The sequence below is a fragment of the Primulina tabacum genome, unplaced genomic scaffold, assembly GCF_025594145.1.
Source record: "Primulina tabacum isolate GXHZ01 unplaced genomic scaffold, ASM2559414v2 Contig369, whole genome shotgun sequence".
In the NCBI taxonomy this organism is placed as follows: Eukaryota; Viridiplantae; Streptophyta; class Magnoliopsida; order Lamiales; family Gesneriaceae; genus Primulina; species Primulina tabacum.
Window position 1 is genome coordinate 2,298 of NW_027459733.1, and position 72,089 is coordinate 74,386.

Below are 72,089 nucleotides of genomic sequence, written 5' to 3' on the forward strand. Positions count from 1 at the left end.
TCGTTTCCCTTCTTTTGTTGCTGAGGAAGGAAGGATTTATATATATATATATATATATATATATACAGACACGTTGCATTGATGAACCAAGTGTCGATTTTTCATTCTGCATGACTCGCGCATATGCGCGCCCAAGCCCCGCGCATATGCGCCGAGAGTTCTGTCCGAATATTTATCAGCTCGCGCATATGCGCGTTCTCTACTCGCGCATATGCGCGAGACCTACTGTCTCGGCATGTAACTTCCTCGGCTGCTCGCAGCATATGCACAACATCCTTCCGGCATATGCGCGAGGCTCTCGGGTCATGACACCTCGTTTCTCCGCACCACTCGCGCATATGCGCGCCCACTCCCCGCGCATATGCGCGGGTCTTCTGCCCATCTCGCGCATATGCGCACATCCGTGTCGCGCATATGCGCGAGGTGTACTGTCCTCGCACATATTTCGTGTTTTCTCCCGTCTTTCCCGGTCTAATACTTTTCGTCTATAATCACATCAATTAATCCATAAATCATTTCAGATTAATCTCCGATTACGATAAATAAAATCTCGGGCATTACATTTCTCCCCGCCCTAAGATCTGATTTCGTCCCTGAAATCATAGGCAATTAATTCAGATTTATCAGAAGAAATGTATAACAGAGTTTTATCAGAAAATTCATCTCAATGAATCCATTCTGAAATCAATCTCATATCAGATTCTGTCTTTCAGGTAGTCTCTTTGATATTCTGAAAATCTTACTGTGTTTTTAACAACAGAATAATCTTCATTCTGAAATATCTCTCTTTTACGGATCTCTGATTCCAAACTGGAATATTAATTCAAGAAGTACAATATCATAATACCACTCAAAAAAACTCTGACAGAATCAATCTCGCAATACTGGCTATACAACATCCGTATATATCAATCAACAGCTCATAACAAATCAACACCCTCAGCTGTTATCGAATCTGTTTATCCCAGTCAAGGATATATTCAATCTTCAGCCTCAAATACCAACTGTCATCGTCTGACGTTGGCATACTCAGTCTGTTTATTCTGAGCTGTTTTCATTCTCTTCTGAATCAGCTACATTTTTCTTGCCATATCTCTGACCGTATCAGATCCTATCTTAGGTATCTCCGAGATATTATTCTTATACAAAGGAAATCTGCAGTTCTCACTGTACAATGCCTCGTTTGCAGCTATCCCAATACTCATTTGATAGCTATTATCATACGATCATTCACAAAGTGACAATACATTGTGTCAGCTAGTACTAAAATCCAGCACTACAGTTCCATAAATATCCTCCCATATCTGGATAGTCCGCTCTGGCTATTTGTCAGTCTGGGGATAATATGTGAAAGAGCTCATGGTATATTCTGCAACAAGTACAAAATCAATCAAAAATCACAATCTGATATAATCTATTTTGGCATTCTGTTCAATCTGACCATTTTTCTGACATCGATCTTTGTCATCTGGTCATGTTTGTACGTCATCTTGTACAAACTAATATATGCAGATTGAACAATCTGTCAATCACAATCATATCACATCACAATCTTAGAAAGATCTCGGTAGTTTCATCACAAGATCCATAGAAATGTGATCCTCTTCCATTCAGGAATAAATAAGCTCTATAATAATTCCCCGGTTTTCTATCTTTCTGTCTTACCTGCTGGCATTTCAGACATTCGATGCAAATTTGTAATATCTGATTTCATCTGTTTTTCTCAAAAACTAATTTTTCCAAATCACTGTACATTTCTGACAATATCTGTCGTTTCAAATCTGAAATATTCAGTACAATAAGACGGTTACTCGCATATAACACACTGTCACAAATCTGATATTCTGATCGACACCCTGTTCTGATTATCAAAACCGGGTTTTGAACATTCTGATCAAATTTCTGAATTGCTATAATTTTCAAAATCAGCTCTGGTTCTGTTTGAACTGTATAAAAGTTCAACGATGCATAACAATCTGTATCAACCACGGATTCAGAACAACAGTAATATCGGATTAGATTCGAAACTTCAATCACTGCTCTATTAAACTCATAAAACGCAATGTCTGACAATACTGTCGATTCGGACTAACCGATCACATCTTCATCTTCGAATGTAATGTTCCCCAAACAGTATAAACTATCTTAAATACTGTTTTAGAACAATAACTATTCTCCAGCAATTTCAAAACAACAATCATATATAATAGCCTGTTAAACTCAGACATCTATAAATTTCTGACATTTCTGGCATTTCTGAATATAAACTGTCTCAGTCAAGATTCACATTTCAACAGTTTCTGTATACCATAATCTCAGTTCTCAGAATATTCGATACAAAATATTCGATTCAGTCGGTCATATGCTGCGAGTAATCAAAATATCATGAATATATCGGGCATAAAATCATCAGAATACCTCTGAATACAGGATTCATCCAACCATAACTGAACTGATAAATAGAACTGATGTCGAATCAAGGCTGAAATCAATCTCCCTGATATACGACAAATTCGGAATCTCATCTGAAAAGACTTCAGCATCTCATATATCATTGGAAAATCTGTCAATGCTAGGCTCGATTTCAGTACATCTACTGGATACATAAGGATTCCATCTGCTCCTTTATGTAACCATCGAGTCACAGACAATACGGACATTAAAGGAATTCTGGATCTAGAACCCTCACCGTAGAATTTCTACTCATCAGCCATATCTAGTCTGAATCTTACCATCTCCTGAAAGGAGTCTACAATAGTTCTGTACTTGGTCCGCATATTAATATCAATAATGCGGTCAAAATCAGACAACACAAGTACAACACATTCTATCTCGATTTCATTCTCATCTTACTGCAGTATACGATATTTACAGAATTCACTGATATCAATCTTTCCCCCAAAAGATAAAGAAATCAATACTACAGTATATACAGACCCAACCGATAAAACATATATCAATGCAATTCATACAGAATCATGTATAGGATGTATGAGTATCTCTTACGTACACAAAATAATCATAAAAGAACAGTTACATGTCACTATATCATCAAGTGCCTCCTGGGTCTGTTCCTCGGTCACTCCCACCAGATGATTCTGCTATCTGAAATCTTCAGGAACCTCTCTGTGGACAAACTCTAGCAAAGTGTCCCTGCTGTCTGCAGATACAGCAACTACCAAATACTCCTTGGCATTGCTCTGTGGGATGTCTCCCTCCACAGGTTCTGCAATAAACTCCAGTATAACTCAGGCTAGAACCACTGGAGCTAGATGAACCGCTCGGTCCACTCCCCAATTTCTTAAACTGTTTCTTTCGAGCTTTCAGCAAATCTTGCTTCCCACTCGTACTGCCACTATCAAATCTGAGAGGGGATTGCTGTATCTGGGATCGAATTACATCGAACCTTCCTCGTTGTCAAATCAAACTTGCCTCAGCTCTCTTTGCTTTATTCAAAGCATCAACAAAATGATGGGGTCGCTCTACCTTCACCAAGGCAAATATCTCAGGATTCAATCCGTTGATGAATTGATCCGCTACAGCTTCATCATTCCCAGCTACGTGAGGAACAAAACGCAGTAAAGTAGAGAATTTAACAATATATTCTTCAATATTCAGTTGGCCATGTTTCAAATTCTCAAACTCTGCTCTTTTGTCCTCTCGGTACAATCCTGGGAAAAATCTTTGATAAAATTCAGCTCTGAACATCTTCCACGTGATCACCGTACCACGCTGTTCTAATACTTCTTTGGTTACCAACCACCAGCTCCTTGCGATGTCCCGTAACTGGTTGAGCACTAGTTTAACTCTCCGATCAAGTGAATCAAACAGTATCTCTATATCATCTAACCAATTCTCACAATCATCAGACGTCTCAGTACCCTTCAGAATCGGCGGTTGAAATGACTGAAACTGTTTCAACTGTATTTCCATTGGAATTTCCAACTCATCTATCTGATCCACCGCAGTACTACCTCTTTCTGGAATTCTTCGAGGAGGTATATCTGATTACCAAAAGCATTAGTAACCAAATACAACAAACCTGTTTCAGTCCTCCTCTGATCATTTTACTGCTGATCAAGAATCAGGTCTGATTCATACTCCATAATACACGTTATCAAATCAAATCAGTTAAATCAAGTAACATGTATTATAAGGCAGTAAAACATAGTATCATGCTAGCATATACAATGTAATTCAACATTACAACAAATCAACATTACAACAAGTCACATGCTAGTATCGCAAAAGCAGGAAAGAAAACTCAATCTACCCCGCTCATTCTCCTTTATCTCAGTCTAAGAAACCTACTGTTCTAGGACCTAATGCTCTGATACCACCTGTTGTGGGGACCCGGACGTTAATTCCAATTTTAATCATTCTTAGGAATTATTCAATCGATTATAATACACAGGGTCTAAATTTTTTTTTTTTTTTAAATACAATGCGGAAACGTAATGTAAATCAATCTGAATTACATATTAAGCATAAACATACAAATCTTGTATTGTCTACGATAATTCAACTAGGTTCAACTACATCTCAGTGCTGAAACCTAATTTAATTCTGAGCCCGGATCTCCACGCTAACTAGTCCTGCCTTGTTCTCTTCTTGACCCTGATCCTGTCCCACCTGTTGTCATGCACACATATAAACAAGACAACAGCCGGATAACTCCGATGAGAATTACATTCCCAGTATAAATCAAGTATACATGCAATCATATAAATATAAACAATATAAAAGCATGAATCAGATATACATAACATGTATCTAAATCAGAAACATGAATCGATATCAACTATCAATTATACTTTAAATATGTACCGCAATCTGGAACATAATTCAATATCCAATAAGGAATCACACTCTGTGACTCTCAGACTCAGACTCGACTCATTTCTAATCTAGGGATCCCAATCTAAATAAGAACGCAACGTTCTCCCATCTACTATACCCCAGCTAGATGGTGGTACGTTCTTAGTCCCAGACTTTGGCTGTCTATATTGAAGATCTGCAATAAGAGTCGGTCTTCTCCTCAGTCTATCAATATATATCCAAAAGTCCAGTGACTTGGCGGTTCTGCCATGGCGATTCTGCCAAAGACTAGGCGGGTCTGCCAACTCTGACAATGTGCAATGGGCCATTAACAACTCTGTCCTAATCTGGCCCTTCTGTCAGTGACTCTCACTCAATAGCTATCTGCTATACTATGTTGTTCTATAAATCAATAACCAAAGCATATTCATTCAAATAATACAAAGGTATGAAAAGTAATAACATACAAGTATGTGATTTAGGGAAACTTAAGTCCAATCTGACTTAAGTCGATCTCCCGATTCACATTGATTTATACCTTTGTCTTCTCGGTCTGACGAAGACGAAGTCTCGCATTCCAATCGGCCCATACCCAATCTGGCAATGACAATATCAAATATGCACAATATCAATGTACAACTCAATTTAAGACCTGTTCTGATCAATACTCAAATCCAGACATAATATGATCAATGTCAACAAAGTACGATACAATCTCAATCGATATTGAATCTGATCAATATCAATCTACTGATGTTTCGACGGCATAGTAACACAGTCTCGATAATTCCGTCAATTTCAATATCACAGATATAATATCACGAGACATAATCGATATCGATACAACTCATAATCCCAGCAATAACAGATCATAATCTCAAATCTGTACGATTTCAATCATATCGTTTCAGAAAATCATAACAATTATATAAACAGTCCGTTCTTCGATCTGACTTCAATTATATACTGAGCAGTATACCCAGAACACATAATATTAGTCACATCACAATTCCCCCAATATCATAATCTCAAACGATATCAGAATTCAATAAAACTTACGTCCCGTTGTAGCTGTCGTCGCTAGGAACACGGTACTAAAGTCAGATTGAAAATCAGACGGTTGGATTTCACGTAACTCACACTTCTACGTACGGAACTTGAAGCTTCTTCTTCTTTCCTCGTTTCCCTTCTTTTTGTTGCTGAGGAAGGAAGGATTTATATATATATATGTATATATACATACACGTTGCATTGATGAACCAAGTGTCGATTTTTCATTCTACATGACTCGCGCATATGAGCGCCCAAGCCCCGCGCATATGCGCCGAGAGTTCTGTCCGAATATTTATCAGCTCGCGCATATGCGCGTTCTCTACTCGCGCATATGCGCGAGACCTACTGTCTCGGCATGTAACTTCCTCGGCTGCTCGCGCATATGTGCGACATCCTTCTGCACATATGCGCGAGGCTCTCGGGTCATGACACTCATTTCTCCGCACCACTCGCGCATATGCGCGCCCACTCCCCGCGCATATGCGCGAGGTCTTCTGCCCATCTCGCGCATATGCGCACATCCGTGTCGCGCATATGCGCGAGATGTACTATCCTCGCACATATTTCGTGTTTTCTCCCGTCTTTCTCAGTCTAATACTTTCCGTCTATAATCACATCAATTAATCCATAAATCATTTCAGATTAATCTCCGATTACGATAAATAAAATCTTGGGCATTAGAGCACACTACTCAGTTGTAAATATGGACATGGGTACAAGAATAACATGTTGTGTTTAATTGTGGACTTGATAGCATTTCCCCACATTTGATATCATCACGTGATAAGAACGTCTTCTCACTTGCTTCATAAAATTATGGACTGATTTTCGAAATGTGTTGTACTTCTTAGAATTACATAGTCCATGCCACACTACGACTGAAGCATGACAAAAATTTGTTCTCTTTTATTCTAGTCTATACAAATTCTTCATGTCCACAAGATTTATATTAACATACCTTTACCAAAATGATCTACAGACTTCATCAAAAGTGAATAATTATTCTAAGATGAAGGATGCTTTATAACATATTATTAAAGGAACAAAAAAGATTGTCACAATTATTTTAAGAAACCAATAATAAATTGGTTATACTGGCATCGAATCAACATTTCCTACTCATAAAGGAGCTGGAGCCACGTTTAGTGTTGTTTCTTTGACCTTCTGTGAGGGGAAAAAAAAAAGAAAAAAAAAGGCCTTTAATTAGTTTCTGCTCCACAGAGAAGAGAAATCACTCGTTGCATTTCATTTTCTTACATTAGATGCATGAATCCACCGGTCAAGTGTCTGTAGAGCTTTCCCAGATGAATGTACTTTTCGGGCTGCATCGACTCCCTTGGATAGATTGTTTACATGTCCGCTTACCAACAGAGCAGCGGCTGCATTTAGAACCTGTTCAATGTTTACCAGGATAGGAGTTTTTAGAGTGTACCATTTCTCCTTGTTAAATTTGAAAGAAAAATGTCAGCAATTTAAAATTTTTGGTTGAATAACAGAGTGTACAATTGGATAACTTTTTTCTTTTTTGGGGTAAAAAATCATTTCACATTGCAAGCTCAGACTAAGCTTGTGACCTCACGCTCCTGCTCCTTTATTTTGAAGTCGACTAGCTCAAGATCAATATTTTGTAGACGAGTTCGAGTAGACTCATTTACACCCTTATGCTGGACTCCATCACAGGACGAGGACGGCTTTTTGGAAGAGTGGCTGCTCACACAGAATTTAAATAATTTTAAGAGGAAGTTTGGATAGTTCACAAATTTTGGCACAGAAGCTATATTATACAAGAAAGTCATTAATTCAGGCAACATTTGATGATTTATGAGAAGATTTTCACAATTACAGGATGACTCCAAAATGGCAGAATGCTCCGTACCTCAGATAAAACTCAAGTCTACAAGGTTATAAACTAAAATCTTTTTTTATGAATCCAATTTATTTAACGACAACATGCAGGAATCAAATAACAGGAGAGAAAATTTACCAGGGCATCAGCAATACTACCCTTTTCTCCTGATAGTACACGACGAAGTAAATCTGCGTTGTATTCTGGGCCTCCACCTCGCAAACTTTCCAGAGTGCATCGAGGCATGCCAAAGTTCACTGAAAAATCGCTGTCTAGGTTAGTCTAGGCCTGCTGCATATTCAGTCTCAAGAAAATGAAATAAGAAGAATGCAAAAGATTTGTTAAAGTCGAAAAGGAAGATTCTTACATGGATCGAATGAGAACTTTTCTACTTTATCCGGGGTGACATCAAGGACTAATCCAGGCCCTATTTCAGTTCATAAAATATATCCATGCAGAATTGCAAATATAAGAGGATAAGCTTCATAAAATAAGGTATAAAATCGTTTCAAAATGAATATAATACCTCATAGAACAGGTATCAAAAGCGGATATCTTACCAAGAGGACTCATCTCGTCCAGCCCTTCAGAGTGAACTATCAATGCTCGTTTCATACCAAATCTCTGGAGTGCTTTGGCCATTTTATGGACCTAGCCAACAATAGGAAAATTGTTTTTCATATTTGAAGCTTCTAAAGTTCAAATATCAATTGGAAGTAGAGTCCAAATTTAATTAACAAAACATAAATATAATAGCAAATTACTCACAAGTTCTTCTTTGTATACCCCAACTACGGCAAAACGAACTCGGGCTGGATTCAACATGGGCCCCAAAATATTGAATACAGTCTTTACTTTAAGCTTTTTCCTCACAGGTCTCACAACCTGCATAGCTGGATGGTAAATCGGGGCCATCATAAAGCCGATTCCTGCTTCGTTCACGCACCTTCTTACCCCCTGAATACGATGAAATCAGACACGATGAATAATTGCATGATGGCGACGACCATGTTTTCTTTAAATATTATATATCATATCGCCACTAACATGGTCGAGTCAATTCTGCATTCATAGAAACAACTAAAGTATAAAAAGCTTACTAGCCTGAGTTAATTATTTCAATCTGGCATCTATTTTATCGCCAATCATTATACAGATATTGATTCTCTATCCCGAATCTTGTATTTGTATGTGGTAACACTAAAATATATGAGGGGGACAACAAAATTAATGCTATATCATAGTAAGAAACTTCTCTCACCGAATCTCAATGAGTGAGCCTTGAAAAAAAACTCAAATCATTATGTAATATGTAACTCTTTTCATTACACTACATTTTGACACTGAAACGAGAAGAAATAAACTAAGTGATTGTAATCCCTAACACATCTTTAAACTAAGTGATTGCAATCCCTAACACGTTGTTAAATCTACTTTTACTCTTCATTTAAGTAAATAGAGGATCATCAGCTCCTGGTCAAATCGCTGATGAAAGAAAATGCATAAAGAAAATTACTAGTGATTTAACGGTCAAATGACTTAATTCAAGGCCCATCATTGAATTCACATCTCTGCTTCCATTAACTTGGGCTCTTGGATGCTAGGAAAATTAAAAACTTTTTAAGTTCATCAAACGCCCATGCTGTGGAACTTTCGTAAATATTTTTCAATTACATGTCAGTAATGAATTATTTTTACTAATACTAATTGCACATTCGTATCCCCAGCTCACACTCGACATGATCTTCATTATATTAAGTTCGATACCCTTGCTCCAAATATTTTTTTGATTTCATCGTTTACTATAAAAAGCAGCATTTAAGCCCACATGTAATTGTTAAACAAACTACAGTACTACAACTGAACTGACCTCTGGTTCCAAGTTAATTGCAACCCCTAATGCTTCAAGAACATCGGCACTGCCACAGGCAGATGAACTAGAACGATTACCTTGCTGTGATTCAACCATAAATATCAGGATCAATTTACCACAAATATCAAATCTAATCACAAGCATAAAATCAACTATGGGAGATTTGAGTGATCTACGGCCAGAACATCCACCTTTGCGACTTTTGCACCACAAGCTGCAGCAAGAATTGAAGCTCCCGTGGAGATGTTGACTGTATTTGCACCATCACCACCTGTACCGACGATATCAACAGCATCGTTTAGTCCTTCCACTTTCTTACAGTGTTTAACCATCGCCCTTGCCAATCCAACTACCTATTAATATTTAGTTCGTAGTTACGTTAATATGACAAACGGGAAGATCAGTTCCACTGCTATAACTATAAAATAATTGGCTTCTTATCACTGCAAAATTGTGCATATGTATTTTGATATATAGTAAAAAGGAAGAAAAAGAATGAGATTCAGCTCTTTTTCAAACCACATTCTCAACTCATCAAGAATGACGCATAGAGGCTGCTAGCAATTTTAAAAATACCAGCTCTCCTAATCGTCACGGACCCGGGAAATCAAGGGAACCTATAAATTTGAATTTTCAGAAAAAATGGAGAAAATTTTTCAAAAGATTTTCCTGGCGCCGCTCTTCTCACTTTTCTGAAAACATCAACAATCAGAAACAAAGATAAAGATAGCAGACGCTACATCAGCCCCTGCTCGCAAACATTATCAGAAAGAAACGAATATTTTTCAAACAATATAAGCGCTTACTTCTTCATAAGTTTCTCCTTTAGCTCTCAACAGGACGAGAAACGCACTAATCAAAGCCTCATCAGCACCATCCAACAAGAAATCAAGTGACGCCTCAGCTTCACCTTCCGACAAATCCACCCCACTTATCAGACGTTCGATCAGCTAACAAATAATTAATTAAAGATTCAGAACATGGAAAGAAAAAAAAAAAAAAAAACAACCCAAAAAAAAAAACACACACACACAAATTCAATCCGTAAAACCCAGAAAAAAAAAAAAAGATTTACACTTTATAATTTTATATCACACCTGACTGAAAGAGGTTACAAATGACCCATGGCTGTTCGAATTCTGCAAAACAGATGGCACAAAACTCGAGCGCTTGTTATTAAATGAGGCACGAGAAATATGATTCTTGACCTCACATTGAGGGAAAAAACGGCGAGGAATAAAAGATGAACACTGAAATTGAGGTGCATAGAGATACAGACGGTGGTGAAGTGAAATGGCCATTTTGCCGTGCGCTCCAAAAAACACGTAATTTTTTTTGCTTAAACGGCAGCCATAAATGTTCGTCGAATAGCAAATTTGTACAGCTCTCATTAAATGGACAAAGCGTGGGAACTGGTCCAGTAAAGCATTAATTAGGGTTTCAGGCTTTCCGAATTTTCAACATTAAATGGGGAAGTTGACCTGTAATCGACGTAGTACAAGATCACACGTGCGAATATGTACCTTTTTTTTAATAAAATAATGATTATTATGTTTATTAATCATGATTATTAATAAATTTAATTCATTGATAAAAACAAATTATATAATTATAATGAAATTATATTAAATATGTAATTTACAGAGATTATGAGTAAATTTCTAAATTGGATTAGAAATTGTAATTATAAGTAAATTATATGAAAAATATTACTTATCTAAATGAATATGATACTTTCTTAAGAATTATTTGGTGTCATAAAGTCGGACCACTTAATACATCAACTATTATATATAATATTAATTTAGTTATGCTATTCTACGTATTAGATCGTATTTTTATCATTGGTGATATGCAACCGTAGATTGTGCGCAAGAGATGTCGTGATTTTTATTTTAAAATTGAATTTATCCTAAAATTGAAATGAGAACTATTTAGGAGAAACATGTAAGTCGCTAAATGGGAACAAAAACATGGATGACATGGAAAATCGGAACTTGGAATGTTAAGGTCAACCAAATTATTATTTTTAATTAGGCTATATAACTAGTGCATCAGCACTTATTTTTTTTTTTTGTAATTAATTTAAATTATATTCAGAGATAATTTTATAATTATAAAAAATAACGAGACGTCAATTTTGTAATTTAAAATGATAGAATAAAAAACAAAAAAACAAAATAAACCCACCAAGACACCGAATTTGTCTCTATTTTATGCATTCTTAATTAAAAGTAATGATAGATAATATTTAAATAAAAAACTTGGAAATCAAATTATTGAAAATTCAAAAATGAAATTGATTTTTTTTTTCAAAATTAATATTTGATCTCGTTAAAAGCGTAAAATTTGTAGCTTTGTTTGTAAAAAAATAGAAATAAAAAATAAGAGAAGGAGTTTTGATATAAACTAGATCCTAATCACAGCCAAATTAGGTCATTTTTCTGGTACCATTGGACTTGGAAAAAATTAGACATTGACAATTTGAATTTTATTGACAATTTATCGTGAGCATTGCTTGATCATAAGTAAGGACATAAACGATCCAAATCAAACCAAACAGTATCAGGATTGAACTTGACTTGTTTAAAATTGATAGAAGCTCAAACTCGATTCGAGCTTTTATCATCATGCTCGAGCTTGAATTATCTTGTGTTATGAAAAACAATCTTCCACAATCTCAAGATTTCTCAAAAACAATCAAGAATCGTAGAAACAAGATTTCCAGCAATTAGCAGCCAAGTATATATATCAATTGCTAAAGGCAAAGAACACACGGATTTATAGTGGTTCAGCTTTAATGCCTACATCCACTTCGAACTCGGAGCAAAGCTTTTATTGATGATAAAAGAGAGCAGAACAAGTTTACAAGTATGAAGTAAAAACGAAGAAGACGATGTCTAGATAACAGATCTATTGGGTGATTATATACAAGACTACATAATCTAATAACCAGCCCACTAATTCCTTTGGCCCAGCCCATTAACATGTATCTAAACAGGCCCCCATGACTCCTTCTCCTTGACTCACATGTTGGGCTAACTCTTTCTCATTGTCTTGACATTGGAATATACCGATCAATGCTCAACAATTCTCCACCTGATCATTATTCCAATATCTCCTCTGCTCCACGAGTTCAACCGACCCCCTTCTTAAAGGAGGTTTACCAACTTTAAGTAGTGCTAGGCAACGTTGAAACTTTTCTCCAGCAACTACTTTAGTTAGCATATCGGAGAGATTGTCTTCAGATGCAATCTTCTTAATACTGACTTCTCCCCTTGCTATTATGTCTCGAATGAAATGAAGTCTCACATCTATATGCTTTGTCTTTTCATGGTGTATAGGATTCTTGGCCAACTGAACTGCCCCTTGGCTATAACACCAGATGACAGCTTCTGGTTTTTTCCCTTCTAATTCTTCCATTATGCCTTTGATCCATGATATCTTCTTAAAAGCTTCAGTGGTAGCAACATATTCTGCTTCAGTAGTTGACAGGGCTACAATGGGTTGTAGATTTTCTTTTTAGCTAATTTTATTACCATTTAGTGTGAAGACATAGCCTGTTTGAGACTTTCTTCTGTCTTGATCACCAGCGAAGTCCGAGTCCAGATACCCTTCAATCTTCTCCATGTCACTCCACCTGTTTGTGTAAATTAATCCTATATCTTGAGAGCCCTTCAGGTACCTGAGTGTCCATTTAACAGCTCGCCAATGCTATGGACCAGGGTTGGACATAAACCTGCTTACTAAGCTTGATGCATATGCGAGATCCAGACGTGTACTCACCATCCCATACATTATCCTCCCTACTACATTTGCATATGGTATTGCCTTCATTTCTTGTGTGCTCTCAACTGTTGTGGAACTTTGCATGGCCAATAGTTTTATGTGGGCTCCTATCGGGGTTATAACTTGTTTAGCTTAAGCCATGTTAAACTAGTTCAGGACCTTATTGATGTAGTTGCTCTGTGTGATATGTAAAGTCCCCTCTAATATGTTTCTCTAAATTTCCATTCCCAATTGTAGAGGCTTGGCCCATGTCTTTCATTTCAAACTCAGCAGCTAGAAGTCCTTTTAGATTGCTTATGGTACTCTGTTTGTTGCTTACTATGAGCATTACATCAACATATAGGATTAGATAAATTGCTCCATCACCTTGAGTGTGTTTATAATAGAAATATGCATCATAACAGCTCCTTTTAAACCCATTTTCTGTCATGAATTTATCAAACCTCAAGTACCATTGTCTAGGTGCTTGTTTGAGGCCATATAACGGTTTTTTCAGTAGACATACTTTATCTCGATCCTTATTCAGCACATATCCTTTGGGTTGAGTCATGAAGATTGTCTCCTTCAAGTTACCATGTAGGAAGGCAGTCTTGACATCCATTTGATCCAAGTTCAGATCATAATATACTACCATTGACAGCAGGATTCTTATCGACATGTGTTTCACCACAGAAGAGAAGATTTCTCTAAATTCTATGCCTTCTTGTTGTGCATACCTTTTAGAAACTAGTCTAGCTTTGTGTTTGGGATCCATAATGTAACACCTCTGACCGATTTTATTAAATAACACAGCGGAAAATTAAAAATTTTCTTAGAGGGAAGAAGGATTTAAAATTCTCTTACCATAAAACATTTACAATCAAAAGTATACATGATCAATCAAGTGTTACACCAAAATACAAAATATCATTTTTGATCATGTCAAAATGCTAGCAAAATAGCCTTCTTCCTTCCATCTCTATGCATATGACCTCGGCTCCAATCAACGTCCTGACCCGTCGCTCTTATCTGCATCACATGAATAACTGAAATGATTATAAAACTCAACAAATGGAACTCTTACATAGCAATGGATACATATCATACTCTGTAAAACATGGCTTTGAAATCATTAAATACCATCAACTCTGAAACATAAATATCATAGCATGAATAACAATAACGATGGTATTTCTCTTTTCTCTGATGGATTGAAATCTAAATAGTATCTCTGTCTCTGTACCTATATCCCATCGATATAAATCGATACTCTGTTGGGATATAAGCCTATGATCGTTGATCAACTAATTGCATGCAATCTCTTACTATCTCTTTATCAATCCAATAAATCAATTTGAACTCTCTCTTTGGCATTAAATCAAACACTTTGAATACTCTTTTCTTTTGCATTCTCTTATACATAATTGAGACATAAAAATTCCTCTAATATACAACAAAGTGTATCAATACATAACATGAATCAAATGGAAAGGAATAGCATAGTAAAACCATTGAAACACCATACATATATTATCATGTGAGCACAAGGAAATGAATTCCACTTACTACACTTGGAAACCTTGATTCTAAACTCTTGGTTGAATCCTACAACAATAAACCATATAATGAACCATCAACATCTCAATAATCACAAACCCATACCATAAAAGCCATAAAATCAACACCATCAACAAACCCATGATTTCCCAACATCAAAATCCAAGAATAAACAAAACCACAAGCTTACCTTAGCTTCTTGAAACCAAAAGAACCCTGTTCTCACTCCAATAATCCCACAAGATGCTAGAATCAAAGGAAGGAAATGAAAGAAAATGGAACCCTAGCCTCCCCTTGAGAGAAGAACCGAGAGAATGGGAAAGAAATGAGGGAAAAAGAATCCAACTCTTGCATTTAATCACTTAAAACCGTAAAACACTCTTACACTGTTCATACACCGCGGGTGCGCTGCTGATCTTACCGCGGGTGCGCTGAGCATACTGGACAACCACCGAAAATCTGAAAACGTCGACCGCAGGTGCGCTACAAAACTGACCGCGGGTGCGGTCTAGCCTCTGCCCAAACACCGCGGGTGCGGTGGTTAACTGACCGCGGGTGCGGTCACCTCTGTAGCCACAACAAACTTTGCATCTAAAAATCGAATCGCAACGCCGCTTCTCCTCATAATCCGGCAACACTCTCAACAAGAAATTTGAACCTCTATGTCATATCTAACCACTCCCATTGACCTCATACCAATTGGCTCAATATACAAATTACCATGAATTATATCGCAACGACGCTACAATAAAACCACATAACACGTATAACCAACGATACTATAAACCATAATTCACAACTCTTAACATCACAACTATACTTAAACTTAACCAAATAGTCCATAAACATAAGAAATCTTAAACCGTACCGTTCACCAAGCTTGGCTATTACAATCTCCCCTCCTTAAAGGAATTTCATTCTCGAAATTGACGTCACTGCGCAAACAACTCAGGATACTTCTCTTTCATCTCATCCTCTGGTTCCCACGTGGCTTCTTCAATCAATTGATTCCTCCAAAGGACTTTAACAATGCCGATCTATTTATTTCTCAACAATTTAACTTTGCGATCCAGAATCTGGACTTGAATCTCTTGGTACGTTAAATTCGGCATCAAATCCAATGGCTCGTGGCGAAGAACATGGGAAGGATTCGCAATATACTTCTTGAGTATGGAGACATGAAAAACATTATGAACTCTGTCAAGATCTGGCGGTAGGGCTAACCTGTAGGCTCGATCACCAACCCTATCCAAGATTTCAAATGGGCCAATAAATCTTGGACTCAACTTTCCCTTCTTGCCAAACCGCATTACACCCTTAAGAGGTGCAATCTTCAAGAACACGTGATCACCAACCTCAAACTGCAACGGCCTTCATCTCACATCAGCATAACTCTTCTGTCTTGACTGTGCTGTCTTCATTCTCTCTCGAATAACAGCAACAACATCAGCTGTCTGTTGGACCAATTCTGGACCCAACATCTTTCTCTCATCAATCTCATCCCAATACAAGGGAGATCTACACTTTCTGCCATAAAGTGCTTCATACGGTGCCATGCCAACCGTCGCTTGGTAGCTATTATTGTACGTGAACTCAACAAGAGGCAATTTGGAATCCCAGCTACCAGGATAATCAATAGTACAAGCTCTGAGCATATCCTCTAAAATCTGAATAACTCTCTCTGATTGACCGTCGCTCTGAGGGTGATATGCTGTACTGAATGCTAATCGTGTACCTATAGCTCTGTGCAAACTCTTCCAAAACTCTGAAGTAAATCTAGGGTCACGATCAGACACGATCGACACAGGAACACCATGAAGTCTAACAATCTCAGCTATGTACTCTTCGGCATACTGGTTAATGGAATACGTTGTTTTGACAGGAAGAAAATGCGCTGACTTGGTCAACCGATCAACAATAACCCAAATAGAGTTAAAACCTTTCTGCGTTCTGGGAAGACCAGTCACGAAGTCCATCGTAATATGCTTCCATTTTCATTGAGGAATCGGCAATGACTGCAATGTCCCAGCAGGTTTCTAATGTTCAATTTTCACCTGCTGACAAGTTAGGTACTGAGAAATAAACATAGCAATATCCTTCTTCATACCTGGCCACCAATAGAGTCTACGAAGATCCTGATACATCTTGGTACTACCTGGATGTATCGAATATGGCGCGGTATGTGCCTCTGTCAAGACGTCTCGCCGAATATCATCACCAGCAGGAATACATATACGGCCTCTAAGTTTCATCAAACCATCTATATTCATCCCAAACTCTGAATTACCTCTCTCCTCTGCTCTGGCTCTCATCTCTATCAACTGTAAATCATTGACCTGCTCTCTACGGATTCTGTCCGTCAACGTAGCCCGAATGACCAACGCTGAAAAGCGAGCAATGATTCCCGGAACCACCAAAGCTATCTCCTCTCGTTGCAAGTCTAACAACAACGGTCTCTGGATCATAGAATTCAAAGAGGAACTCGACTTACGGCTCAATGCATCCGCTACAACATTCGCCTTCCCAGAGTGGTAACTAATCGTCACATCATAATCTTTGACAAGCTCTAACCACCGTCTCTGTCGCATATTGAGTTCTTTCTGGGAAAACAAATACTTCAAACTCTTGTGGTCCGTGAAAATTTCACACTTTTCGCCATATAAATAGTGTCTCCAGATTTTCAGGGCGAATACCATAGCTGCCAGTTCCAGATCATGCGTAGGATAATTCTTCTCATAGTCTTTCAATTAACGAGAAGCATAGGCTATAACCTTTCCACGTTGCATCAGCACTGCACCGAGACCCTTCTTCGACGCATCGGTATAAACAACAAAATCCTCTGTACCACTGGGCAATGGAAGTACCGGAGCTGTCGTCAATCTATCTTTCAACTCTTGGAATCCATGCTGACATTCATTGAACCACTCAAACTTCACAGTCTTTCTCGTCAAATTGGTTAACGGCAGGGCAATCTTGGAAATGTCTGCAATAAAACGACGATAATAACCCGCCAAACCAAGAAAACTGCGTACCTCTGATACAGTGGTAGGAATAGACCACTTCTGAATCGCCTCGATTTTCACTGGATCAACAACTATACCATCCTTCGAGACATGGCCTAAGAAAGAAATCTGCTCCAACCAGAACTCACATTTCTTCAACTTAGCATACCGCCTCTTTTCTCTCAACAATTGAAGAACAACTCTGAGGTGCTCTGTATGACGCTCTCTGGTCTGGTCCGAAACGCCGTCTTAGGGATATCAGACTCCCTAACTCTCAAGTGATAATAGCCAGATCGCAAATCAATCTTCGAAAACACTGTAGCCCCCTGCAGTTGATCAAAAAGATCATCTATTCGCGGCAATGGATATTTATTCTTAATCGTCACTTTGTTGATCTCTCTTTAATCAATGCAAAGCCGCAAAGACCCATCTTTCTTCTTGACGAAAAGAACCGGAGCTCCCCAAGGCGAAGAACTCGGCCAAATAAAACCTTTATCCAATAGATCCTGCAACTGAGTCTTCAACTCTTTCATCTCTGTCGGGGCCATTCTGTACGGAGCCTTAGAAAGAGGAACCGTACCCGGAACTAGATCAATCACAAACTCTACATCTCTGTCCGACGGTAAACCCGGCACATCATCCTCAAATACATCAGGGAACTCTCTCACAACATCAATATCATCAATATTCAACTTAACCATTCTATCCATATCAACAATCGAAGCCAAAAACCCATCACAACCTCTATACAAAAACTTCTTAGCCTCAAGACATGAAATAAAAGGAAGGACCAGCGAAGTACCTGCACTGGCGAGCATACCTTCCTTATTGCCATCATCTGCAAATTTCATAGTCTTGGCAACGCAATCAATCATTGCACGATAAGTCGATAGCCAATCCATGCCAAGTATAATATCAAATTCAACCATCGGAATAACAATCAAATCGGCATAGACCACTCGTTCATCAATTTGAATAGAACACGCATACACAATAGACGTCGGGCACAACACATCTCCCGAAGGCAATACAACATTAAACTGGAGGGGAAGAACAGAAGGAACTAAACCCAAAGATCTCAAAAATAGTTTAGACATAAAAGAAAGAGTAGCACCTGTATCAATCAATGTCGTAGCTACTCTACCTGAAATTAAAATAGTGCTAGAGATCACAGAAGAATCATGGTTTATACATTCATTCGTCATGGTAAAGATGCGACCCTGCACCTTCTCTTTACTCGAGCCTCTCGGACAGTCCTTGGCGATATGGCCTGCAGTACCACATCGGTAGCAAGTGTGAGTACCAAATCTGCACTCTCCCCTATGATGCCTACTGCACTTGGGACACAACGGCTTCTCAGGATCAAATGGAACTGTCGGTGCTTTAGAACTCGGCTCTATCTTGCCTTTCCCCTTGAAACTGCTTTTTCCTCTTTGGCTCGAACCTTGACCTCTTTGAGCAATAGCATGTTGCCTCGTCTGTCTCTCTCTAGCGATATCTTTTTCATCTTGCTCGGCTAACAAGGCTTTAGCCACAATCTCTTTAAATGTCACTGCCTTAGACATATTGATGTCCCTTCTGATCTCTGCTCGAAGTCCTCTAATGAAATGAGCACCCTTGTCTTTGTCATTGGAGGCAATATATGGGGCAAACAGACAACCCTCCTCGAACTTCAAAATGTACTCATCGACATTCAAACCTCCTTGAAGAAGCTCTAAAAATTCAGTCACCTTCCGAGCTCTAAGTGCATCCGGGAAGTACTTGTCATAGAAAAGATCCATAAAATCTTGCCACTTCATTGCCGGAACATCAACACTTACCTTGGTAGCATTCCACCAAATGCGTGTAGCTTTGACTAACATAAACACTGGACAACCAATTCTGTCCTTGGTCTTCATAGTTAAGATGATCAAATATCGCCTCAAGTGCTTTGATCCACTCTACAGCCACCAATGGATCAGTGCATCCTGCAAACTCAGGCGGATCCATCCTCTTGAAAGCAGTAAATATCCCATCGGTTCCAACTGCTTGAGCCACTTGGCCTCTCCCTTGGCCTCTACCTTGACCTGTACCTTGCAAAACGGAGCAACTGCTGAATCTGTTCACTGTGGACTTGGCTTGCTCTTTCAATAACTTGCCGAACTCGCCGACAACTCTCGATGAGGAGCTATTCCCACCCTCTGTAGATTTTCTCTTAGGAGGCATTAAATCATACAATGTGCTCACATAATACATATCAACTGATAACAATAAATAGATGTAGAAGAAGACATACCCGGACTGTTGAAAGTAGACGAAGTCATATGCATTGGTCCGAAGAACGTTGCTCTGATACCACTGAATGTAATACCTCTGACCGATTTTAATAAAATAACAGTGGAATACTAAAAATTTTCTTAGAGGGAAGAAGGATTTAAAATTCTCTTACCATGGCTCGGCCTAGGTAGAGGAGTTTGAAGTGAGGAGGGTGAGTGTTAATAATTTTACTACTAAGGCTGAAGCCTAATTGTGAGGCCCGTGGTCGAAGAGGGCCGGTGGTGATCGCAGGTGTCATGGGGTCGCACAGACAATGTGAAGATCCTGGCAGACTTCTAGGCAAAAAAAAACATGAATGAACCGATCTTAAACCGGAAGGAGAGGGATTCAAAAATTGTTCAGGAATGAGAATGTGCAGTTGAGAAATGTTTAAAAGATTTGATAGGTACTACTCATATCAATAAGGTGCATCTTATTTTCGGTAGCTCATCACATAAGAACTCCAAGGTTAAGAGTACTTGACTTGGGCCAATTTTGGGATGGGTGACTAGGGTGCATGAGAGTGATGACATAAGCACGCTGGAAAGACTCGTCTTGGTACAGTGGGGACATTCATCGAATACAGGGCGTTACACTAGTAGAGGAGCATGAAGTGGTGAGAGTGAAGAACTTGATGTATGGAGTATGATGATTTATAACTTTTCTACTAAGGCTGAAGCCTAATAGAGGAGCTTGAGGTGGTGATGGTGAAGGTTGGTGTAACGTCCGAAAAATTAACCTACGTAAACCACATGCATGTAAATTATTTGAATTGCTTAATTGTTTTATTGACTTTAAATGTCTACTTGATGCATATTATATGATTAAAAGTATGATTGCATGATCAAATGATTATATGATATGATTTCATAAAATTGATGGATTTTTATCCGAAAAATTAGATAATAGGCAGGGGAAAGGAGACCGAGGACGACCAAGATTGTTCACTAAATATTTTCAAGGCTTCTAAATATGATAAAAAATGATTTAATTTTTCTAAAAATGTTAGAGTTCGAATTATTTTACAAGTCGAGCTCGATTTTACCCGGAAAGCCTGTTTTGAGCAAACAAGGAGTTTTTAAAAGATCAAAAATATTATTTTTGGAAAATAAATGTATAAACATTATGTTTTAATTAAATAAACTTATTAAGCCCAATTTAACCAAATTAAGTAGGCCCAATTGCTCCTATACTTGAGGCCCAAAAACCAAAGCTCATTATCATGCAATTAAATCTATAAATAGGTTATCTTGGTGCTTCAAAACACCATAAACCAGACGAAAACACACAATTGCACACACTTAATTTTTGAGAATATCAAGAGGAATAAAAGCTATGGTTCTTCGTCGTCCGGTCATCGAATTTCGCACCATCGCCAACAATTGAATATTCGAGCATTTTAAATACAAAGACACGTTTTCTAAACTCTTTTACGCATCATTCAAATCATAATATGCATGTTTTAATTGTTTATGAATGAAAAATATAGGTGTTTGATTATTTTTACGGTAGAACGATTATTTTCAAAAATATGATGATTTTACGCTAATATGAAAACGTTATAAATCCAATGGACACGCTGCCAATAATTTGTGTTTAGGGACGAGAAAGAGTCGTAAAAGTGAATAAACGAGGGATGGACAATAAGCAAGAAAGTTGTACGTTAGTTTCTAGAAGAACCTAGGGTTTTCTACATGTGGCTTGGTTCGGTGATGGCTCACGGGAAAGGGAGAGAGCACCTTGAGCGCACACTAGGGTCTTGTGCTAGGCTCGGTTAGGTCTGGGCGTGGTCTAGGGTCGGTGAGGGTCAGGTGAGCTCGGTAGTGGCTCGAGTAGGAGAGTCCTAGTTGGCTAAGTGTCCTAGTGAAGGTGGGAAGCTCACGCGCAGATTTTGGGTCCTGGTTGCAGGGCTTGTGCGTGAGCTAGGGTCAGGTCTACGGTTCAAGGTTGGTCAAGAGGGTACCTGATGGGTTACATAGGGTCTGGCTCGAGGTGGCTCGGTCTTGGCTCGGTTGAATCGAGAGATGGCTCGGTGGTCTTGATAATGGGTCAAAAACAAGAATTAAAGAACAAAGTCCTGAACCATGAGTCCAAGAGCGTGGTTCATGGCTCACAAGGGCAGTTTAGGTAATAAAAAGTCGATGTTTAAAATTTGGGATCAAATATTAAAGTTTGAATTTATTCGTGAATTAAACGACTCGTGAATTGTTAATTAAAGAACTAAATGAAAAGCCTCGAATTAAGCTGAATAAAATTATGAAAAATTATATTTAAGCTTAAATAATTATTTGAGATAAGCATATATCATTAAAGTAAGAAAAAGTTAAAATCGAGAAATTTTACGTCTAGAGGTAAAACAGTCATTTTACACTGGGAATTACGTAAAATCTTGGCAGCATCCCGAAGGTCATAACGCATGTTAAATGATATTTTATGATTTAAAATGATGATTTTTATGATAATATGATACTTTATGATTATGGTAAAGTTGTGCAATTTTTACTGTAAAATGCTATTTTTGAAAAGTCATGTTATTTTACGATTTTTACTGTTAAAAATGCTATTTTTTTAAAATATGGAAATGATACGATATTTTATGCTTTTAAAAGAAAATTGAAAAATATGAGGTGAATTGACTGTGACAAAGATGATATGTGGGGGATCCGTTTTAAGAAGGAACGGTGAACTTACAATTTTATTTGTGGGATGTCGCGAGCGAAAAGGCCCCAGAGAAAGCCCGTTTACGGGAAAAGGTCCAAGAGAGAGCTCGGACGATCGTATTCTATGGCGAAGCTAGTGCCCGCCCCCATGGGCCATGTGGAGCTGAAGACTGTCAGCCGACCAGAGGAAATGATAGTCATTTTCAAGGATCAAATTTCACCCAAAATGATAAAAGATTGAAAGTTTTATGATTTTAAGATTTTATGTTATAAGATTCCTTTATGCTGAAAATTTTTTCAAATGTTTATTATGTACAAAAATTATTTTAAATAAAAGTATGATTTCATTTCATGTGCTTGTATATGTCATGTTAGAACGTACTGAGTCATTAGACTCACTAGGTTTGAATGATGATATGAGGAGGCACTGACGCTTGAGTAGATCGAGTGCGGTTAGTACACTCCCGAGGGACATTATTTTCCGCACTAGTTTGTTAGATAAAAGATTTAAAGGATTATTGTTAATGAGTTTATTAGGGATTTTATGCTTTATTTATTGTTATTTGATCTTTTTAAAGGTCGACCTATGGATTTTGGTTAGTTGATGATTTATGGATTTTTATGCACTTGAAGTTTAAAATGTAAGTTATTTTGATCAATGAAAATGTTAATTTAGTTTGTATGGTGATTTTCGAATTTTATGTTTTTTTTTTAAAAAAATGTAATAGAATTTTAAAGAAAAAAGTAGTGAACGTTTCAGTTGGAGTCTAATAGATGATCTTGAGGAGGTGAGGGTGAAAAGCTTGAAGTATGGAGGGTGAGGGTTCATAGGGTTCATAATTTTCCTACTAGGGTTGAGCCTAGTAAAAGAGTTTGAGGTGCTGAGGGTGAAGATTGGAGCCTAGTAGATGAACTTGAGGTGGTGATGGTGAAGGTTGGACATTAGGTAGAGAGCTTGAAGGGAGAAGAGTGAGGTGCTTGAAGTATGGAGGGTGAGTGAAGTACTCGTTTCTCCTACCTAAGCCTAGCAGGGGACCTTGAAGGGGAGGCGAGGACGAGGGGCTGGCAGAGGCTAGGCAAGGGCGAGGGAGGGAGAAGGAGAGGCTGTTGGTGAGGGGCGGGGAGGTGAGGCTATGGGGTACTGGGGCGATGGCCGAGGCTACGAAGGAGAAGGCGAGGCGCTAAGAGAGGGGCGAGGAGGCGAGGCTCAGGGTGCTGGAGCGAGGGGTTAGGAGGTGAGGCTGTGGAGTAGGCGAGGCGACGCGAGGAGGAGGCAGGGATGTGGGAGGGGGAAGAATGCATGGCTCACATATGGTAAGCCAAGGGCAGCGCAATTAATCGAACTTCGAACCTGCGATTCAGTTCGAATTGGGAGGGGGAGACTGCTGATACCCCGTGAATGGGCCAATCAAGATCAGTCCAAACCAGATTTTGAACCCCGGCCCATCCCTAGCCAAGGTAGAAGGCCCATGATGGATCTAAAGTATTCTCCTATAAATACCAGGTTTGAAGTCTAATTAGGCATTCAATTTCCTAGAAGCGTCCTTAGCTGCTCTATCGTTTTATTCTCAATACTTGACTGGAGCGTCAGAGGGCTACGCCGGTACGCCGAGAACTCTTTCCGGCCCTCTTCTAATGTTCTCCTTTGTGATTTCAGGTCTAGAGTAAATTCAAGTTTGCATTCGGGCTAGTATCACCTAAGGGAATCGAACCATATATTTCTAGTGATTATCAGATGTCTTGATTTTGCTTCCACATTGTCCGCTCATCGTGAAAAGTTTCTTCCAAGAGCTCACCTATTTGTTTTTTTGGGATATCCTTCGTGTGTAAAAGGCTATAAAACTAATAGATATTAAGACCAAGAAAATTTTTGTATCTCGTGATGTGTTGTTCCATTAGTCCATTTTCCATGCCTTTCCATATCTCCGTAAGAATGTTAGTCTTACAACAATTCTTCCCAAACTGCACATATGGATGCTCTTGATATTCTAGACACAATGTTACACCATCCGTTCAAACAAATTCAACAGTCACAGGTGAAAATGATGTATCGACCATTGTACCATCACCACTTTCTCCGTTAGATTCCATTCGCACTTCCTCGAGAGTTCTAGACGACCTTTCTTACCTCGGGATTATCATTGCGAGATATTGAAGTGCAATGCAACATCTTCATCCACGGCTCTTTATTCATTACATAAATACATATCTTATGATTCCCTATCTCATGCACATAAAAATTTTGTGCTCAATGTTTCTTATCAATTTGAGCCTCAGTTTTTTCATCAAGCTATTAAGTTTCTTCATGGAGGGCAACACTGAAGCATGGACTTGGTGTAATGAAGCTAATCATACCTAGTTTGTGGTTCCACTCGCTTCAAAGTAAACAACCTATTGGTTTTCCGATTGGTATAAAAAATACAATATAAATCTTATGGCTTTATGGGTATATACAAAGCTTAGTTAGTCACCAAAGGATACACTCAATGCAAGAAGTTGATTTTTTGAAACATTCTCTCCTTTTGCTAAGCTAGCCACTGTCAAAGTTCTACCTGCACTAGCTATCAGCCATCATTTTCAACTTGCTCAGTTGGATGTAAACAACAGTTTCTTAAATGGTTATTTACTCGAAGAAGTCTGTCTATATGGATTTAACTCATGGTTATCATACAAATGCACACCATTGGAAGTCATCACCAAACTTGTCTGGTTCCAACACAAATCCATATATGTTCTTCGTCAAACTTCTCGACAATGGTACACAAGTTTTTCTAATGCATTACTTGTCTTCAAATTTATTCAATCTAAATCAGATTACATCCTATTAACAAAAAGCTCGGAATTTCTTTTTTGCTTTGTTGGTGTATGTCAATGACATTATCATTGTAAGACCTTCTTTCGCTTTAATTCATGAGTTAAAGTTTGATCTTCAAACTAAGTCCAAACTCAAGTATTGGATGATCTCAAATACTTATTTGGTCTTGAGATAACCAAGGTCATCACAAAACATTTCCGTATCTCACGCAGTTGCACTTTTAATTTGCTCAAAGACACTGGTTTTCTTGCCAGCAAGACAACTAATGTGCCAATGGAATCAAGGGTGAAAGGAAAATTGGTCTTGGGTTCCAAGAGATAATTTCCTTGAAATAATCTTTTCCTTAAATTTTAATTTCCTTATTGATAAGATTGTGTGAAATATTGAATTAAGGGTTTTGTCATTCTAAATATGATATTTTTGATATCGTATTATTCATTTAAAAAGAGTTTACTTCTAATAAAACTCTTACTGTCCATATCTTATAGATTTCCTTTTGAAGATAAAACCAAGAAAAGAAGGAAGCTATAAATAAGAGAACCAAGCTAAGGGAAGATGCTATCGGGTTTCGACTTTTGTTGGCTGCGTATTGTGTGCACTTTAGCATGCCTTGGTTTTCAGAGAAAAACAATTCACAAAGAAGTTGCTGATTCGAAGAGTGTTGTTTCATGTGTGGCCATGATTGTTGGAAACATCTGCAGACAACACGCGTGAAAGTCTTGGCTGAAGATCGTGTTTTACTATTCCAATTTTTGGTACCATGTTTTTGATTTCTTGAATACATTTTAGTGTTGGTAGTTATTTTAGAAAGCAGTTTATTTTTTAAAGGGTTGAGAAAATTGATTTTCATTAAAGTCACTAGTGATTGGTTTTTTTAAACTGAAAAGTGTTTTCTAGTGATTATTTTGCTACGAGACACCGCACAAGTATTATACTTGTGCACAATTAATCCTGAGCTGTGAGAACCGAATTTTCTTCAACATATTTAATTATTCATGTGTAAGGAAATTTAAGAGCCTAGGATCCTGGATTATGGTATTAAATGGGAAATATATTGAAATCCTTGTATTGGAAATTTAATTATTGAAAATCTTAATTATCAAGTCAACAATATTCGAAAATTTGGGAAGGGGATTTACAAGATTGAGATATCCTACAAAATCTAAAGGATTAAGGCATGATATTGTAATCAAATTTTCGAAATTCTATAATATTCTATGCCTAAATATTGTGAGGCATGGATACAAGGAAGCATACAAGGTAAATTGGAAATAATTCATCAAACTTTGGGCACAAATGATGGACCTATCAACCTATATTTTCGAACCAAATGAGGGCAATGGATTAAGGAATGAATATCACACTTTGGTAGCTAAATAACTCAAATATGGGATGATGTTTTGGAATAAAATATTGTGAGTTTTGAGTCAATTTTGGGCATGATTGGACTACCATACTTAGCCCCATCCTCCTTCCCTATAAATAGTCTATCAATCCTTAGCATTCTCTACATCTCAAAATCGAAATTCCCTTGCTGCAATTTCAAAATTCTAGCAGCTCCCCTAGCAAAACTCTGCCCAAAAATTGTCCCAAAGTTGGCCTACCAATCGAGCTGAAGCGCTGCCCAAGTGAAGATCAAGAAGTGATCCAAATCTAGCATCGTGCACTCCACGTTTTTAGCATCAATATATACTGTCAGTGGGCTTGTTTTAAATTTGAAATTTTCGGATTTACGCATGTGTTTGGTTTTCGAAAATAGTCGAGTACAATTCTTTTCTACTCCTTTCTTGTGTTTGTCATACGATTTTGAGCACTGTGAGGAGTCGACTGTATATGGGTAGGAATCTCAACCATGACGTGACCCTTACGCGGTGGGGGATATAACCGCTATATGGCCTCGCCCCCTTAGAGGAGTAAAAATTAGGGACTGATATCAGTAAACCATAGAAAATAGATGAATCTCAGTGTTTGGTCAATGTTATGCATGTGTTTTGAATTATGTATGCAAGTCATGTGTTACGAAATTTATGCATATTGCGATATTGTGCTCGATACGCCCCCACTTACTGAGTATTCCCAAAATACTCACCCCCTTACAATCATTTCTCAGATAAGCCAGAGGAAGAACTCGAGGAGGAAGAGTCTGAAAAATTCTTGGGATGGTGAATGTTCAAGAATTTAGATTAAGTTTAAAGTTTATTATGATTATTCAGTTTTACGTTTCCACATTAAACTCTGTCGTTTTGATTTCGGGATTGTAAAGACAATTGTTATTTCCTTTGAATTATGATATATAAACTGGTTTTGGTTTATACTGTGCTACGAGGCTGGTTGTTTTCGATTGTGTGATTGTTAACTAAAACACCGCTGTCAACCCTGAGCTTCGGGGCGTGACATTTAAGTGGTATCAGAGCCGCCAGGTTCATAATCCGATTGGGGAAAAATGAGAAAATTTTACAAAAAAAAAATTTCGATGGAATTTTCGAGAAAGGCCGATGTTATCCCCTCCGAAACGGCCCAAATCGCGAAATTCCTTCGTTTAGGCCTCCAAAACCTCGTTTTTGCAGTTTTAGGAAATATTCGTAGACCCTATAACTTCCCATAGGAAATTCTGAATCCAATTCCGTCAATTGTTCTGGAATCCTCTCGACATATGCTTCGAACCCATGTGTCTAATTCCAAACTTTCCATTTTTGGAAAAAAAATAATTGTATATATTTCTCGAAAATTTCATATACATAGCATATTTTCTTTTGTTCTATATTATCTCTTTCCGATTCTGAGCATTTTCATTTTTGATTTCAGGAAATGGCTCCATCGACTCCCCTGCGATTCCGCACTCGTGCCCAAGATGCTATTCATATGAAGCAGCTTGCCCTTGATTATCAGTCGCGCCAGATTAAGCGACTTAGAGCCAGACTAGGTGAGAAGAGACGAGAGATTGAGACCCTAGCCACAGAAAAGGAGGAGATTCGGGTCCAGCTCAACAAGGCGATCTATCAGGGAGAGCTGGTGAGAGGAGACAACATGAACTTTAGGGAAGTCATAGAGCAGAGCCTGTATCGAGAGGGAAGGCTGCGAGAAGATATGGAGTGGTACCGAAAGGAGCTGGAGGAAGAGAGACAGCAAAATGCCAGAGATAAGAAGAGACTGGAGAATTCATGTGAGGCTGTGAGCAGCCTTGAGACTCTGAAGAGCCAGGTCAAGCAGAAGAAGAAGGAGTATGAGCAACACCAACAGCATGCCAGTGATCTGTTGGACGAGGCGGATGCAGAGATACATGAGTTGAAGGCGCAAGTGGCACAGCTTACTGGAGAGAATGCCCAACTCACACAGATGATAGAGTTACTTCTTGAAGACGAGCTAGAGGAGGAGTCGAAAGAGGAAGAGCCTATAGAGATAGATGAGCCTATAGCAGCCGTTGGAGATGAAGAGATAGAGGACTAGAGTATTTTAGTGACCTTTCCTTTATTACAAGGAGTTTATTTTCTCATTGTTGCTATATTATTTCATTCAGTTCGATTGTTTCCATTCAGTTGTTTCTCTATATTCGAAATAAATAAAGTTATGTTTATTTATTAATTTCAGTTGTTCCAGCATAACTTATTCATCCAATCATATCGTTATGCACAACAAATTCTTAGTAACGTTTAAATTGTAGGAGATGGCCAGTAGACCTCCGAGACAAAACCGCAACCCCCGCTATGCTAACAACAACCATGCCAACGAGGAGGACAATGGACCTCTTCCTGGGTTCAGTCTTAACCAAGCATACTTGATGGCTATAGCCACTATCGTGGCAACGACACCGCAAGGGTTAGTAAACCTGAATGTCAATCAGCCACCACCACCTCCACCACAGCACAGAATCAAGTTCCACTATGAATCCCTCCACAAGAACAGGTGTCCAACCTTCAGTGGACTGCTGACCTTGAAGTTAGCCAGAGCTGGCTGAAAAGGTGGAGACTCGGCTGCGACTATTGGAAGTTCCCGAGGCACTGAAAGTTGACGTGATTGTGCCTTTCCTGGAGGATAAAGCAGGCAATGGTGGGAAGCAATCTCGCCAGCCATGATAGCTGCGGGACCAATCACATGGCAGCATTTTCGAGAAGCTTTTCTGAACAATATTATCCAGCCGATGTCAGACTGCAAAAATTGAGTGAGTTTGAAAATTTCATTCAAGCTCTGGATATGTCAGTTGTGGAATACACCTCTCAGTTCAATGCCCTTGGATCTTATGTTCCAGAAATCATGGCAGATGAAGTCCTAAAATTGCATCGTTTTAAGAAGGGGTTGAACAGCAGGATCCAATCAGCTCTAGCAGTCTACCAACCTGCCAACTTTTCAGACCCGATGGGTGCGGCTATCCGAGCCGAAGATGACATTCATCGAAGAGAAGGGAAAAACAGAAACAAGCAACCTCTTAACAGCCAGTCTTCTCGAGGAAGACTAATGTTCAAAAGGCCCAATCAGTCAGGTGGACCTCCCTCAGGGCTATCCCCCGCCACTAGCTATCAAGGACTCAAGTCATGCCTAATATGTGGCTTCAGACACGCCGGGGAATGCCGAAGGGCCAGCGGTGTATGCTTTGGATATGGGAAATCAGGACATATAATTGCAGAGTGTCCTACCGCCGTCAATCGATCAGCAGGGCCGAACAAAGGAACTGGACCAATTGTGGGAGCAGGCCCTAGTAAACCAAATGAGGACAAACCTAACGCCAGGGTCTTTGCCATGACTCAGGAAGAGGAAGACGACGCAAATGAAGTCGTGTCAGGTACCATCCTAATTCAAAAAGTGTCTGCTTATGCGTTATTTGACTGTGGTGCTACACATTCCTTTATGTCTAAGAGATTTGCTAAGAAGTTAGGATGTAAACCCGAGAAACTAACTGAGCCCTTTCGAATAGCCACACCTACAAGTAGGGCCATTGAAACTCACGAAATTTACAGAGATTGTAAAATTAGTATTGATAACCAGACTTTTAGCTCCGACTTGATGCAGTTGATCATGGTCGACTTCAACATCATCTTAGGAATGGATTGGTTAGCAAGAAAAAATGCTATAGTGGATTGTAAAGGAAAGAAGGTCAAACTTTGAATCCCTAATCAGGAAGAAGTCGTGTATCATGGTAAATCCAAGGGAATTTGGGAGAAGAACTGAAATACGAAGAAGTCCCCATCAGAATTGCGGACACCAATGAACAAGTTCTTAGACGATGAACCATTACTTATGTCAAACTGCAGTGGTCCAACCACAAAGAGCGAGAAGCAACTTGGGAAGTCGAGGAGAAGATGCGAAAGGAGTATCTCTACCTATTTGGTGACCAAGCCAACTCAAGTTTCGGGGACGAAACTTCTCATAAAGAGGGAGGGATGTGAGCCGAATTTTATTCAACCTATTTAATTAATCATGTCTAAGGAAATTTAAGAGCTTAGGATCTTGGAATATGGTATTAAGTGGGAAATATATTGAAAATCCTTGTATTGGAAATTTTATTATTGAAAATCTTAATTATCCAGTCAAAAATATTCAAAAATTTGGGAAGGGGATTTACAAGATTGAGATATCCTACAAGATCTAAAGGATTAAGGCATGATATTGTAATCAAATTTTCGAAATTCTATAATATTCTATGCCTAAATATTGTGAAGCATGGATACAAGGAAGCATACAAGGTAAATTGGAAATAATCCATCAAACTTTGGGCACAAATCATGGACCTATCAACCTATATTTTCGAACCAAGTGAGGGCAATGGATAAAGGAATGAATATCACACTTTGGTAGCTAAATAACTCAAATATGGGATGGTGTTTTGGAGTAAAATATTGTGAGATTTGAGGCAATTTTGGGCATGATTGGACTACCATACTTAGTCCCATCCTCCTCCCCTATAAATAGTCCATCAATCCCTAGCATTCTCTACACCTCAAACTCGAAATTCCCTTGTTGCAATTTCGAAATTCCAGCAGCTCCCCTAGCCAAAAATCTGCTAAAAAATCGTCCCAAAGTTGGCCTAGCAATCGAGCCGAAGCGCTGCCCAAGTGAAGAGCAAGAAGTTATCCAAGTCTAGCATCGTGCACTACACGTGTGCACTCCACGTTTTTAGCATCAATATATACTGTAAGTGGGCTTGTATTAAACTTGCAATTTTTCGGATTTATGCATGTGTTCGGTTTTCGAAAATAGTCGAGTAAAATTCTTCTTCTAATCCTTTCTTGTTTTTGTCATACGATTTTGAGCACTGTGAGGAATCGACTGTGTATGGGTGGGAATCCCAACCATGACATGACCCTTACGAGGTGGGGGATATAACCGCTATATGGCCTTGCCCCCTTTGAGGAGTAAAAATTAGGGACTGATATCAGTAAATCATAGAAAGTAGATGAATCTCAGTGTTTGGTTAATGTTATGCATGTGTTATAACTTATGTATGCAAGCCGTTTGTTTCGAAATTTATGCATGTTGCAATATTGTGCTCGATACGCCCCCACTTGTTGAGTATTCCCAAAATACTCACCTTCCTTACAATCTTTTCCCAGATAAGCCTGAGAAAGAACTCGAGGAGGAAGAGTTTGAACAATTCTGGGGATGATGAATGTTTAAGAATTTAGATTAAGTTTAAAGTTTATTATGATTATTCAGTTTTACGTTTCCCCATTAAACTCCGTCGTTTTGATTTCGGGATTGTAAAGACAATTGTTATTTCCTTTGAATTATGATATATAAACTGGTTTTGGTTTATAGTGTGCTACGAGACTGGTTGTTTCCGATTGTGTGATTGTTAAACAACGCCGGTGTCAACCCTGAGCTTCGGGACGTGACATGAGCTATTTTAGTTTAAGCTATTTATTTGTATTATATTATTCTGCTGCGCCAAGCATAACGAAATAGATTGTCACTTTATTTGTTGGGAAATTCGGGATGGTTCGATTAAACTCCTACCCATTCGATTGCACCTTCAGCTCGCTGAAATGTTCATGAAGCCCCTTCAATATTCGACGTTGTCTTAGTTGATGTCCAAGCTTTCTGTAAAGAACACTTGCAGTCCATCTTGCGGGAGACATTAAAGTTAGTAATTACTTTATGATCAAAGGAAGTTAACAAAAATGGTGGTTACTGATTTTTCATTCAACTTCAATTAACAGTTTATCTCTATGATAATCTTTGTAACTCTTAGATTAAAGATTTGAAATACAATCTATAGGATAGCATGAACAAATCCTATATTCTTGAATCACGCTGAGACCTAATTTTTACACAAAAATACTTTTACTTAAATACAAAAACATGATGATATTTCAAGTTATAATCACCTAAATACCCAATCATCGAGGCTTGAGCAATATAACATCAGTAGTTGAAAAGGGAAAAAAGAAGAAGAAGGAAACAAAAACATTCCATTTTCATTTCATTGTCCGATCTTGGCAAGACATCCTTGTCTTGGTCGACGGATTGTAAATCAATCTTCAATGGATTCGATAGCCATGTGAAGTGGGCCCAATATTTGTACTCATGAAATACACTGGACATGAACAAACAAATTACGTCAAAGTGCAAGGTAAAAACTTGTGTGAGACAGTCTCACGGGTCGTATTCTGTGATACAGATATCTTATTTAAGTCATTCATGAAAAAATATTACTTTTTATGCTAAAAGTATTACTTTTATTGTGAATATCGGAAGGATTGACCCGTCTCAGAGATAAAGATTCGTGAGACCGTCTCACAGAAGACCTACTCAAAGTTCAAATATACTGTCAAGTTGATTAAAAAAATAATTTTTTTTATCTTTACATTAAGATTTTATTTAGGACATCCACATTGGTTGATGCTATAATACTTATCATATGATCAAAAAGCGTGAGGTTTATATGCCACTTACACATTATATTAAAACATTCGTTCTCTCACATTCATTATAACATCGACATTCATTATTTATGGGTCTCACTGTCAACTCATCTATTTTTATTCTTATTTTACATTAAATAAATACAATTTTAATTTTATTTACACACTTCAAATTTTTATTAATTAAAATAGATAATACTGTTATTTTTAATTTTTTTTTACTTCAAATTACTTCATCTTATGTTACGAGTGTAATTTATTTAAAATTCAAATTTTATTATAAATTTGAAATGAAAGATTACAACATAAAGAAAATAAAATCAGAATTGCATACAATTTAAAAAAAATCCTATATTTTTTTGTTTATAAATTTCGGATAAAAAAATATAAGATTTAAGAAATAAATATTAAAAATAGAGCTAAGACAATGAATATAGTAGGGAGGAGATTTTGACTGATTTATGATGTAAAATAATGTGTTTGAATGAATGAAATAATTTGGGGCAAAAATATGAATATTCATAGATTAAATTTTTTATTTTTTAATTGAACTTTAATTTTAATTAATTTCCTAAACCAAAAAAATGAAAATATTAAAATTTAATTTAAAAAAATAAAAGAAAAGGGTGGAAAGCCCACGTGGTGTGGCCTTCCATCCCAAGCTCTCCATGGCTCGTGCTCAACGCCAAGTATACCCACTCAAAATAGGTGGCAGTACTTGTTTTTCAGATGTGGGTTTTCAGTAAACAGCCTCTAACCTCAGATTAATGTTGGTGTTCTTACAAAATATTTAAAATCCTCAAACATAACGAAAAATACAAAATAGTAAATTTGACTACCTGCTAATGCCAACATTTGCAGACCATATTGTTCTGTGGGATGCAGCAGAATACACTGCAAATACAAATTATTTTATTTATTGTTACCAAAAAAAAAGTGACATTGTATTTATTAATTCAACAACGATTTAAACAATATATATTAAAAATTTAGAAACTATTATTATAATTTAGAGAGTATTTAATTTTTGTTTGTAACCTGAATCACAATTAGTTGTTGAATTCCAGCCTCCACACATGCATAAATCTGTGTTTTTATCAATATCATAACCACATGATCCACCGGTGGCTTCGCAGGCCCAACAAAAGGACCCATTCTCTAGTGAAGAATATTTCACTTGAATGCCATAGGCCCATTCTTTCGGCCCGCCTACTTTCAACGGGGCCAAACTATAGGCGCTGCTGTATCCCTGGCAGTCCAGCCCAGAAAGATTCACGGACTTAACGGCCTGGAACGATGTCGCGCAACAATCGGGAGGGCCCGATCCATAGGCCGGGATCAATTGTCTCGGACCGAACATGTCCCAGGCTGAGCACCCGTAATACTCCTCGCACCCTAGTCCCGATACATTTTGACACGACAAGTGCTTGCCCGGAGAGCCTCGGAAGAGCGGGGACTGGGCCGAGCAGCCTAATAGCAGGAACACGTTTTCGGATGTCGGGGTTAAGTGCACGGCTCGCCAAGGCTCGACTACGAATCCGTTTCCTCGCCCTCCCCACACTAAGGAGTCACAAGTGGACATGTGAGGGTCATGTAACACGAGAGTCTCGTACGCATAATCTATATCCAACACGCGATATGATCCAGAACTAATGTGCAGCATCAAGACATCGTTGATGCAAAATAAGAGTTCTCGAAAGCCGGAATGGCCACAACCTGGTCGGAGAGCGAAAGGGTAGTCGATCGTAAGATTCCCGCAAAATGACCTGCATGTGCTACCATGACCATAGCCTACGACTACATAAATTAGTGTATAAAATGATACAAACAGAGTGGGGAAAAAGAGGGGAGTCATGGATGAAGCTGGGAGGATTTGGGAGAGATGTGGTTTCTTGAGAAAGGAATAGAGGCAAGTACATATTGATACGTTGCTTGAGAATGGGAATATTAAAATTTAAGGGGATCTTTTTTTCTTTTTTATTTCATATTTCGAAGTTCCTTTTTTGAGGAATTTGAGGGCATCTTTTATATATTTTTTCTCATCTTTTAGGGGACAATTGTGGTTTATTTAAGAAGGTATGACTGGCTTTTTTTATGGGGGTATGACTAACTTTAGAGGTCGTGTTTTTGCTGCCTTTTTTTTTTTTTTTTTTTTTTTGGCTGTAATTTGCTTTTAAACGTTGCAGCTTTGTTGAAGGTCTAGAAAAGAATTATAGTGCTTTCTTTACATGTTTTAAGATTTTAAAAGAAATTGTGAGTATGATCTTAAAATTTTAAAGACCACTTGTCGCTTGGGTTAGAGACACTCAATATTTTTGAACAAGACATTGGGTTTGAGATTAGTGTAAAACTCTATTTCTAAATATCAATTTTTTTTAAGAAACGAGAATTAATATATTTTATATAAAAATGTTATAATTTCATTTATACTTGTATAGTAAAATAAGAGCAAATGATCATCAATAAATCTGCATTTCAACAGTCAAACGTGTGTTCAGTATCTGTCAGACCGATTTTTTTCATGCAGTCTCTGACTAACCCAAAAAATGTTCTACACTATCTGGGCTCACATGTGTTTTTCGGATGAAACTTGGTACAAAATATTGAAAATCTGGAACAAATATATGATATTTCATAATTAAACGTGTTAAGACAATTTATATCTAGATTTTCGTGATCATAAATTAAACTGATTTGACTCAAGCTCATATTAATACAAATTATTAAACTGAATTAAACAAAACTGCAAATAAAATGATCAACGATGCTGTTACCAACTAATCTGATTAGAACAAAACCCTACAATGTATTTTCCCCCATCCCCTTGTAATATTTATAATAGGGTTTTAGCATTTCCTTTTCTTGCTTTTTAACAGTCAGAAGCCATGGAGGCTCCTGAAAAACAAGAAGAGAGCGTCAACTCGGTAAGATTCGCTCCCCATTCTCTCCATCTACTTGTTATTTTACTTTTAAGTTGAAATTTGGAATGGTGGCATCGGTTTATGCAATTGAATTTGATGATCTCTTTCTCGGACAATGAATGAAATCTATGGTGTATTACGATGTGAACAAACAGCGAAGTTTTATTTTCTGTTAATTTTAAAAGGAGCTATTGGGTGATAGTGCAACGAGATTCATTCTTCCCATTTTGATATCGCCCTTTTATAATGGTATGGGGAAGTTTTAAACGGGAGTTGAAATGTTGAAGGTTTTGGATATCCTTATATTTAATGAGTTTTGCATATATTTGCATTTCTAAATCGTATTTTAAGGCTCTAACTTTGAGCTTATGAAATTTAGCTTTTGATCATACTGGTCTTCTTTAGTGCTTCGTGTTATAAGAGCCTTAAATTGTGAATTTTCCTTTTTTCCAAGTTGATTGATGGGATACTGGAAATTCCTTTTTTTTTTGAAAGGCGGTGGAAATTCTTTTCCGTAAACATATTTCTCGTATTTCAATGGACTAATCTAATTTTCTGGAATTCCGATAGAAATCTCCGAGCATGGTTAGGACTGTCAACTGGGGTGCAGCAACTGTGATTGGAATTTTTGCTGGAATGTTATATGGAGGTAGCAAAGAGGCATCTGCTTCTGTTGTAAGTTCGCATCTCAAAGCAGGATTGGTTTTTCATTAAATTAATTATTGTTTAGTCTGAATATTGCCAGTTCGAGGCATCTGCTACTTTTAGAGATACATTAACTTAAAACCTAATGCTTCTGTCTGGCACGAACTGGTATCTTCGGGAATTGATGGAGTGTTATTCGTGGGAAAATGTTTTTTAATTGCTATCCCTCTAATTTATTTTCTATGGAAGTTCAAATAGTTTGTTCGAAATGAAAAATGTGTGAGAACGAAAAAGGGTTGTCCAGTTAAAACATTTTCTTTGCATAACCCGACTCAGTGGAAGAATTCTGAGTTTGAATGTCTGTTACATCGGAAGCAGTAGGTACTGCAGGTGTGGCTTGTTAACTCTTAACAAACATTCCAAGTTACTTGTTTCTATGTTCTCTTGTTTCTTCGAGCACTGCTTGGCTAGTCCTTCATAGTTGAGTTTTGCTCAAGACGTTTTCTCTGGGTTTGAGGATTGATGGCATGAATCATCAATTATGTATGTTGACTTACATAGAGTTATTGACGTTTTTTATTTAATGATTTTTCTTGATTGATTTCCGAAACAGGAAAATATGAATTAGAGGGATAATTTTCTTCTTGATCTGTTATCATATTTTCATTTGCTATAAGTTAAGGATGACTAGAATTTCAAATTTCTGGATATTTACTGCATTGAGCGTTGTTTGAGTTTTTGAATTATCATTTATGACTATGTAAAATTTTATTGTACTAGGTGTCTGCTTTTGAGGATCTGTTCAATAACTCTTTCCTAGAGTGAGTTGCTGACATAAAATCTTTATATCTGTGTTTCAACAGAGCAAAGATGCAGAAGTAATGTTAAAGCTTGGAAGTACTCCAGATAAGCGCGAGCAATATCGGCTCATGCGAGATGCAATGGAGAAAAGATTTGTACGAGTTACTCGAGGATCAATAGTTGGTGGAGTCCGCCTTGGCATGTTTACCGCCGCCTTTTGTGGATTGCAGAATTTTTTTGCTGAAAAACGAGGTGTTCATGATGTTTATAATGTTGTTGGGGCTGGTTCTGCCACTGCAGCTACATTCGGTCTTATCAGTAAGTCTTTTTTAGTCTTGATAGTAAGTTTATAGATCTGAGGAATAAAAATTTCAGAATGACTTTTTACTGTTAAAGAATGAATTTTTTGCTTGTTATTTCCAGTGCCGGGTTCACTCTCTTGGCGTGCAAGGAATGTGGTGTTGGGTTCGGTGTTGGGTGCAGTATTTGGCTTCCCAATTGGTAAACCCTTCTAATACTCTGTTTATCCATTATCTGTTTTCCCCCATCTATCCCTTTACTGATGGTGACATTGTATTTATTGCAGAAAATAAACTTTTGTAAATTTTAAGCATTATCTTCACCTTGTGTATGTCACTGGAGACCTTCCTACTGCATTTTTTTTCAAAGAAGATATACTTTCAATTGGACACATGAAGAGTTCCACTGCTAGAAATCAAAATTTTCTTGATTTTATTTTTATGATCTAGAAGAGTTCAGTTTACTTCTCATGGAAGTTTTTTTTATGTGAAATTCAAATCCTCCGTGAAACTGCCATGATCCAGCTCAACTTTCTGTACCCCCTCCAATCAACTTCTGATTCTGCAATACTTATGAACATATTCATGAGCTTATTATTTAATATTGAAGTTTTGTAGATTCGGAGTGCAAGCGACTCATTAAGAAATTTGAACTCGTTTTCATTCAGGTTGGCTTCACTTAAAGCTTGTGGAGAAAGCAAATAAAGGCAGACTGAGAAATACTTCTGAAGTTAGTGATTCCACCGACTCCGACTCAAATAGTGGTGTTGGTGGTGCAATCGAGAAGCTTGAAGAGAACTTAAACAAATGACACTCGGACATGAAATAAAATCTGAATCAAGTCTGCCATCATTGCACTTGTGCACAAGCATGGCATGGCAGGGTAACAGGAAAAAACATCCCTGAAACATATTACAAAATAACTAAGATTAATATACCTAAGGATTGTGCTACCTTATGTATTTGCTAGTTGATCAGATGATTTGATTGTACACAATTAGGTTACGGAAAACATTCTTAACGAGAAAGATATCAAATCTTTCAAGCTTATTTTTTGTTCTCTTTGAGTGAGCTATTGTATCATTGGACTAGTTGATTTTGTGAATCTCATTCAAATGACATTCTCAAGTATTTGTCTTGTGAATGAGTAACTAACCAAAGGTCCAGTTTGGCACATTATATGCAAAAGAGGTCCAGACGTCTGAAATCTATTTTTTCTGCTTAATTAAGTTGCACCATTTTGCAATAAATCCTGATTCATACGAATCCAGGCTCGGTGCTCTATGTTGCTGGAGGATTCCAAGAATCTCATCAGCTTCCCCCAGGAGGAGAGATGCTTGTCGGATACTTTCCTCCTTCATGGCTTTACGGTGACACTTAACGAATATGACACACATTAAATTGGTAAGACAAGCTGCAATTATGTTTGCGATCATAATGCATAATTGCTCAAACAATCCCTCATCTGTCGGTGATTAACACGTTCAAATTCTGTCGAAATTCTTCGGCATACACGGTACATTGAGTTGGTAGCTATAACCTTGACTGGCCAGGTGAGATGATTTTCCATTGTGAAATCTTTTACCTCTCTCTTGAAATCCATGACGGTTTTCTCTGCTTTATTTGAAAGTTCTTGTAATGTCTCCTTGAAGTTTTCACCTCTGCGAGATATTTCATGGAGATCCTTGTCTTCCCACTTGTGATACAGTTCACCTCCGACCCAAATGACATCTGCTGCATTTCTGAGGTTTGTTAAGTTTCCTTATTATCAAGGCTTTTCTCTATAAGTTTGACGTAGAATAAGCCTTCGTCCTCACTCCCCGATAACACACTACCTACTTTGGTATATTAGGAAGTGCTATACTTGTCAAGGAACCTGGGGCAAAGACCAGAACCCTGGAGGTTCCTTTGAATGCAGACTTGGGACTTGATACCTGTCAATGTCTCTGACCACCCTGAAGTTGCCAATTTTGTGGAGCAGGTTTATCAGGTACTTGGGTTGCTGCTTCTTACCCTTCTCGATCAGTTTTTCGGCCTCATTTGGACGTTTATTATGATATTTTCAGGCAACTCTCCTTCACCTGCTAGTAGCAGAACATAGCGTTTAGATATCTCCCTTTTGATAATTCTGGTTCTGATTCAGATATCCCATGAACACGTGATGCATCAAACTCCAATCTACTCTTCAACATTTTGATGCAGTGGAAGAATGAGATGATTGGTCGAAGTATTTTGCTGGTTAGAATGAGGAAAACCTGAATTCTAATTACAAAATTTAGAATAATTCGTTTGGTATCATGGACAACTTTTCTGCACTTTCTGTTTCTAATTTGCAAAGGTAATTAGCTCTCTTCCACTCCAACTTTTGTGTCCAGTGAGTTTCAATCATGAATTCATCTTTGAAACTCCTTTTGCCTTTCTCACAGCATTTGAAAACTATGGCAACAAACCATCAGAACGCTGGATACCCACTACAACACCAATCGACTGAGTAAGAACAATCCATTTCACCGACCGCCCATATTTAGAAGCACTTTTAATAATCTCTCAACGTTCTGTTAAGATTGGAACCTCAGATTGTGCCAAATAAAAAAAGACAAAGGGCTCCCGAAGAAGTGCGGGACACTGAACATGCAATAACAAACTGGGAGCTACTAATTTCTGCCATAACCCAATGTTTTTGGATAATGAGTTTCAGTTTATCGATGGCAAAAGTTTCCTCCTCTACAGACTCCAAGATTTCCTCATCAGAAGCCATTTTCAGCATCTCGTGATATTTCAATTATAGGTATAGTTTTGTAGTCGGTACCATTACAGCAGTAGAGACCATCATAACAAGCAAAAGAAGCATGCAAGCAGCAGCTATAAGTTCTTCAGCAAACATTTCTCTACCCTTGAGAAAATGTCTCATTTGAATTATCTGAATGCAGACATTCTTTATCACTGTGATTACAAGTATTCCTAAAGCTGTTGCATTCATTGCAATGTCTTTATGATCCATGGATCCCAGACATGTCATGAAATTTCCCATAGCTGTCGACAAGAAAATCAAGCTGCTAACCTTTGCCAACCTATCCGTTACAGCATACATATGTGTAGTAAGATCTGTTAGCTGAGTGGGTCACCTTCGTTATTTATTATTAGTAGATCACACATGGATTTGTCAACAAAAACGTCAAACTTGGTTGCTGCCTGCAGAAGAAGAAATGCATTCCTTTTGTTCATACTGGAGGATCTCAGCTATAAATAAGTGCATCATTTGCACTTTAAAATCATCCAATCAGAAGCTTTTTAAGCATTATAAAATAAAGAGAGCAAAGAAAAAAGAGTTTTTTTTTTTTGTTCTCTTGTATGAGTTAGAGAAAATATTTTCTCGATTATACTTCTTGCTGAAGAAGTTCGCGGGATGGATTCGGGTGAAGGAACATCATCGAGATCTGCTCTAAATCTCGAGAACAGAGGAAGGGGTAGGGATATAAATGATCCAAACCAAACCAAACAGTATCAGGCTTGAGCTTGGTTTGTTTAAGATTGTTTGAGACTCGAGCTCGATTCGAGCTTTTATTATCAGGCTCGAGCTTAGTTTGTCTTGAAATTACCAAGCTCGGGAAAAGCTCGAGCTCGGCTCGTTATAAGCTCGTTTAGTATGTTAATCAAGCCAGGCTCGAGCTTGATTCATTAATAGCTCATTTAACATGTTTAACAAGCCTGGCTTGAGCTCGGCTCGTTTTCAAGCTCTTAAAGCATAAAATTGAGTTCGAGTGATTCGAGCTTGTTAAAAATTGAATATATCTATAAACTAATTTTAAATCAGACATAAAAATGTAAATTCATTCATAGATAACCAAAACGACACAAATAAGAGCTAAAAACATAAATCAATATATTATTGAACATTCCAAAATAATACATCTAGAATATTCATCATACACTGATATCACCATATAAATAACAATGAAATAATTTCACTTCTTTAATACTTCAACTAAGTCTGGTGAGAAAGTAGGGAGGACGTCAAAGAATCCATTAAAATCAGGAATTACAAAATCATATCAAATAACAACTAGTCAAGTATCCTACAAAGTTCATAATAACATTAGTACTAATATTTTTATTTGTCTTGTATTCAATTCCTTCCATTGACATTAGTACTAATATTTTTATTTGTCAACTCAACAAATGAGTCAAACTCAAGCTTATAAGTCACCTAAATGAGCCGAGCTCGAGCTCGCGAGCCTATTATCAAACATGTTTGCGAGCTCACGAGCCGAATATATTTAGGCTTGAGCTTGGTTTGATTAATTTTTCGAGCTCAAAATCAAACTTGAGCTTGGCTTGATATGATTAACAAACAAACTCAAACAAGCTTTTTATCGAACCGAGCTTTGAATAGCTCGCAAACGGTTTGGTTCATTTACATCCCTAGGAAGGGGCAGGAGTGGCGAAAAGAGTTATAACCGATGGCGCGGTAGGTCCAAGTCAAAAAATGGAAAAGGCAAAAAACAGTTTTGAAAAGAATTTGAAGTGCTAGAGCTGTGGTAAAACTGGTCACTTAAAAAAGAACTACAAATCAACAAAAAATAATGTTGTTAGTGAGGAGGTACATGATACTCTATTACTATCCATGGAAAGCCCAATTGATTCTTGTGTTATGGACTTAGGAACTTAATTTCATACCACTAGTAATCGTGATGAATTCGATAATTACATTGCTGGTGATTACAAAAAAGTTTACTTGGCTGATAGAAAGCCTTTGGAAATAGTTGGTATGGGTGATGTCCGGATAAAGATGTCAAATGGATCTGTCTGGAAAATCAACAAAGTCAGATATGTACCAAAATTGACACGCAATTTGATCCCAGTGGGACAGCTCGATGATGAAGGCCATAATGTAACCTTTGGTGATGGTTCCTGTAAAGTAAACAAAGGAGCCATGATTGTTGCTCGAGGAAAGAAAACTGGAACACTTTATATGACTTCCAGTTGCAGAGATATATTAGCTGCCGTGGATGCTGGAGCAAATTCAAGTCTATGACATTATAGTCTTGGACATATGAGTGAGAAGAGAATGAATATGCTTGTATCAAACGAAAAGCTATCGGAATTAAAGACCGTTGAACATAAGCTATGTGAAAGTTGTATATTTGGAAAGCAGAAAAATGTGAGCTTTTCAAAAGGCGGTAGAGAACCGAAAGCAGCAAAGTTGGATCTGTTTCATACCGATGTATGGGAACCATCTCCTGAGAAATCCCTTGGAGGCTCAATATATTATGTCACATTTATCGACGATTCGAGCCGGAAATTTTGGGTTTATTTCTAAAAAATAAATATGATGTTTATGAGACCTTTAAAAGGTAGAAAGCCATGGTTGAAAATGAGACCAACTTGAAGGTGAAGTGCTTACGGTCTGATAACAGTGGTGAATATGAAGATGAAGAGTTCAAGAAATATTGTGCACAGAATGGGATCAAGATGGAGAAAACCATTCCTGGTACACCTCAACAGAATGGTGTAGCCGAAAGGATGAACAGGACCCTGAATGAACGTGCTAGGAGCATGAGACTGCATTCTGGATTACCAAAATCATTCTGGACTGATGCTGTTAACACTGTAGCATATCTGATCAACAGAGGAACTTCGATACCGCTTGACTACAGAATACCCGAAAAAGTATGGAGCAGAAAAAAAGTAAACCTTTCTTTCTTGAAAGTGTTTGGATATTTATCCTATGTTCATATTGGCTCAGCTAGCAGAACAAAGCTTGATCTGAATCAAAGAAGTGTTTCTTTATTGGTTATGGAGATAATGAGTTTGGTTATCGTTTCTAGGATGACCAAAACTGGAAAATCATTCGGAGCAGAGATGTAATCTTCAATGAGCAAGTTCTTTACAAGGAAAAGTCAGAAATTGGAACTGAAGATGAAAGTTCTAAAGTCAAGAATAAAGATGAAGTGTCATTGACAGATATTCCTGTGAATGATTAAAAAAGCAATAAACAGAAAGATGAAGAATCAATTGCACAAGATGATGACCCACAAACTCCTGTGATTGAACTCAGGAGATATTCGAGAACAATTAGACCACCTGAGAGATACTCCCATGCACTTCACTATATTTTACTGACAAACAAAGGTGAACCGGAGACCTACGAAGAGGCTATGAAAAATGGCGATTCAATCAAGTGGGAGTTAGCCATGGAAGATGATATGGATTCAGTGTCATCCAACCAGACGTGGGAGTTGACAGAACTTCATTGCATTACATAACAAGTGGGTATACCGGTTAAAAGAAGAACATGAAGGTAGCAAGAGGTACAAGAAAAGACTTTGTTGTAAAAGGTTTTCAACAAAAAGAAGACATTGATTACACTGAGATTTTCTCTCCCGTGGTTAAATTAAGCATGCACAATTAGGACTGTACTCGGATTGGTGGCAAAAAAAGATTTACATCTGGAGCAGTTAGATGTAAAGACGGCGTTTTTTCATAGTGATCTAGATGAAGAAATTTATATGAAGTAGCCACAAGGCTTTGCGGGAAAAAGAGAAAATGATATGCAAACTTCAGAAGAGCTTGTATAGTCTCAAACAAGCTCCAAGACAGTGGTACAAGAAGTTTGATGGATTCATGAGTAATAATGGTTTCCTAAGGTGTCAGGCTGTTCACTGTTGTTACGTTAAGAAGTTTGATTGTTCTTATATCATTCTACTGCTATATGTAGATGGTATGTTGATAGCATGAGCTTGTCTGGAGGAGATTGATAACTCAAGAAAGAGTTATCAAAAGAATTTGCTATGAAAGGTTTGGGCGCAGTAAAGCAAATCCTTGGAATAAGGATCTTAAGAGAGAAGGTGAACGGAATCTTGAAGTTATCTCAAGAAGAGTACGTGAAAAAGGTGGTTATCAGATTTAACATGGATGAAGCTAAACACGTGAGTACTCCTTTGGCTACTCATTTTAAACTAACCAAAACACGATCACCTTCGACGGAGCAGGAGCATGCTTATATGAACAAGGTTCCTTATGCTTCTGCTGTCGGAAGCCTCATCTATGCAATGGTGTGCACTAGACCAGATATAACACATGCAGTGAGAGTTGTGAGCAGGTTTATGAGCAATCCAGGAAAACAGAACTGAGAAGCAGTTAAATGGATTCTGAGGTATTTGAAAGGTACTGCTAGTTTATCTTTATGCTTCAGAAAATCAAAATTGGGCTTACAAGGTTTTGTCGATGCCGACATGGGTGGTGACCTGGATGGTAGGAAAAGTACCACTGGATATGTGTTCACATTAGGTACTACGACAATAAGCTAGGTATCTAAGTTACAAAAGATAGTTTCACTTTCGACTATTGAAGCTGAGTACGTAGCAGTTACAGAAGCTAGCAAGAAGATGGTATGGTTGAGATCCTTTGTGAAAGAACTAGATCAGAAGCTTGAAGATAGCACATTACACTGTGGCAGTCATAGTGCTATTCATTTAGCAAAATATCTTGTTTATTATGCTAGGAAAAAACATATACAGGTTAGGTATCATTTCATCATATCAGTGCTGGAAGATGGAGTCTTGATGCTAGAGAAGATTCCTGTAAGTAAAAATCAAGCTGATATGCTCACGAAGATGGTAACCATTGACAAACTGACTGCAAGAATAAAAGGGATATATGAGCTGCTGCAACGATGATGTGAAGACGTGATTGAAATCAAGTTTTCAAGTGGGAGAAATGTTAGGTGAGTGGGTCACCTTGGTTATTTATTAGCAGAAGATCACACATGGATTTGTCAACAAAAACAACGTCAAACTTGGTTGCTGCCTGCAGGAGAAGAAATGCATTCCTTTTGTTCATATGGGAGGATCGTAGCTATAAATAAGTGCATCATTTGCACTTTAAAATCATCCAATCAGAAGCTTTTTAAGCATTATAAATTAAAGAGAGCAAAGAAAAAAGAGAGTTTTTTTTGTTCTCTTGTGTGAGTTAAAGAAAATATTTTCTCGGTTACACTCGGGTTGGGAGTGTGAGATATTTAGTTTGTTATTGTATACACTTGTTTTAATATTTCTCCTATTATAAAAGATTTGCAGTAGCTCCGTGGACGTGGCTTATCTTGGATAAACCACGTAAATCCTTGTATTCTTGCTGATTATTTTATTTCGTATTTTTTTATCATCACGATTGTTATTGCTTCGGTATAATTACCCAACAAGATCTAGAGGCAGCTTCATCGCCACGGCCGGCAATGTGAGTGAAGTGGCTTTGAGTGAGAACTTATTTGGGAACCGATACTTCTTGCTTCGGAATCCACGAAATGTATATGCTGCCATCCCAAGCGTGCAGACAAAAGATTGTCGGCAATTGATTGATGCAAGTGGTGGGCAATCATTGAGGTGCAATGAATAAGAATGCATTTGTTGAAAAGGTGACATGTTTTGAAAATTGCAGACGGAACGCGTTTTATACGCGGTTTCACACCTCGAAATTTTACTATAAATAGGTGCCACATTCCTTCATTTCAAATTATCCATTCTTCGAGTTTTCTCTCATCTTATAAGCATTTGAGTGCTTAGTTATATAATATTTGTGAGGTGTTTTGTTCTCCTGTATTAAGAGAGTGTGTGTTCTCTTTGGAAACACAGTAGTGAGTTGTATACCACAAAATATTATAGTGGAATTCTTTTCATCTTACCCGTGTTTTTTACCCTAATAATTTTTAGGGGTTTTCTACGTAAATCTCGGTGTCCAGTTTATTCTTTATTTTCGGGTTTTATTATCTCAAATTTCGCACGTGAGACCAACAAGTGGTATCAGAGCCTTTGTTTAAAATTTCTTAAAATTCTGAGTATGCTCTGTGGTTGCAGCCTAGACTGATCTTCCACATCAGAAAAGATTTTTTGAGATTTTTATTAAGGCGGGATTAATTTTGTCCAGTCTATTAAATTGTTGTAGACATAATGGCGAGAAGATACGAGATAACAAAGTTCAACATAAGTAATTTTATATTGTGAAAAATAAAGATACAAGCAGTTTTAAGAGAGGAGAATTGCTTGGCGGTTATTGGAGATAGACCGGTGGATATTACAGATGATGGAAAATGGAATGAGATGAATGATAATAATGTTGCCAATTTACACTTGACTATAGCAGATGAAGTTTTGTCAAGTATCTCTGAGATAAAAACAGCCAAAATTATCTGGAATACTCTGACAAAGATGTATGAGGTCAAGTCGTTACACAACATGATTTTCCTAAAGAGAAGGCTTTATATTATTCGGATGGCGGAATCTTCATCGATGACCGACCATATCAACACACTAAATACTCTATTTGCCCAACTCACTTCCATGGGGCATAAAATAGAGGAAAATGAACGTGCGAAGCTTCTACTTCAAAGTCTACCAGATTCATATGATCAACTTATCATCAACATAACCAACAATATTCTTACGAACTTTATAAGATTCGACGATGTCTTAACTGCGGTTCTTGGAGAAAAAAGTCAGCGCAAGAATAAGGAAGATAGGTTGGTAACCTCGAAGCAGGCAGAGGCTTTACCGATGATAAGAGGAAGATTCATTGACCGTGACTCCGGTGGGAGCCAAAGACGAGGTAGATCAAAGTCGAGAAGTAAGAAGAAAAATATTTACTGCTTTAAGTGTGGCGGTAAAGGGCACTTCAAGAAAGAGTATACGAGTATCGAGAAGAATTCTCAAGAAAATGTGGTCAGTACTTCAGGCAGTGGTGAAATATTATTCAGCGAAGCGGCAACAGTTGCAAAAGGCAGACACAAATTTTGTGACACATGGATAATGGATTCAGGAGCGACGTGGCACATGATGTCTCGTAGAAAATGGTTTAATCATTATGAACCAGTCTCAGGTGGATCTGTATTCATGGGAACTGATCATGCCTTGGAAATCGCTGGGGTCGGTACTATCAAAATTAAAATGTTTGATGGCACCATTCGCACCATACAGGAGGTACGACATGTGAAAGGACTGACGAAAAATCTTTTGTCCTTGGGGCAATTTGATGGCATCGGGTGCAAAACCCGTATCGAGAATGAGATCATGAAAATTGTGAAAGGCGCGCTTGTGGTTATGAATGCGGAAAAAGTTGCGGCAAATCTGTATGTACTTTTGGGAGAAACACATAAAGAGACAGAACTAGCTGTTGCATCAATTGGTTCAGGAAAAAATTAACGGTGTTATGGCATAGAAAGCTCGGGCATATGTCAGAACGAGGGTTGAAAATTCTCTCAGAACAGAAGCTGTTACCGAGACTTACAAAAGTGTCACTACCCTTTTGTGAGCACTGTGTTACCAGTAAACAACACAGATTAAATTTTAGCACTTCTACTGTCAGGAGCAAAAGCATATTGGAGCTGATTCATTCGGATGTTTGGCAAGCACCGGTTGTATCCCTAGGAGGAGCGAGATACTTTGTCTCGGTCATTGATGATTTCTCTAGGAGATGTTGGGTGTATCCAATCAAGAAGAAATCAGATGTTGCGCGGGTTGAACTTGATTCAGAAAAGAAAATCAAGTGTTTGATGACTGACAATGGAGGAGAATATACCAGTGACGAATTTGATGCATATTGTCAATATGAGGGCATCAAAAGACAGTTTACGACGGCTTACACACCTCAACAGAATGGAGTGACGGAGCAGATGAACTGAACCTTGTTGGACAGAACAAGAGCTATGTTGAGGACTGCAGGTCTACAAAAGTCATTTTGGGCAGAAGCAGTCAAAACAGCTTGTTATATTATCAATCGTTTTCCTTCAGTGGCGATTGATCTGAAGACTCCGATGGAGATGTGGACTATGAAGCCGACAGATTATTCTCATTTGCATACATTTGGAAATCCTGTGTACGTTCTGTACAATGAGAAAGAAAGATCGAAGTTGGATTCGAAATACAGAAATGTATTTTCTTGGGTTATGCTGATGGATTAAAGGGGTTTCACTTGTGGGATCCTACTGTTCACAAACTTGTCATAAGCAGGGATGTTATCTTCGAGGAAGATAAAGTAAAGGGAGACAAAGGTACACCGAATTCAGAAACTACTATTTTTCAGGTGGAAAATAAGACGGACGAATGTCAAGCTTCTTGTGAAGCAGTACCAGAGCACGAAGAACAAGAACATGTTGAGTCTGAAGTTTCAAATGTGAGGCAATCAACTCGAGACAGAAGACCACCAGGTTGGCTTTCAGATTATATCACTGAAAGCAATATTGCATATTGTCTGTTATCAGAGAATAGTGAGCCATCGAGTTTCCACGAGGCTACTCAAAGCTCGGATGTATCCTTGTGGATGATAGCAATGCAAGAAAACTTGAAGGCATTGGACAAGAATAAAACTTGGGATCTAGTTACACTACCACGAGGGAGGAAAGCCATTGGAAACAGATGGGTCTATAAGATCAAGCGTGATGACAATAACCAAGTGGAGCGGTATCGTGGTAGATTGGTGGTAAAAGGATATGCTCAGAAAGAAGGCATTGACTTCAATGAGATATTTTATCCTGTGGTTCGCCTTACAATAGTCAGAGTGGTGTTCGCATTGTGTGCGGTGTTTGACCTACATCTAGAACAACTAGATGTGAAAACGGCGTTTCTTCATGGAGATCTTGAAGAAGAAATCTATATGCTCAAGTCAAAAGGTTTTGCAGAAAAAGGCAAAGAGAACTTGCTTTGCAGGTTGAACAAATCTCTGTACGATCTCAAACAGGCGCCGAGGTGTTGGTACAATAGATTTGATTCCTATCTCATGAGCATTGGATACAACAGACTGAGTGCAAACCCTTGTACATATTTCAAGAGATCTGGTGATGATTATATCATTTTGTTGTTGTATGTGGACGACATGTTGGTAGCAGGCCCCAACAAAGATCAGGTCCAAGGATTGAAGGCACAATTGGGTAGGGAATTTGATATGAAGGACTTGGTACCATCAAACAAGATTCTAGGGATGCAAGTTCACCGAGACAGAAGCAACAAAAAGATTTGGTTTTCCCAGAAAAATTATTTGAAGAAAGTCTTGCAACGCTTCAACATGCAAGATAATAAGCCAATTTCGACCCCTCTTCCTGTTAACTTCAAGTTATCCTCCGAGATGTGTCCTAGCAGTGAAGCAGAGAGGATGGAGATGTCTCGAGTACCATATGAATCAGCAGTGGAAAGTTTGATGTTCGCCATGATATGTACAAAACCGGACATTGCTCAAGAAGTGGGAGCAGTTAGTCGGTATATGACGAATCCTGGACGAGAGCATTGGAGCACTGTTTAGAGGATCCTTAGATACATTAAGAGTACCTCAAATGCTACATTATGTCATATTTTACACTCAGGGGTTATGTAGATTCAGATTATGCAGGTGATCCTGATAAGAGAAAATCTACTACTGGTTATGTGTTTACACTTGCAGGAGGAGCAGTGAGCTGGGTTTCAAAACTGCATACAGTTGTGGCATTATCTACAACAGAGGCAGAATACGTGGCAGCTACTCAAGCTTGCAAGGAAGCAATATGGATTAAAAGGTTATTGGAGGAGATCAGACACAAACAAGAGAATGTTCCTTTGTTTTGTGACAGTCATAGTGCCTTGCACATCGCAAGGAATCCAGCCTTTAATTCCAGGACGAAACACATTGGAGTTCAATTTCACTTTGTTCGAGAAGTAGTAGAAGAAGGAAGTTTGGATACACAGAAGATCCATACAAAAGATAACATAGCTGATTTTCTGACCAAGCTAGTAAACAGCAGAGAATGGCATGATTGAAAGGTTGTGTGGAGATGTGTTTGATTTTCAATCATATCTCCAAGTGGGAGAAATGTCGGCAATTGATTGATGCAAGTGGTGGGCAATCATTGAGGTGCAACGAATAAGCATGCATTTGTTGAAAAGATGGCGTGTTTTGAAAATTGCAGACGGAACGCGTTTTATACGCGGTTTCACACCTCGAAATTTTACTATAAATAGGTGCATCATTCCTTCATTTTAAATTATCCCTTCTTCGAGTTTTCTCTCATCTTATAAGCATTGAGTGCTTAGTTCTATAATATTTGTGAGTTGTTTTGTTCTACTGTATTAAAAGAGTGTGTGTTCTCTTTGGAAATACAGTGAGTGAGTTGTACACCACAAAATATTATAGTGAAATTCTTTTCATCTTGCTCGTGGTTTTTACCCTAATAATTTTTGGGGGTTTTCCACGTAAATCTCGGTGTCCAGTTTATTCTTTATTTTCGTATTTTATTATCTCAAATTCCGCACGTGAGACCAACAAAGATGCCGCTGCAAAATACATGCCAATCCATGGCATCGGTGCATCGAGCTGCTTCTCCACGCTTCGCCACTTCTGCAGCAGATACTGTGTAGCTCCCCGGCATTGACCTCGGCCGTCTTCTTTTAGGTTAACCGTCCATTTTTTGAATGAAAGTAAAAAGTTTCTTGATTGGTTTACTTTTGTGCCGCTGCCATTTTTTGCCAGTTCTTTGATGATGTGGGGAATCCTCCTCTGTCAAACTTCAAGATTGTAGTGATCAATGAATTAGATAACCGACTAAAGGAGCCATTATAAAATAGACTACAGAGTACCACACGCTTGATTGGACGGACGTTCAAAGCTTATCATTATTATTATTATTATTATTATTATTATTATTATATGCTTTTAAAAATGTATCAAGAGTGATTCAAATTCAAATAAATAACAAAGACACACAAAGGTACCAAACTCTACGATGTTGACATATGTTAAAATTCAATTAATTATTTAATTTGACAATCATGGTGAAATCCTAAATTTTATTTATTAAAAGATTCCTCGAGTTAATAAACATATTTAAATATAACAATCCAATTATTTCTAATTGAATTTAAGTAGATCTAAATGCATTAAATCTTCGTGAAATTTCAGTTTTAACCGCACACTGAAGCCGAATACTATTTCTAGTCAGTTTTACCATGTGTTGATGACGTCTTTGTTGCTATATTTAATCAATCGTCTTCCGATTCGTGATTAATCAACAAACATATAAATACTTGATTATCACTATTAATAAGAAATATGAAACAAACATCAATTAATAATTAAAATCAAGAAAAATAATATATTGAAAATAAACCAAATATCAAACAAAATATTGTTTGGGTCGATCGTGATCTTAGTCTAAATAAAATTATTCCATGAATTCATAACAAAAGTAAAAACTTCATATTTAATTTCATAGAAGAAAACAAAATAAAGAGAGAATAAGAAGAATTCTCGGTGATTTTTAGCATGTGTTGAGGAATTCCTCCTGATTCTGTCTTTTGTCTTCCTCCCTTCAATTCTGTACTTCCGCCTTCTCTTCTTTCCTCTGCTTTCGCTTCTGCTCTTCGCCTTTCTTACATGACTATCCTCTGCCTCCTCCCTTCCTTTCTCTCTCCTCTATACTCTACCTCTCTCTTCTGCCTTTTTCCTTACGTCTCTGCCTTTTTCTTTCTCCGTTCTTCTCTCCATCTTCCCCCTTCTACGCTACTTTTTTCCTCCTTTTTTTGCGCCTCTTCTTTACGTTACTGCCTTCTTCTCTCTTTGTTCTTCTCTCCTCCTTCCCCCTTTTTGCGCTGGTTTTTTTCTTTTGTTGCGCCTCCTTTTGTAAGTTTATTTCAAGTCTCTTTTTATCTTTACTTCATGGGTCTAATCCTCCAACTCTTTGAAGCTCATATCAAGTTCAAAATTGTAGATAAGATTGTAGAGATTTTATTTATCAAGATCTGCACAGATTTCTTCCAAAACTTCAATATTCTCAAGATAATAAAATTTAAAAATATTTTATTTCCTTTCTTTTGAAGTTTTGTAAAATCATCTTATCTCCCAAATTATGCTTTTTTCCTCTTTTATTCAAATCTACAAATATTATAAAATTAATTCAAATAAACACATAATTAATTATAATAATTATAAATAAGCACAAATATTATAAAATAAAATTGCTAAAATCTTTATAAGATTTGAGCTTATCAGTCTACTATTTTATGTACACAAGATTTATCTTGTCTCAAAGATGTGTCTTGGTTAATGTATGGTGACCAACAAAATTCCTTTAGAGGTCAACGAAAGAAAGAAGCGACATTTAAAGTTTGAGATGAGAATAATCAACCATTTAAGTAGACATTTGAGTGTATTTGTTTCTGTAGAAATCGATTACTTAGAATTTCTAAGTATGTAAATCTTATCAGTTTGATTTTTTCTTTGACGGTTGAATAAGCTGAAACATGTGGGCCTACTCGCAACTTTTAAAATCCAAATTTGACATAATTGAAGGTTATTTAATCCGTTGAGTTTTGCCCCATGTTTACTACTGCTACCCATTTTTTTGAAATCGGAAGGGTATGTTTGGTCTTTTTTTAAAAAAAAAGTTTTTCAAAAATTATTTTATGATGAATAATTGGGAAAGTGAAGCATATTTGGTCATATATTACTCAAATACGTATCATAGACAGGGTGGGTTTTCTATCTCCATCTCTATCCTCGAATTCTATCTACACCCCATCCCGCTTTCTCCGAACATGTGGAGATCAAATTTCCATCCCCCTAACCCTTCCTTGTTCAAAAATGTTACTAGGGCGGCGCAATTCCTCTAACCCGAACTCAATATTATACTATTATTATTAATTATAATCTTAATATTAATACCAATAATAATAATAATATTTATATTTTTAAAAAAATAATATTATTATATTATTAAAATAATAATATTATTTTTTTATATTATTTTCGAGACGAGTTCGAGGATTAGAATAGTATAACCATAAATGTCTCGAGCTATTTCAGAGATTTAAAAAAATCTCCGAACCAGAAAAAATCAAGGATCCATGTCCCTGTTACAAGTTTTTCCCGTGGAGCTCCGAACCTGTGAAGAAAATTGTCGTCCAATATTATAAGGAAACGTTGCCTATAGTAGATAGATAGAAGATACGTTAGAATTTATTGGCTTTCTTAGATTCTTAAATATCATGTCTTGTTGCTAAAAAAATATATAATGTGATCATTTTAAATCTCGAAAATATATATATTGTTTTAACATTTTAAGATTATTTTATTAAAATCTATAAAATAATTTAATTGTGGTCAACATATTTCAGTAAAATAAATATGAGAGAATCTCGTATTTAAAAGAAGATAAATCAAGAATATTATATGAATAAAGATGATAATATTTTGAGATTTGATTTATTATATCTCGGAAAAATATCATCGAGATAAGTCACAATCAATTCAAACTCTCTCGATGTTGGTTAGAGAACATCTATAAATAGTGGCATACATGGTCCCTAAATCATTGCTGTTATTCAGAAATACATCATCTATACAATTGCATAAAGGTTTAGAAAACCCATGTTTTCTCGTGTTCGCAGGATCTCTCAAGTTCCTGTCTCAAATTCAACATCAATGGCTAGATATTAGAATTCGTTCATATTTATATTTGAGCATATCGATCTTTACTTGTTATGTTTGTGCGTATGTATATCAAATTGAGTTCAGTGTTATGTTAAATATTTTTAACAGTTGATATCAGAGCGTTTTTGTCACCGCCTCAGTTGAACAACACGATCTAGCATCATTAGAAAATGTTGGTGAAACATTAAAAATTAGTGGAATTAAGAGATCAACAATTACAAGTGATATATTGTGTATCTAAATAATCTTACTATTTATTTTGCAGCAAAACTGATCTTGAGATGCTTTCACAAGCCATGATCAATAAGAAATCTAATTTTTAGTATAATGTTATAAATAATAATGGAGTCTAAAAGTTAGTCTAGTCGGCATTTATTTCAGATAATTCTTTAAAACAAATAAAGTCTCATCACGCAACATTAAATGACATAAAGATATACTTGTTGCTAAGAGATTAATTCAAAAGTAGAGAATTAACTACATGAAAATATCTTTCACGTATGTAAGAACATTCTCTTCGTGTAATCATAACATTAATAGCTCATTTGATTTGGATTTGCATTAGATGGATGTGAAAACAAAATTCCTCAACGGTGATATATAGTAAGAATTTTATATAGAATAAAATTAAGTATTCTTCTATATTGATGTGAGTATTTAACATTAAAAAATTAAGAAAATTATATAGATTGAGATAAACCTCACATTAGTGGTATTTAAGATTTTACAATATTATCTCTTCATTGAGTTTGTTGAGAATATTATGAACCATCATGTAAACCAAATGGTTATAGGAGCCAAATTTATTAGAGAAATTATCATAGTAATCGAGTATTGACCACTAGAAAACTGGAAAATGTTATGAGATGTCTTATTGTATTAAAGATCACATACTTATTTTTGGAATATTTCATGTTCGCAATCTTGATTTTGATGTTAACAAAATTTGTAGTTTTGTTTCTAACGAGTTTATCTAAGTGCGCAAAAAGCTAATTAGTTACTGAGTCCAAACTGAAGCTATCGAGACGCAAACTGAAAGTGTCAACCGATTGCCCAAACTGAATCAGTTTAACTGATTGTTCAGCTGATAGGTGGTTCAGCAAAAGACTTTCAAAAGCCCGGCCAGCTGATGAAGAGTTCAACTGATGAAGAACCCAGCTGACCAGTTAAACTGAATCAGTGAAATCAGTTCAGCTTACGAGTCAACTGATTACACTAGACCAGTTCAGAACATCAGTTTGGAGAAGACCAGTTCACAGATCGCAGCTAGCCTCTCAAGTGGATTCCAGCTTTGCACAAAGGTTCAACCAATTGTACGATCAAAGTACAATAATGAATATTCCAGCATAACTTAAAGTTAATACGTTCCAAAATGACTGTCTGAAAGTACAAGACACAAATCTCGTGGAACGGATTCAAACTGCAAAGAACATATTTGATGAGTCTTGATGTACGGTTACATTGCCCCTATTAATACAAGATCAAGACCATCAACAAAAACAAGTGTGTGCGGAAGAACACAGATAAGAGAGGGCGCGCATAATGCATATCAGCTTACAAGAAGCAACCAACCCAGACTTGAGGGAACACTTCAACGTGTTATCAACTTAGATTAGAAGCACAATTCTCTCGGTATGTGAGAACATTTTCATGTTGTATTCATAGATCAGTTCTCACACACGCGCACACAATCACTCACATATACAAGAGAATTGAGCTTATTGAATAGCTGAGTGAGTCTTTGATAGGTGTAGTTTTTACGTGTTTTTCTCGCATTATTTTTGTGTGTTTGCATTGTGCATACGTATATTTCATTTACATTTTGTTCGTTTTAGAGTAAGCCGTGAAAATGATCATGTCTCACCTGTGCGTGATGAATTTGCAGGAAAAATGACCAGAAAACTGAGATCGGACAAAAGGTGCAAGCCAAGAAGACGATGGATAGAAAAGCTGGCGCCCGAGCGGTATATTCTACCGCCCGGGCGCGAGAAGCGAATCGAGGAACTGAATTCCAAAGAGCATGGCGCTCGGGCGGTAATATTCTACCGTCCGGGCGCGAGAAATGCCTTCCGAAGAGTTGATGTACAGAAGACTTGGCGCTCGGGCGGTGAAATTCTACCGCCCGAGCGCGAGTGCCGCACTTCCCAAGCAAGATTACAGAGGGTGTGGCGCTCGAGCGGTAATATTCTACCGCCCGAGCGCCACCTAAAAATGGAAAGATTTCTTTAGTCGATTTCTTCCCTTATTTCTTAAGGGGAGAGAATATGGAAGGGATTTGGACGTTTTTGGGAGGAGATTTAGACATTATTGACAGCCACCACAAGTCTTGGAGAGGATTTTTGGCGCTTGGAGTTGAATATTTTGAGATTACCGGGCATCGTTCTTCGTATTTTTCGTCAAGTCTAGTATTTCTTATTTAGAATTTATCGTTTAAACATTGTTGTGTTTATTTTTACTATGAATTCGAGTAGCTAAACTGATAGGATCGGTTAATAGGTAGAAATGTGTTTAGAAAGGGGGTTGAATAAACATTCACGATTTTTATAACCTTATTCGAATGAAGTATCACTTTTGTGATAAACTGAAACTTAGGAATCTTGTCAGTCGATGACAATCAGTTTAACTAAATATAGTTGCGGAAATAAACTGACTGAAAGATAGAATAAATGACTGAAATAATAATACAAGGATTTATGGATGTTCGGAGATTTGAATAACTTCTACGTCACCCATTCTATCACAAGGATAAGATATGCACTAAAAGACTTTGATCAATGCAAAACTTGTACAGAACCACTTCAGTTTGGACTTAACACTGCCAAGACTGAAACTCTTAGTTAACAACTGTGGGGACCCGAACCTAATTCATCTTCTGGGATTAAGTGGATCAATTAATTGTATTGGGTCTAATTTTTTTTAAAAAAAAATACATGAGTATACAACATATGAAGTAAATCTTATTTCATTTATAAGTACAAGTGCAATATCTACACATGATTCAAGTACAAGTCTTATACAAAATAAAATCATAATCAACTAATGTTCAACAACTACATCAAGTGTTGAAATCTCACTTCTACTTCTAAGTCTAGATCTCCACTCTAATCTTGATCTCTCATCCTCTTCTCGACCCTGATCATGTCTCACCTGTTGTCATACACACATACAAATACAACAACAGCCGGATAACTCCGGTGAGAATATAATTCCCATTATAAACAACGTAAACATGCATTTCTTATAAAAACATATATAAATGCATATATCAGTTATCAATAACATGTATCAAATCTGAAAACATGAATCGTTATAAAACTGTAAATCACACTCTGTGACTCTTAATATTTGACTCGACTCTTCTCTAGTCTAGGGATCCCGGTTGAATAAGAACGCAACAGTCTCCCACCTACTCTCCTCAGCTAGATGGTCGTACGTTCTTATTCCCAGACTTTGGCTATCTATATCGAATATCTGCAATAGAAGTCGATCTACTCCTAAGCACATCGATATACACCAAAAGTCCAGTGACCTGTCACCTCTGCCAATGACTAGGCACATCTGCCCAAGACTCGTGACTTGGCACCTCTGCAAAAGACTCATCTCATAATGCATGCTTGACTATAAATCAATAGACTAAGCATATCAATCTCAGGAATTGCAAATATATCAAAGCAATAACAAATAAGTATGTGGTTTGGGGAAAACTCAAGTCGAATCTAACTCGAGTCGTATCTTCCCGGTTTAACATTGATTTATACCTTTCTTTTGTCGTTCTGACGAAGTCGAAGTCTTGAATTCGAATCTGTCAATACTCAATCTGGCAATGAAATTTGAAATATACAAAATCACCATTTCATTCAAATAAGACACTCAATCTTATCAAATTCTGACGGCATAACGTTACAATCTCGAAATACCGACAATACAATATCAATAGCCATCAATCTCAACTCATAATCAATCAACAACATAATCTGGTACCAAATCTGTATAATCTCAATCAAATTAAGTCTGAAAATGATAACAATTTCATACGGTGTCTGTTATTCGATCCGGTTTCGATTATACGATTACAACAAACTCAGGAACACATAATAACAGTCATATCATGATCTCTTCAATATCATATTTTCAAACTATAACGAAACATAAGAAAACTTATGTCCTTTTGAAGCTCTTGTCGATAGAAACACAGTACTGGACTCGGATTGAAAATCAGACGGCCGAATCTTGCGTAAATCAAATTCTAAGATCAAGAACTTTAAACTTCTCCAGGGAGCCTCGATTCTTTCCTCCGTAGCTTTTGGATTGGAAATGAAGGATTTACATATATATATAATGCATGGCAAGGATAGGTGGCTCCGTCTTTGTGCAGCACGTCTCGCGCATATGCGCGACCTTCCCTGGCTCATATGCGCGAGACCTACTGTCTTTTCGCATAAGAATTCTTCTGCTCGCGCATATGCGTGCCCTCTCCCCGCACATTTGCGCGAGACCTACTGTCTCGGCACTTAGGAATTTTCCATGCTCGCGCATATGCGCATCCTCTTCTCGTGCATATGCGCGAGTTTCTCTGCCATGCTCGCGCATATGCGCGCCTCTTGGTCGCGCATATGCGCGAGGGGTTCTGTCCTCGCACATATCTCATGTCTGCTTTTGTCTTTCCCGACTGTTCCTTTCTGTCTATAATCACATCAATTATCCATTAATCATTTCAGATTACAATAATAAAATCTCGGACATTACAACAACAATTTTCACAATTCTTCGACTGGATTTAGCACGACTGATATAAGTAATACAGAGATTTGTGCTAATAAGCTCGAAAATTAGCCTCAAATGCTACGAATATTTCTAATGAGTGTGAGCTTTTTGAATCTCAAATGAGGGTAATAAGTTTAGCAGAATAACAGCAAGCTTAAGAGAATGGATGAATCGTATTTTTCATCTAGCTATCTCATTTGCTCTTCTAGCTTATTTATAGGCTTCCTTCCAACGGTAACAATAAATATAATTTGAATCTTTGTATACGTTGATTGCCACGTCAATATACTTCTGACATTCATACACTGTATTATCTGAAATGCGGCGTTCCACTACGAGTTACAGTCTGCTTTGTACTATTGTCGGTTGAATGTCCTTTTCAACTGATGACGTGTTTAGCTGAATGATCAGCTGATAAGTAGATGGGTAACCTCACAACTGAGTATCTCAACTGATCAGTTTCCAACTGATCAGACAGTTGACAAAGTAGATTCAGTTCGGCTGATCTCAGTATTAAACTTCAGTTAGTTAACTGTCAGTTCGTGTGTTCGTGATCAGTTAGTTCAATCAGATTTAATCTCTAATTTTGTCAAACTACCAAAATTAAGTTTCCAACAATTTTCCCTTTTTTGGTGTTTGACAAAACTTGTAAAGTATGAACTGATCAACTGAACTTGAAATAATCTTCAATTTTATTGTAGATAAAATAACTTCTCCAATATACAGATTCGTACAAAGAATAAAGAATACAGAATCTTCAAGTTTTCAACCATTCAACTGAAGTCAGTTGATCTTCATACATTCTTTTTCTTTCCTTTGTCTTTTTCTGTTTCTTTAATAATTTCCCTTTTTTTGTCAAGCACATCCACTTTTCTTGTTAGTATACGGACGTGTGGGGACCCGGACGCTAATTCATTTCTTAATCATCTTTGAAAATAATTGAATTAATTAAGATAATCAGGGTCTAAATTTTTTTTTTAAAAATACAAGAGTGTGCAACATATGAAATAAATCTTATTTCATTTACAAGATCAATATCCAGATCTAAGTACAAAAGTAAATCATATCAAATACTGTTCATTCACTACATGTCAGATGATGAAAAAAATTTACTTCTAAGCCCGGATCTCCACGCTAACTGTCCTCTCTCATCCCCTTCTTGACCCTGATCCTGTCCTTCCTGTTGTCATGCACACATACAAACAAGACAACAGCCGGATAACTCCGGTGAGAAATAAATACCAGTATAAACAATTTATACATACAATCATAGAAACAGATATAAAACCATGAAACAGATATCAATAACATGTATCAAAATCAGAAAGACATGTACCGATATAAAGCTGTAAATAAAACTCTGGACTCGTCATTTCAGACTCGACTCATCTCTAATCTAGGGATCCCGGTTGAATAAGAACGCAACATTCTCCCACCTACTCTCCCCAGCCAGATGGTGGTACGTTCTTATTCCCAGACTTTTGCTATCTATATCGAATATCTGCAATAGAAGTCGATCTACTTCTTAGCACATCGATATATACCCAAAAGTCCAGTGACTTGGCGGTTCTGCCAAAGACTAGGCACATCTGCCCAAGACTCTAACTCATTCTTTGCTATACATCAATAGAATAAGCATATCAATCTCAAACATTGCAACATATCGAAGCAATGACAATTCAGTATGTGATTTTGGGAAACTCAAGTTAAATCAAACTCGAGTTGGGCAATCCTAGATTAACATTGATTTATACCTTTCTTTCTGTTAATCTGCTGAAGTCGAAGTCTCGAATCCAAATCTGTCAATACTCAATCTGGCAATGACAATAACGTGGAATACAATATGAATACACCACTCAAATCAATGCTGGGTATAATCAGAATTCAATCAAATTCTATTTCAACAACATAGCTGCGCAATCTCAATATACCCAGCGATACAATATCAGTCAGATATCAATCCCAACGTCTCATAACCAATAACAACACAAATCTGATATCATATCTCAATCAAATCAACTCTGAAAATCATAACAATTTCATACGGTATTCGTTCTTCAATACGGTTTCGATTATACGATGTCTAACATATCGAGAACACCATATATGAATCATATCCGATTCCTTCTATATCATATTTTCGAAACATAACAAAACGTAATAAAACTTACGTTCAGTTGAAGCTCTCGTCGATAGAAACACAGCACTGAAGTCGGATTGAAATTCTGACGGGCGGATCTTGCACAAACTTCAAATTCCTAAAATAAAAGGCGTAGGGATTTTCAGCACTTTCTCTGAAGCTTTCTCTGGAACCCTCGTCCTTGTTTCTGAATTCTGAAGGCCAAAATTCGTTTTATATATATATATATATGCATGTGAAGGCTAGGTGGCTCGATCTATACGCTGCACGTCTCGCGCATATGCGCGACCCTCCTCGGCGCGAGACACTATGTCTCGGCGCGTCCTTATCACAGCATCTCGCGCATATGCGCGCCCTCGTTCGGCACGTATGCGCGAGGTTCTTCACAACTCTCTGCTATCCTCGTGCACATGCGCGGATCCATGTCGCGTATATGCGCGAGGTTCTCTTCCTACCTCGCGCATATGCGCCCGGCGGGGTCGCGCATATGCGCGAGGGCTCATCCTCGCACATACTTTCCATCTTCTTTCGGGCTTTCCCGATCCGATCCGTTCCGTCTAAAATCACATCAATTATCAACAAATCATTTCAGATTACAATAATCAAAATCTCGGGCATTACATTTCTCCCCCCATAAGATACGATTTCGTCCTCGAAATCACAGGCAATCAAATCATATCAGAAAGAAATGTATAATAGAAGTTAAACAGAAAACTCACATCAGTGAAACAACTCGGGAAATCTCTGTCTTATGTCTGATTCGGTTTCCCATGTAGCTTCTTCGATGCCATGACGACTCCACTGAACTTTCACAAGCGGAATAGTCTTCGTTCTGAGCTGCTTTTCTTTACGATCGAGAATCTGGATCGGCTTCTCGAAGTAACTCAGTGTCTCGTCAAGTTCGGCCTCGTCTGGCTGAATGACATGTGAAGCATCAGAAAGATATTTCCTCAATAATGATACATGAAAGACATCATGTATCCCAGATAAAGAAGGCGGTAATGCGAGTCGATAGGCACGATCTCCTATCTTCTCGAGAATCTCATACGGCCCAATATATCGTGGAGACAATTTTCCTTTCTTGCCAAATCTGACAACTCCTCTGAAAGGTGAAATCTTCAAGAATACTCTGTCTCCTGCCTCAAATACCAACGGTCTACGTCAAACATTGGCATATTTGGCTTGTCTGTCTTGAGCGGCCTTCATTTTCTTCTGAATCAGTTTCACTTTTTCTGTCATATCTCTGATCATATCAGGTCCAATCTCAGGTACCTCAGAGATATCGTCCCAATACAGAGGGGATCTGCATTTTTTACCGTACAACGCTTCAAATGGTGACATCTCAATACTCGTCTGATAGCTGTTGTTGTATGAAAACTCACAAAGTGGCAATGAATCCTGTCAATTAGTGCTAAAATCAAGCACTACAGCTCTAAGCATATCCTCTAGTGTTTGGATAGTCCGCTCTGACTGTTCGTCAGTCTGTGGATGATATGCGGTACTCAGATGTTACTTCGTACCTAGAGCCTGCTGCAAACTCTGCCAGAAGTGCAAAGTAAACCGAGGATCACGGTCTGAAACAATCGACTTCGGCACTCCGTACAATCTGACCACTTCTCTGACATATATCTCTGCCATCTGGTCATGTCTGTACGTCATCTTGTACGGAATAAAGCATGCTGATTTGGTCAATCTGTCAATCACAACCCAAATAGCATCGCAACCTCGGGAGGATCTCGGTAGCTTCGTTACAAAGTCCATGGAAATGTGATCCCATTTCCATTCAGGAATGGACAAGCTATTCAATAGACCTCCTGGTTTCTTTCTTTCGGCTTTCACCTGCTGGCAATTCAGACATTTTGATACAAATTCAGCAATATCAGCTTTCATCTGTTTCCATCAAAACTGTCTTTTCAAATCATTATACATTTTTCTGCCATCAGGATGAATACTGAATCGACTGCTATGCGCTTCTGACAATATCTGTCGTTTCAACTCTGAAACATCTGGCACAACAAGACGATTATTCACATATAGTACACTATCCCGTACCTGATACTCTGATCGATGCCCTGCTCTGACCATCGAAATCGAATTATGAATATTCTGATCAATTTTCTGAGCCGCTTTAATTCTCAAAATCAACTCTGGTTCGACTTGAACGGCATATAGTCTCAACGGTTTATAATCTGTCTCAAATACCAATCCAGACAAACAGCAATCTTCAATCAAATTCGAAACACCAATCGTCGATAAGGACAAACAACATATCTTTCGACTTAGCGCATCAGCCGCTGAATTCGATTTCCCCGGATAGTATTTGATTTCACAATAAAAATCTTTAAGCAAATCAAGCCATCTTCGTTGCCTCATATTCAACTCTGACTGAGAAAACAGGTATTTCAAACTTTTATGATCAGAATAAATTTCGAACTTCTCACCATATAGGTAATGTCGCCATATCTTCAGTGCAAATACAATGGCTGCCAATTCAAGATCATGAATTGGATAGCAAGTCTCGTGTGGTTTCAACTGTCTCGAGGCATAAGCAATCACATGTCCTTGCTGCATCAGAACACAACCCAACCCTCTGTGAGAAGCGTCGCAATAAACGACAAAGTCACCAGTACCTGATGGAATAGTCAAGATCGGAGCATTGGTCAGTCTTTTCTTCAACTCAAGAAAATTGGACTCATAGTCTTCAGACCAAATAAACGGTGCATTCTTCTAAGTCAGCTGAGTAATCGGTTTAGCAATACTCGAGAAATCTTTAATAAATCGTCTGTAATACCCTGCCAAACCCATAAAACTGCGTATCTCTGGCACAGTTGTCGGTCTCGGCCAACTGATCACAGCCTCAACCTTGCTAGGATCAACAGAAATACCGTCTCCAGATATAATATGCCCCAGAAATACAACTTGTCTCAGCCAAAACTCACATTTCGACAGTTTAGCATACAATTTTTCAACTCTCAGAATTCTCAATACAGTTCTCAAGTGCTCATCATGATCAATCATATTCTTCGAGTAAATCAATATATCATCAATAAAAATAATCACAAAATCATCCAGATATCTCTAAAATACACGGTTCATCAGACCCATAAATACAACTGGAGCATTAGTCAACCCAAACGGCATGACGATAAACTCATAATGTCCATACCTGGTTCTGAACGCTATTTTCGAGATATCAGAATCTCTGACTCTTAGCTGATGATATCCAGATCTCAAATCAATCTTGGAATATACAGAAGAACCCTGCAACTGATCAAATAAATCATCAATACGAGGCAAAGGGTATTTGTTCTTTACTGTAGCCTTGTTCAGTTGCCGGTAGTCAATGCAGAGTCTCATTGAACCATCTTTCTTTCTCACAAACAGTACTGGAGCACCCCAAGGAGAAACACTCGGTCTGATGTATCCCTTGGCCAGTAAATCTTCTAACTGCTTTTTCAACTCTTTCAGTTCAATCGGTGCCATTCTGTACGGAGCTCTAGAAATCGGAAGTGTACCTGGCATCAACTCAATGCTGAAATCTATCTCTCGAGTCAGAGGCAAACCCGGAATCTCATCTGGGAAGACATCAGCAAACTCACAAACTACTGGCAAATCCGCCAATGATGGGCTCGATTTCAGTAAGTCAACTGAATAGACAAGGAATCCCTCTACTCCTTTTTGTAACAATCGAGTCATAGACATAGCAGATATCAAAGAAATTCTAGATCTAGAACCCTTACCGTAAAATTTCCATTCATCAGCCATATCAGGTCTGAATCTCACAATCTTATGGAAACAGTCAACAGTAGCTCTGTACTTGGTCAGCATATCAATACCGATAATACAATCAAAATCAGATAACCCAAGCACAATACAATCTAAATCAATCTCATGCCCGTCATACTGTAGCATACAATGTTTCACAGAATTCACTGATATCAAACATGTCCCCAAAGGAGAAGAGACAGACACTACAGCAGATAAAGACTCAACAGGCAATGCATGACTCAATGCAAATCTCTCCGAAATAAATTTATGAGAAGCACCTGTATCTGTCAATACATAAGCAGGTTAACCACATAAAGAACAGTTACCTGCAACAACATCGTCTGGTGCGTCCTGAGCCTGCTCCTCTGTCAAAGCAAATACTCTGGCCTGCTGTCTAAGAGGCTGGCTAACTGTCTGGCTACCTCCTGGCCTCGGCTGTGACTGAGGAGTCGTCGGTGGTGGCTGAAAGTAATGAACAGCTGACGATCGTCCACCTGTCTGAGCCACTGATCCAGATGACTCCGCTCCCTGGGATCTCTGGGAACCTCTCTGTGGACACACCCTAGCAAAGTGTCACTGCTGTCTGTAGATATTGCAACTACCAATCACTCCCTGGTATTGCTCGGTCAGATGTCTCCCTCCGCAAGTTCTGCAATACACCCCAGTATAGCTCTGGCTCTATCGGGAACCACCAGAGCTAGATGAACTGCTCCCTGATTTCTTGAACTGCTTTCCTTGGGCTTTCAAGAAATCTTTCTTTCCACCACTGCTGCTGCCACCCTCAAATCTGGGAGGAGGTTGTTGTGGTCTCGGTGCTGGAGGAACAAATGAAGCTCCTTTGTCTCATCAAACCTGCTTCTGCTCCTTTGGCTCTGTTCAGGGCATCAGCAAAATTATTTGGTCGCCCGGTGTTCATCAATGTAAAGATCTCAGGATTCAACCCATTGATGAACTGATCGACAACGGCTTCGTCATTCTCGGCCACGTGTGGAGCAAATCATAGCAATGTAGAGAACTTGACCACATACTCCTCTATGTTCAACTGACACTGTCTCAGATTGGCAAACTCTGCCCCTTTATCTTTCCTGTACGACACTGGGAAAACCTATGATAAAACTCAGCTTTAAAAACATTCCACGTGATATTAGTACCTCGATGCTCCAATGCTCTCTTTGTCGTGATCCACCAGTTCTTTGCAACGTCATGCAACTGGTGTCCAATCAATCGGACTCGGCGCTCATCTGTAACAGCATCTCAATGTCATCTAACCAACACTCACAGTCAACAGAAGTCTCTGTTCCTTTTAGGGTTGGCGGTTTGAACGACTGAAACCTCTTCAGTAGCGTTTCCATCGGAGTTGCTGTCACATCCATCGGATTAGCAGAAGTACTACCCTGTTCTGGTACTCTTCGAGGAGGCATATCTGATTACCAAAAAGGTTAGTAACCAAATACAACAAACATGTTTCAGTCCTCCTCTGATCATCTTACTGCTGATCAAGAATCGGTTCTGATTCATTCTCAATAATACACATTACTAAATCAAATCAGATAATCAGGTAAACATGTATTTCAAAGCAATAACACATGCTAGCATTCAAAAGCAAGGAAGAAAACTCAATCTACCCCGCTCACTAGCTTCTATCTCAGTCTAAGCAACCTATTACTCTGATACCACCTGTTGTGTAGACCCGGACGCTAATTCATTTCTTAATCATCTTTGGGAATAATTGAATCAATTAAGATAAACAGGGTCTAAATTTTTTTTTAAAATACAAGAGTGCGCAACATATGAAATAAATCTTATTTCATTTACAAGATCAATATCCAGATCTAAGTACAAAAGTAAGTCATATCAAACTACTGTTCATTCACTACATGTCAGATGATGAAACAGATCTACTTCTAAGCCCGGATCTCCACGCTAACTGTCCTCTCTCATCCCCTTCTTGACCCTGATCATGTCCCACCTGTTGTCATGCACACATACAAACAAGACAACAGCCGGATAACTCCGGTGAGAAATACATCCCAGTATAAACAATATATACATGCAATCATATAAACAGATATAAAAGCATGAAACAGATTTCAATAACATGTATCAAAATCAGAAAGACATGTATCGATATAAAGCTATAAATAAAACTCTGGACTCGTCATTTCAGACTCGACTCATCTCTAATCTAGGGATCCCGGTTGAATAAGTTGCTATCTATATCGAATATCTGCAATAGAAGTCGATCTACTTCTAAGCACATCGATATATACCCAAAAGTCCAGTGACTTGGCGGTTCTGCCAAAGACTAGGCACATCTGCCCAAGACTCTAACTCATTCTTTGCTATACATCAATAGAATAAGCATATCAATCTCAAACATTGCAACATATCGAGGCAATGACAATTCAGTATGTGATTTTGGGAAACTCAAGTTAAATCAAACTCGAGTTGTGCAATCCCAGATCAACATTGATTTATACCTTTCTTTCTGTTAATCTGCTGAAGTCGAAGTCTCGAATCCAAATCTGTCAATACTCAATCTGGAAATGACAATAACATGGAATACAATATCAATATACAACTCAAATCAATACTGGATATAATCAGAATTCAATAAAATTCTGTTTCAACAGCATAGCTGCGCAATCTCAATATACCCAGCGATACAATATCAGTCAGATATCAATCCCAACGTCTCATAACCAATAACAACACAAATCTGATATCACATCTCAATCAAATCAACTCTGAAAATCATAAAAATTTCATATGGTATCCGTTCTTCAATCCGGTTTCGATTATACGATGTCTAACATATCGAGAACACCATATATGAATCATATCCGATTCTTTCTATATCATAATTTCGAAATATAACAAAACGTAATAAAACTTACGTCCAGTTGAAGCCCTCGTCCTTGTTTCTGAATTCTGAAGGCCAAAATTCGTTTTTGATATATATATATGCATGTGAAGGCTAGGTGGCTCGATCTATACGCTGCACGTCTCGCGCATATGCGCGACCCTCCTCGGCGCATATGCGCAAGACACTATGTCTCGGCGCGTCCTTATCACGGCATCTCGCGCATATGCGCGCCCTCGTTCGGCGCGTATGCGCGAGGTTCTTAACAACTCTCTGCCATCCTCGCGCACATGCGTGGATCCATGTCGCGCATATGCGCGAGGTTCTCTGCCTACCTCGCGCATATGCGCCCGGCGGGGTCGTGCATATGCACGAGGGCTCATCCTCGCACATACTTTCCATCTTCTTTTCGGCTTTCCCGGTCCGTTCCGTTCCGTCGAAAATCACATCAATTATCAACATATCATTTCAGATTACAATAATCAAAATCTCGGGCATTACAGGACGTTTGCGGCAATATCTTATTTTGCATTTATCATAATGTCCTGCAGCAGGTTAATTCTTTTAGTGACCTTCTCTTCAAGACAGTCAAATCGCCTGCCGACTAGTGCTTGAGTCTGGAAGTGCGATTCAGTTGACAATTTGTCTTTCTTGATTTCTTCAGTTTGAATATAAAGAGCAGATACACTCTTGTTAAGCTATTCAGTCTGTCTGTTGTAAATTCATAATTTGAATTGAGCTTCAAGGTATGTGCAAGCTGAGTAGATTGTATTGCAGAGATAGCATTCATCATACTGAGTAGGTTTGACTGAACGGTTTGAAGTTCTTCCAACAGGACATCAGTGTCTGAAATTCTAGGAGACATGGCTCCAGAAGTTTCTGGGATCTGTTCACTTTGTTTTTTATTAAATACAACTATCGCACCGTCAGTTGGTTCTGTTATAAGCACAGCTATCTCTGAAATATCTTTAGTTAAATGGTCCTGGAGAGGAGACGAAACAGATGGAAGGGCAAAGTAGAAGATGGTTCTTCAGTTTGTTCAACAACTGCTTCTCCAATTGGAGCAACAACTGATTCTTTAGCTGGTTCAACAACTGGTTCTTCAGCTGGTTGAGAGACTTTCTGTACAGGTTGCTCCAAAAATGCCTGTTCAGTCATAACTTCTGACGAAACTGGCTGTTCAGGTTGATCAAAATTTGGCTCCTCAACTGGTTCTTCAGTTCTAAGCACATCTTCAACTGATCTAGAATTGTCCAGCTGAATATCTGAGGTGACTGGTTTGATGACCTCATCTAGATTTACCAGAGATAATTCAGCTTCAGTATATGGTGTTGGATCAGGAGTTGAAGATTGAGGAACGGAAGATGAAGATGGTGGAGCAACTGATGGGGAAGGTTCAGTTGCCTTTTGAGAGACTTCAATCACTGAGTCTTTGGGTGGCTCTTGAACTGACTCTCCAGCTGGCTCTTCATTAGATGATAAGTCTTGTGCAGTCACTGGAATGATCAGTTCTTGATCCATTTCCCAATCCTTGATTTGCATCTGTAAGCAAAAAAGATCCGAGTTCAGTTGATTGTGTACTGCTGTGTCATTGACACCACTTGGACTTGTAGGATCAAAATTTTGACGCAACTCAGCAATAATCTTTTGAAGCTTCTTGGCTCTTAGCTGATCAAACAAATAAGTCTTGCGTTCTAGATCTTGAACAACTGTTGAAGCTTTGACTACTCTCAGAATAGCAGCCTCTAGTGCAATAAACTTCTTTAGTTTAGTCTTCGACTGAAGTTCTTTAGCAAAAATTTGAGTTCTAAATTTTACCCACTCATTGTAGGTCTTGAGTTTATCTGCTGCAAATTCATTGATCTCTTGACAGATGAGATCAATGTTCGTTTGAATCACATTGGTTGGTCTGGGTTCTTCTAGCATCTTCCCTTTGCCTTTGGGATCAGTTAGAATGTGGGGAATGCTCAACCATGTTGTTGTTGCATCAATTTGCTCTCTATTTACTATTCCCTTAGGTCTGGGAGGAGGTAAGGAAGTGTAACCAATGATAGTGATTGGTGGAGCCTTAAATCCAGCAAGCTTCTTTTTGTCACCAGATTCAGTGACTTTCTTCTTTCGCAAGATGGCAGAAAGTGGCAACTGATCTTCAGTTGAGGGTTCAGTTGGAATGGCCTTCAGTGGGACAGCCTTAATGGGCTGTTCAGCTCCTGACTGCATCAGTCGATCAGTTGGGATGGTTCCAACTGCAGCAGCAGGCTTGGTCTTTAAAGTCCGTGGCTTCTTCACAACTTTGGGAGAAGGAGTCCTCTCATAATCAGTTTCACTGACAATCAGTTTGCGCTTGATTGTCTTCTTTTGAGCCTCCTTTCTTGCTTTCTTGACTGATTTGGGAGCTCCTCCCGTCCCAATTTACTTTTTCATCTTAATGAACTGCTCAGGTGACAAGTCCAATTTGGCCTTTGGTGGCTGTACATTCTTATCATTGAAAAATTTGAACTTGGATGATTTCTCAGCAGTATCACCCACTAGCCCCTTCATTTTCAGTAGAAAACTGATTTGCACGGCATATCCCCGTGACTGCTTCGTTGACTGAAGCTTATTTCTTAGAATGGTGAAAATAATATTTCTCCAGTTCACCTTTTTCTCAGCCATGATCACCGTCATGACTTGAAATTTTTCAAGAGTAAAGCAGCAAATGAACCAGCCTTAGCTAGTATCCCCTTGGCTGAAATATCCGCCAGTAGTTGAATTTCTGGCTTGAGCTCTTTCTTTGAATCGAAAACTTTGATTTTCCAACCATCAGCTAACAGAAGAGATTGCATTTCCTCAATATCAGAGATTTTTACCTCAGAGAAATTGTTAAGCCCATCAGTAGGTAGTTGAAACAGTTCGCCGAAAGATTCTTCAGAAGTGATCAGCAACTGACTGTTCTTTTGATACCGTTTTTGAACTAGCTTACTGTTGTAGTAGTTGTAATAGTCATTCCTTGAGTACTGATATTTGTTACTGAATCGTTTAGGAAACCAGTTTCTTGTATCAGTTGAACTCTCTGAGCTATATCAAATACCATATCGTTTGCCTTTGTTGAAACGTCTCGCTCATTTTTAAAATTCTACTAGACATTTTTTTTTAAAAAAAATAAAAGCTTCGCAATCTCGAAATAACATTTAAAAATGATCTTAAATATTTGACAATAAAAATAACGCAGTTTTAAAATTTCCAAACTACTCCGAAATCAAACGTAAACGTAAACGAATAAAAAGCTTAAAATCATCAACGTATAAAAAGGTTCATCTCCTCTCAAATCTCATAAATCATAATGCGGAAAACATGCGGTCCTCGGGTCGTGTCACCGCACCAGAGCTGTCTACTCAGAGTTCAGGACCTCCAGTCTCCTCAGCAACAAGCTCACCTGCATCACACACGCCTAGTGAGTCTAAAGACTCAATACACCTGTACCAGTAATAACAATTACATATATGTAGCACACAATAGTGAAAAATAGCATAATCAACATACATTTCATGAGCTTAAAAACATGAACATAAGCGTGTCGTGTAAAATCGTAACGTGTCAAAACATGTCTCATCATGTTATCATATCGTATGCGTAACCGTGACCTGTCAAAACATGGTAATAGCATGTATCATCGTATTAGCATATACGTGTTAAAATCTTAATTTGAATTCCGTTCATTAGCTGTGACTTTCGTATCATCATGTCATCATGTCAGTCGATGGATCCATCTACGTGTAACCACGGTACCCGGCGCCGAGGGTCATCAGCGACGGCATTACCCGCCCACTGAGCCCTGGCCTTACATGTCATCGTGTCATCATGTTAGTCACAACTAAATCACTTCCTTCAAAACGTGTTAACATATTCATACTTAATAAAAG

General features: G+C 37.9%; 4 protein-coding genes and 2 long non-coding RNA genes across 7 annotated transcripts; 3 read left to right on the plus strand and 3 right to left on the minus strand.

Moving 5' to 3' along the window:
• Positions 1-6,759: 6,759 nt before the first annotated feature.
• LOC142534118 (anthranilate phosphoribosyltransferase, chloroplastic-like) lies at positions 6,760-11,015 on the minus strand. 2 transcript variants are annotated; one of them, XR_012816912.1, is made up of 11 exons: positions 10,688-11,015; positions 10,397-10,540; positions 9,782-9,943; positions 9,588-9,671; positions 8,486-8,674; positions 8,278-8,368; positions 8,085-8,144; positions 7,856-7,974; positions 7,446-7,578; positions 7,129-7,263; positions 6,760-7,035 (listed from the first exon to the last, which is right to left on the minus strand). XR_012816912.1 is itself a non-coding variant. In XM_075641034.1 (10 exons), the coding sequence occupies exons 1-10, from the start codon at positions 10,979-10,981 to the stop codon at positions 6,991-6,993; spliced, it is 1,323 nt and encodes a 440-aa protein (XP_075497149.1). In that variant the 5' UTR covers positions 10,982-11,012; the 3' UTR covers positions 6,760-6,990. The 2 variants fall into 2 exon arrangements, 1 of the variants encoding a protein (XP_075497149.1); XM_075641034.1 differs by lacking the exon at positions 7,446-7,578 and having other exon boundaries at positions 10,688-11,012.
• An 18,716-nt stretch (positions 11,016-29,731) lies between these two features.
• Positions 29,732-31,068, plus strand: LOC142534112 (uncharacterized). Its single transcript, XM_075641028.1, has 2 exons — positions 29,732-30,775; positions 30,934-31,068. Exons 1-2 carry the CDS (start codon positions 29,732-29,734, stop codon positions 31,066-31,068), a joined length of 1,179 nt encoding a protein of 392 aa, XP_075497143.1.
• Positions 31,069-32,996: 1,928 nt separating this feature from the next.
• On the minus strand, positions 32,997-35,512 carry LOC142534116 (uncharacterized). The gene is made up of 3 exons (XM_075641032.1): positions 34,582-35,512; positions 34,383-34,437; positions 32,997-33,215 (listed from the first exon to the last, which is right to left on the minus strand). The coding sequence occupies exons 1-3, from the start codon at positions 35,396-35,398 to the stop codon at positions 33,044-33,046; spliced, it is 1,044 nt and encodes a 347-aa protein (XP_075497147.1). The 5' UTR covers positions 35,399-35,512; the 3' UTR covers positions 32,997-33,043.
• An 823-nt stretch (positions 35,513-36,335) lies between these two features.
• LOC142534119 (uncharacterized) lies at positions 36,336-39,264 on the plus strand. Its single transcript, XM_075641035.1, has 5 exons — positions 36,336-36,467; positions 37,035-37,139; positions 37,973-38,228; positions 38,334-38,411; positions 38,878-39,264. The coding sequence occupies exons 1-5, from the start codon at positions 36,429-36,431 to the stop codon at positions 39,018-39,020; spliced, it is 621 nt and encodes a 206-aa protein (XP_075497150.1). The 5' UTR covers positions 36,336-36,428; the 3' UTR covers positions 39,021-39,264.
• LOC142534121 (uncharacterized) lies at positions 38,960-40,194 on the minus strand. Its single transcript, XR_012816914.1, has 2 exons — positions 40,074-40,194; positions 38,960-39,970 (listed from the first exon to the last, which is right to left on the minus strand). It is a non-coding gene; the product is annotated as an uncharacterized LOC142534121 (long non-coding RNA).
• Positions 40,195-40,207: 13 nt separating this feature from the next.
• On the plus strand, positions 40,208-40,810 carry LOC142534120 (uncharacterized). The gene is made up of 2 exons (XR_012816913.1): positions 40,208-40,547; positions 40,636-40,810. It is a non-coding gene; the product is annotated as an uncharacterized LOC142534120 (long non-coding RNA).
• The last annotated feature ends 31,279 nt before the right edge of the window (positions 40,811-72,089 follow it).

Excerpts from the sequence above, each read along its gene's own strand:
- LOC142534116 (XM_075641032.1), bottom strand. The coding sequence starts at position 35,398 with ATGACTCCCCTCTTTTTCCCCACTCTGTTTGTATCATTTTATACACTA. Across the intron at positions 34,438-34,581 it reads AACAACTAATTGTGATTCAG|TGTATTCTGCTGCATCCCAC; the intron begins GTTACAAACAAA and ends TTGTATTTGCAG. Across the intron at positions 33,216-34,382 it reads GCAAATGTTGGCATTAGCAG|TGTATTTCATGAGTACAAAT; the intron begins GTAGTCAAATTT and ends GTTCATGTCCAG.
- LOC142534112 (XM_075641028.1), top strand. The coding sequence starts at position 29,732 with ATGGTGGGAAGCAATCTCGCCAGCCATGATAGCTGCGGGACCAATCAC. Across the intron at positions 30,776-30,933 it reads TGGATTGTAAAGGAAAGAAG|TGGTCCAACCACAAAGAGCG; the intron begins GTCAAACTTTGA and ends GTCAAACTGCAG.
- LOC142534119 (XM_075641035.1), top strand. The coding sequence starts at position 36,429 with ATGGAGGCTCCTGAAAAACAAGAAGAGAGCGTCAACTCG. Across the intron at positions 36,468-37,034 it reads AAGAAGAGAGCGTCAACTCG|AAATCTCCGAGCATGGTTAG; the intron begins GTAAGATTCGCT and ends GAATTCCGATAG. Across the intron at positions 38,229-38,333 it reads AGCTACATTCGGTCTTATCA|TGCCGGGTTCACTCTCTTGG; the intron begins GTAAGTCTTTTT and ends TGTTATTTCCAG.
- LOC142534118 (XM_075641034.1), bottom strand. The coding sequence starts at position 10,981 with ATGAGAGCTGTACAAATTTGCTATTCGACGAACATTTATGGCTGCCGT. Across the intron at positions 7,975-8,084 it reads AAAGTTCTCATTCGATCCAT|TGAACTTTGGCATGCCTCGA; the intron begins GTAAGAATCTTC and ends GCGATTTTTCAG. Across the intron at positions 7,264-7,855 it reads GTAGTATTGCTGATGCCCTG|GTTCTAAATGCAGCCGCTGC; the intron begins GTAAATTTTCTC and ends AACATTGAACAG.